Consider the following 72,089-nt stretch of genomic DNA (forward strand, 5'->3'; position numbering starts at 1 on the left):
AACTTTGGCCCCATGTGTAACAGAAACAGAAGGATCAACATTGACATGGCAATGAACGACTTCCATTGCCTTAGTGCAATTTTTTTTTTTTTTTTGAGATGGAGTTTCCCTCGTTTGGCCCAGGCTGGAGTGTAATCGCATGATCTTGGCTCACCACAACCTCCGCCTCCCGGGTTCAAGCGATTCTCCTGTCTCAGCCTCCTGAGTAGCTGGGATTACAGGCATGCACCACCATGCCTGGCTAATTTTCTATTTTTAACAGAGATGGGGTTTCGCCATGGTGATCAGGCTGGTCTCTAACTCTTGATTTCAGGTGATCCACCCGCCTTAGCTTCCCAAAGTGCTGGGATTACAGACGCAAGCCATCGCACCTGGCCCCTTAGTGCATTATCTCCCAGAAGCAAGAAACAACAAAAAATGCTTTTTTCATATATGTTAAATGTGGCAGGATGTATGTTAGAACATATTTTTATTTGTGTAATATTTGTGATATTGTTTATAGGGCAGATAAACTTATACATGTATGGAAGTTACTTTTTTTCGTTTTGTTTTTGTTTTTGTTTCTTGAGATGGAGTTGCACTGTGTCACCCAGGCTGGAGTGCAGTGGCGCAATCTCAGCTCACTGCAACCTCTGCCTCCCGGGTACAAGCGATTCTCTCACCTCAGCCCTCCAAGTAACTGGGGTTCCTTCACCCACCACCCTGCCTGGCTAATTTTTGTATTTTTAGTAGAGACGAGGTTTCACCATGTTGGCCAGGCTGGTCTCGAACTCCTGACCGCAGGTGATCTGCCCTCCTCCACCTCCCAAAATGCTGGGATTATAGGCGTGAACCACCGCGCCTGGGGGGAAGTTACTTTTTATCTTACTATATTCATAGTAATGCATATCAATACAAAGATTGATACATCTAGATATAAATATACATAAGAAGACAAACACATAGAGAATTCTATAAATATTTCTATCTAAATATTTATGTATACAAAACACGTTCCCCAAAAGACATTTTTAATCTTCTAACATGCACTAAAGATGCTGATGTAGAATCATTTTTTTTCTCTTGCTAAATAATGTAAATAACATGCTAAATAGAACATAACCATACAATGTTGTTTATGTAAATATCAACAAAGCTTTATCTTCAAGGGCAAAGCCGCAGAAATAAACTGAGAATAAAGCCATGTAACTCATCTGTCCAGGTTAGTATTCCAGCACCCTGCATGTCTCCTCAGAGTGTGTGTGTTCTGTTCACATCCACCATTTGGGGCCTGCCTTAATAAAGCCACAATCACTATTCAAATATTTGTATGATTGGTTTGCCCTGGGCTGAGCTACTTGGCTGGTTGGAATCACCTGGGCTATGCAAATTGGCTGATTGGAATCACCCAGGCTCTGCTAATTTGCTTATTTAAGTTACCTCAGCTTCAGGGGTAGAATGTGGAGATGTCATCTGACCTACTTTATTTCTGAGGCTTTTTTTTGAGGGACCTATGCACAAATTAACATTACGTAGACATACCCATGTGACTCAATTTGTGTGTATATGTTTATCTAGCCACGTATTTTATATCTCTATGTACAGAAAGAAGCCTATAAAATAAACTTGTTCAGAGGTGATTTCCATTTTCTTTTCCTACAGGTTAGGTAAATCCAATCAGCTACTTAGCTCAGTGAAGATTTATTCAAACCAAGCCACATGCCACATCACATTTTTTTCCATAAGGGTAAAAATGTTTTTAATAACCTGGCACCTGGGTGTTTTTAATTCTGGTCTCATTAAACAAGCGCAGTGAGTTTTTTCCATGTATCTAGGAACTGCCAGAAATGCTTGACACAAGTGGGCTGAGCCTTCCTCACAAAGATTTGATCTGGAATATAAGAGCCACCTGTGACACTTCAGTGAATGTTCACTATCACCCATTTGAAATGTAGCCAAGTACCATGTACCATTATATTTGCTTCCATCATCACCATCTGTCTACTAAAAAGATCTAGACTTCTTTTTTATTACCATAAATACCTGACTCCTGCCACAAAGACAAAAAGATAAGACTGTGATTTTACATCACACACTCTTGGAAAAAAATAGAGTTCTTGTCTTGATAGAAGTTCTAAAGAGCGGGTGAGAGATTAAATGACTACCAGGAGCTAGATAATTGCTGTTTTACTAACAAATGTTCATTTTCATTTCTATATTATCTCATTATGTTAATAATGAAGTAATAACGTTTATCCAGGGAATTTCAAAAAAACTTATTTTTTCATCAGCCATAATAGTAATCAAAGACAGAGAAATGGAGGTGTTTAACTTTCATAATTTATATTTTAAAATTAAAATGCTTCTAGAAATAAAAAAGGAAAGGAAGAAAGAAATATACAAACAAATGAAAGACAGCCTGGTCAACATGGTGAAAGCCTGCCTCTACTAAAAATACAAAAATTAGTCAAGTGTGGTGGTGCACACCTGTAATCTCAGCTACTTGGGAGGCTGAGGCACTAGAATCACTTGAACCCAGGAGGTGGATGTTGCAGTGCGCCAAGATTGCTGCACTGCACTCCAGCTTGAGTGACAGAATGAGACTCCTTCTCAAACAAAACAAAAAAATAAACAAAAGGGAAGGAAGTGGATTACTCACAATAGCTAAGGTATGGAATCAACCTAAATGTGCATCAGCAGGTAAATGGAGAAAGAAAGTGTGGTATATGTACACAATGCAATTTTATTCAGCCCTTAAAAATAAGGAAGTCTTGTTATTTGCAACAACATTCATGAACCTGAATGATATGCTAAGTAAAATAAGCCAGCACAGAAAAGAGATGGAGTTTCCCTCTTGTTGCCCAGGCAGGCAGTGGTGCAGAGGCACCATCTTGGCTCACTGCAACCTCCGTCTCCTGGGTTCAAGCGATTTTCCTGCCTCAGCCTCCCCAGTACCTGCGATTACAGGTGCCCACCACCATGTCTGGTTAATTTTTATATTTTTAGTAGAGACAGGGTTTTGCCATATTGGCCAGGCTGGTCTCAAACTCCTGACCTCAAGTGGTCCACCCACCTCGGCCCCCCAAAGTGGTGGGATTACAGGCATGAGCCACTGTGCCCAGCCCACATAATCCAACATCTATGTAAAGTGTGAAAAAAATTTAAACTCGCCAGGCACAGTGGCTCACGCATGTAATTTCAGCACTTTGGGAGGCCAAAGTGGGCAAATCACAAGGTCAGGCATTTGAGACCAGCCTGACCAACATGGTGAAACCCTGTCTCTACTAAAAATACAAAAATTAGCCAGGTGTGGTGGTATGCACCTGTAATCCCAGCTACTCAGGAGGCTGAGGCAAGAGAATTGCTTGAATCTGGGAGGTGGAGGTAGCAGTAAGCCGAGATCAGGCCACTGCACTCCAGCCTGGTCAACAGAGTGAGACTCCATCTCAAAAAAAAAAAAAAAAAAAAAATTTAACTCATAGAAGCAGAGAATACAATAATGAGAAAAAAAAAAAATCCCCCTACTGGGTTTTGGTCTGGTTAAGAGAGCTTCTTCATGATCTTTCAGGGATTATATATGCTTTCATTTTCTGCATCCCTCTGTTCTCCAGTCAAAGGGTGAAAAAAGATACAGAGAAGACAATTTGCTTTTTACCCACTTCATTTCCACTCACTATTAGTCAATGTGGGTATAGCTGAGAATAGCAGTTTTCTGGCAGGACAGCCACTTCTAAGCAATAAACAACACACTGAAAATAAAGTATAAATCTTTCATAAAAAGCTAATGAATTTTAAGAAAAACAAGCATATGCATCAGTAATTCTTGGGGTAAAATAAAGATTCATTTTGTTAATTTCTATTGAGTTCCCAAAATATTTGATCAAAAGCTAGCAAATATACAAGAGAAATGGAATATTATTCTAAATAAGAATATTGTGAATGGTTATTTTGTCAATACAAGTAAAAATATGATCTCGCACTAACAGTCTCACTTAGAGTTGTACAACATCAAATGCTGTTTTTCATTTAAAATTGTATTTCATATAGGTATTCAATTTATATCACCCTCCTTTGCTATTTCAATCCCTTCTCCACTTTATATCAGTGGAAAACAGGCCAGCAGGTCCCAGGAAAGCACATGTTGCTATTGCTGCTTTAACAATGATCATGAAGAGCACTTGTTTGGGTGCGACTCACGTGTCAAACACTGTTATTTGGCTTAAAGTGAGGCAGAAGTTTAAAAATAATAGGTACTGCATTTGTTCACCCCAAGAAAAGTAAAAGCTAAGGCCCACAATGTGGTAAGGCAAGAGTTAAAAAGAAAAGAACAAGTTTGCCTCTGCCTAGCAGCTCACTTCAAGGACAGTTAGAAGATAATACTGTCTGAATAGCCAAGGCCAAAGGAATGGGCTCCAGACATCCACCTCCCTTTCAGAGCAAGGTTGAAGGAAAAAACAAAGAGAAAGATAGGTTCTTTTACTATTACTCTTTTCCCAGGCTTCTTAAGCATGATTATGTTTTACAAATGTCTGTATTTAGCCAGTTCTTGTTTTTCTTCTAATGCAGCTACAAGGCCACCGGCTAGGTCACAAGTTATATTACGCTATAGATTACGTGACCTGTCACTGTATGATTAACTGCTATTCTTTTGCTTCTGGAATGCTGCTTCTAAAAACCCCACTCTGTCTTTGTTCAATGCTCAGCTTTTGGATGTGAATCCTCTGAGCCGGTGCATAACTAAAATAAACAAGCCCTTCGGTACTCCGTATTGGTTTCTTCATTCCTCAATTTACCACAACATTTTTGGTGACCACGAAGGGACCAGAGAGGGCAGGCTTACTGTCTCCTTTGCCTCTGGGGACTGGAGCGTGAGCCTCGGGAAACCTGTGGCCCCAGGTGCCACTGGGAGAACTTCAGCCCGGAGGGGAGATCAGCTGTCTTTTCACCCAGTGCCCCCTACCCAGCAGTGCAATAGAACCTAAAGAGGAGCTACAGGACAATTTCAGAAACAGCGTGCTTCAGGAAGCACGGTAAGGTTTTGGGGGCCCAAGGCAGGACCTGTCCCTTGGACAGAAGGGGAGCCTGATCACCTCCTGGGGTATGCCAAATAATCGGACCCAGAGGGGCTCAGGGCAATGGGAGTGGCTCATCGATTCGGATGAAACTCACAACCTGCTGACACAGGACATGAAAGTGGTTCACTAAGTTGCCTAGGAAACTGGAGGTGGTGACAGAGGCTCACCACCCCAACTGGGAACTAGAGGGGGCAAGAGTGGCTCGCCACACCAACTGTGAAACTAGAGGGGGCGGGAGTGGCTCACCACCCCAGTTATGAACATGGGAACTGAAAATGTGTGAAAGTATGTGAATGGAGGGGACTAATTAGGCTCATCAGCTGGGAAGTGGGGAGTCACAGATCTCTCAGCGTGGACTGTGTGCTCCAAGAAAGTGTGGGGTCGACTAAGACTAGTGGCAATCTACATACAGCTAATAGAAACTGCCCTACAGCTCAGAGTTGTAGCGGGAATAAGGACTTCTCCAAAGCCAAGCAGCATCTGAAAACTCCTGTAGTAAGAGACAGTGTAGTCGGCTAAAATGAGAGGAAGAGTGAGTGTGCAAGAGTGAATGTGCTGCGTCGTAAAGGGAGGAGTGCGAGGAAAGTCATCAAAACATCAAAACTTGGCGTGCATGTTACAGAACCTTAAGAAAGGTTTTGCAGGGGTTATAGAGTTAAGATTAAGATTATAGAGTTAAGATTATAGATTATAGAGTTAAGTTAACCCCCTCAGAGGTTGAGAACTTTCTGTGAATTAGAATGGCCCTCTTTTGGTGTTGGATGGCGGAGCAAACGAACTATAGACGGAAAAATTGGCCATGTATTTAGGGTGGTGACAGGGGGTGGAGGACTGCCAGTGTACCCAGATGAAATTCCTTTATATTGACTCGTGGTTAAATATAATATAGACAAAACCAGCATAGATCCAGCCCTGTTTAATGGCTTATTGCAAAAAAAGCCAAAAGTGAAAGTAAGAGCAGCTTCACTGGCAGATACAGAGTTAAACGGGGAGTCCCAGAGAAAGCAAGAGAAGCCAGTTTTGCAGGAGCTGCCAGAGGAAACAGAAGTTCTTCCTCCATATGTCCCAGCCTACCCCCCTTTACCGAGGCCAACAGCCCCCCCAGGAACAAGATTCAGGAGCTAACACGCCCCAGGTCTTTCCTCGAAGGGGAGGATCAGGCCCTTGAGAGGCTAGGGAAGGAAGTCAAGACAGTCAAGTGGGCCATTTCAGATCTGGCCATGCTCAAGCTGTGCAAATGCCTCTCAGGGAGAAGATAGGACCTATCTATTATGATGACCAGGGCCACATCCAGAGGGGGGCAATGGACTTATATCTATCAGCCCTTTTCAATTACTGATCTACTAAACTGAAAACACCATACACTGTCCAACATGGAGAAGCCTCAAGTTCTTATAGATCTGATGCAATTCCTCTTTCTGACACACAATACGACCTGGCCAGATTGCAGGCAGCTTTTCCTAATGTTGTTTAACATTAAAGAGTGCCAGAGGATGACACAGGTGGCTCTCCGCTGGCTAGAAGCCCATGCACCAACAGACATAGTGAATGCTCAGGCATACGCTCAGGGTCAGTTCCCAGACCAAGACCCCAACTGGGACCCGGAGGATGCAACTCAGCTTCAGCGTTTGCAGAGGCACCGAGAGGCACTTCTGCAGGGCCTAAGAGCTGGTGGAAGGAAAGCAATTAATATAAGGAAGATTTCAGAAATGCTTCAGGGAGCTGACAAGAGCCCAAGTTAGTTTTATAAGAGACTCTGTGAAGTATTCTGCCTTTATACCTCATTTAACACTGAGGTTGCTGAAAATCAGCCTGTGGTGAATACAGCATTTGTAAGCCAAGCCCAGGGTGACATCAAGGGGAAGCTGCAGGCATGAATACCACCCAGTCTATAAAAGTGGCCAAGGTGTATGTTAACTGTGACCAGGGAACAATATGCAAAAGCAACAAGTGTGGCAGCTAGGCATTCCAAGGGTTAACTCCCTCTCCCCAGCCCGGCTCTATTTGGAACGAGACGAGGGTGGAGACTGGCACTGGGAGAAGAGCGAAGGAGAAGGTAAGGAGAAAGAGTGTGAGAAGGGAAAGAAGAAAGTAAAACGGAAATCAGAAAGAAACAGGAGAGACAGACAGCAAGCGTGTCAGTAGGGTCCGTACTCTTGCCCAGACCCACCGCTGGCTGCAGAAGCAGGAGAACTCAGGAAGGAAAAAGGAAAGTAAATTGAAAGTTTAAGAAAAAGGCCAGTCTGTTGGCAACAGCTCTTATGGAAAGAGAGATTAGCAATGTGAGAGGACTTGGACGTGGACGCAGACATGGAAGAAGTCAAGTTAGGCAGAAATTCAAGAGCCGGACAAGGCTGGAAAGAGATTAATGTATGAGAAGCAAAAAGAAAGGACCCTGGAAAGATGAATGTTCAGAAGGCAATGACGGAAATGGCTAAGGCAGCGAGACAAAGAGGCCATCGGTCAAGGGCTGCCGCACCTTTGAGGAACCAAATACTGATCTGATTGGGCTGCCAGGAGCTGAAGGATGTAAAGACTAAGACAGATCGGGCACCTTCTCACTAGGCTTCCAGGAGCCCATGGTCACATTAGAAGTTAAAGGCATTATCCTCAGGTTTGGACTGTCTCTAACTTTAAAGTCAGACAATGGACTGGCATTTCTAGCTGAAATAGTGCAAGATTTAACAAGACTGTTAAAAATAAAATGGAAGTTACATACAGCCTATTAGCTGCAAATTTCAGGAAAAGGTGGAATGCATGAACCAGACACTCAAATAGCTACTGAAGAAATATTGCCAGGAAATTCATTTGAGATAGAATCAGGTGTTTGCATATGATCCTCCTCCAAGTCAGGTGCACCCCCACCAAACAAATTGGGTATTTGCCCAGTAAGATTTTGTTCAGTCAGGCACCCCCAAATCAAAAGTCAAATTAAAGGTGCCCTCCAGTAAGTAGGGGAATTAACCTTAAGAAAGAGATGCAGGCTTTAGGAATAGCCATACAAAGTGTTTAGAATTAGGTACATGAAAATGCCTATAAGCCTGACACCCCTTTAAATCTGGTGACTGTTTAGGTTAAAAAGTAGAATCTAATTTCTCTAGGACTCAAATAGGATGAGCCCTCTACTGTAATCTTGTCCACTCCCACTGCTGTTAAAGTTTCAGGTGCTGTGTCTTGGATCCACCACAGTCGGCTAAAACCGGCAGCTCAGGACAAGTGAACCAGCCAGCAGGACCCAGATCATCCAACCTGGCTGATCCTGAGGCGAGACCAAGCTGCTGCTGAGGACAACAGCCCTGCTCTGGTCACTCCAGAGGCTGACCAGTCTATGCATGGCTGAAGCTTGAGGAAACAACAAGCCCTGCTCTAGTCACACACCAGAAGCTGACTAGTCTATGCACGGCCAAAGCTTGAGGACTCATCAAGCAAGTAAATGCAGTTAGAAATCTTAGGACTAGTAGTTTTACTGTATACTAACTGTTTGACTGTTGTTCTGTCCCTGTGCTCAACCTTTTTCCCAGGTGAGGACCTCTTTTGCCCTTGCTGGATATGAATATGCTGTACATTGTTTTGTTGTTGTTACTCCTCTTAACCATTCTAGAATAAACACCTATAGAAGGGTGTCTCCACTGTACACATACTACTTGATTAGGGAACAGTATAACTAGAACCCTATTGTACTATACTTATGAGTGTACAGGGACTCGATTAGGAACTTGTACTTATAATCAGACCACCTATTCAATTTGTGACCCAAGAAATGGTCAGCCTTATATATGCTGTGACCCTGAGTCTTTACCTGGGACTCGGTTGGAGATTCATACTGAGTCAAAGGAAAGAAGTTTTATAGGTCAAACCCAAGCCTCTCTTCCTGGAGCTATATGCATATACTTTGATATTTGTCAGTTAACATCTATGAACCCAAACTATCTCACAATCTCTGGTCCTACAGAGTACTATACAAACTGCCAGTACAAAATTGTGTGTGCACCCTCTGTTTGTCCTTCCAAGGCCCTAGCAATAGCTTGCTGGAACTGTACAATGCAGTTCACTGACTGATCATCACCGAGGTCAAAGCCAATCTTGCTCATCAAAGTACCAGCAAAACTGGATTGTAAGACAAGCACTTGCAATCCTGTAAGTCTTACTATCTTAAAGCCAGATCTACCTATATGGACTACAGGTTACTCCATTGCATTACAAAGCTATGGTCAAAAAACTAAAATAACTTTGTATATTCTAAAGAGGACTCAAACCAAGCAGTCAGCCCAGCAGCAATTCTGAGTCTTTAAGTCATTCTTTGAGCATATAAACCAGAAGTTACCAGAGCCTCCTCCTTTAGGCAAAAACCTATTTGCTCAGCTGGCTGAAAACACTGCCAGCAGCCTAGGCGTTTCCTCATGTTATGTTTGTGAAGGGACTAACATGGGAGACCAATGGCCTTGGGAAGTAAAAGAGTTAATGCCTCAAGATAACTTTACTCTGACTGACTCTTTTCCCAAACAGATGCCCACAGGTTCAAGCGTCTGGCTCTTAAAAACTTCTATTATTGGGAGATACTGTGTTGCTTGCTGGGGAAAGGATTTTACAGACCCAGTAGAAGAACAAACCTGCTTAGGACAGCAATATTATAATGAACCATTAAGGAAAACTTTGTGGTGGGACAGAGATGACTACAAAGCACATCATCCAAATTCGTTCTCCCATTTCTCTTCTCTAAATTACACTTGGTATCAACTTGCAGCTCCAAATACTTGGCAAGCACCCCCGGTCTTTACTGGATCTGTGGGCCTCAAGCATATTGACAGTTGCCAGCTAAATGGACAGGGGGCTGTGTGCTTGGAACAATTAGACCATCTTTCTTCCTGCTCCCACTGCAACAGGGGAAAACTTTAGGGTATCCTGTCTATGATGAAGTTAGAAGAAGAAACAAAAGAGATGCAGCCATAAAAAATATATAAAAAATAGGAGATTGGGAAGACATAGGGAAGTCCCCTGAAAGAATAATTCAACACTATGGGCCAGCTACCTGGGCACAAGATGGGTCACGGGGATACTGCACTCCTATTTACATGCTTAACCACATCATAAGGTTGCAGGCAGTACTTGAAATCATCATGAATGAAAGAGCAAATGCATTAGATTTACTGGCCCAGCAAACCACAAAAATGAGAAATGCTAACTATCAGAACAGATTAGCTTTAGATTACCTCCTAGCCCAGGAAGGAGGAGTATGAGGAAAGTTCAATCTAACTAATTGTTGCCTGGAAATTGATGACAATGGAAAAGCAATTATGGAAATAACTGCAAGAATGAGAAAATTAGCCCATATTCCAGTTCAAACTTGGAAAGGGTGGTCCCCAGATTCTCTCTTTGGAGGCTGGTTTTCATTTTTCACAGGGTTCAAGATTTTAATAAGGGTGGTTCTGGCCATACTAGGAACTGCCTAATACTCCCTTGTGTCTTACATCTGCTTGTTAGAAGCATTCAATCAACTATAGAGGAAATAGTAGCTAGGCAAACTACCACACAGCTCATGACTCTGTGTAAATATCAAGCTTTGTCTAAAGAAGAAAACTTGTCTCTTCAGGCAGAACTAAGTAATAGTGATGACTTCTATTAAACTTCTTTCATAAAAGGCATCAGAAAGGGGAAACTGAGGCAAGCATTTAAAAATAATAAGTATTACAATTATTCACTCCAAGAAAAGTAAAAGCTAAGGCCCAGAATGTGGCAAGACAAGGATTAAAAAGAAAAGAACACGTTTTCCTCTGCCTAGCAGCTCACTTCAAGAACAGTTAGAAGATAACGCTGTCTGTACAGCCAAGGCCAAAGGAATGGACTCCAGGCACCCCCCTCCCTTCCAGAGCAAGGTTGAAGGAAGGAAAAAAAAAAAAAGAGAAAGACAAGTTATTTTACTGTTACTCTTTTCCCAGGCTTCTTAAGCAGGATTATGTTTTACAAATGTCTGTATTTCGCCAGTTCTTGTTTTCCTTCTAATGCAGCTACAAGGCCACTGGCTAGGTCACAAGTAATGTTATACTATAGATTACATGACCTGTCATTGTATGATTAACTGCTTTTGTTTTGCTTCTGAAAGGCCGCTTATAAAAACCCCACTCTGTGTTCAATGCTCAGCTTTTGGATGTGAATCCTCTGAGCCGGTGCACAACTAAAATAAAAAATCCTCCTGTACTCCGTATTGGTCTCTTAATTCCTCAGTTTACTGCAATAAAAGTACTGTTTTTCTACTTTTTTCTAAATTTACCTGTAATATAAAATTGTTAGCCAAGAAGACTTTATCTTATTCAAATATGTTTTATGGGATTTCATTAAGTGTCTGAATTATCTGGAGTACTTACATTTTCCATTAAGCTAAATTGAGTACTACAGATAATCTTTAACTAAAAGCTTTTCTGAGGCAGAATAAGATTTGTAACATTTTATTATCATATGAAAGAAGTGTATTAACCATGTTTTCAGTAATCACTCTGAACACAGCATTCTCAGTTCCCAGTATGCACCCTGAGTCACTCAGGGGAAACTGGTTTCTCTGTAAAGAGGCAGAAGAAAATGCTGAGTGGAGGCACCACACTGCACAGCAATGCTTTCCACATGCACCTATTAGGGTCTTCATTTAATTGGGCTGATATTTGCATAGCTACTTACTGAATTTAGTCATACTATTTTTGAGCAGCTAATGGTGTCTGTTACCTATTAATTTTATACATTTGCTTTTTTTGAAAAACAAATCTTTTGTTAATTTACTCTAAGTTGAGACTACATTTAAAATGTTCAATTTTTCAGCGTTAAAGCAAATCAGAGAAGAGCAATGTGTATATAGTGTGCATTTTCCTATCAAAATTCTTTATTGCATTGGAAACCCCAGGAAGCCAACTATAAAATACTCCCTTTGAATACTTTAGCCAGGATTTTAGACTTCAAAAGGTCAAAAACAATGAGCAAAGTCAAAATCTTGTTTTTATTTCTTGTTAGTCATCTGGCCATTTCCAAAAGCATGATAATTAAGCCAAGTCATTGAAAATATGCAGTTTTGATTAATTTTATCCCATTTGGAATGTTTTCTTTAATTGTTTTATCATGTTAATCTAAAAGAAACTGTCTACATAATTATGCTTTCAAGAATTATTCATATTGTTTACAGTTTAATCATTTACTACAGTATAGTAAAATCATTTACAATAGAATTATGAATTCATTGTTTTTAAGGTTTTTCAAATATGAAAACAGTTAGGTATGATTTGATGTAAGTTCAACTCTAGGACATTACCCACTGGTCTTCATGGTATTTCTGTAATGAATAGTATAAAACTAGGTCGCCAGAATGGTGCAGACATGCTGATTGAATTAGAATGAGTTCAGCCTTGTTGGTAGACTATTGGTATCCCAGAGGCTGATCATTCACTACAGCTTACTAAATGTAGTTCCATAATGCCAGTGAGCACTTTTACCCAGGTTACCTTTTTCCTTTCATTAATGTGGACCTGTTGTGGTCTCCTGTTTTTCTTAAGCTATCCCAGGTGAGAGGTGATTATTTCTTGCATGAATGAGATTCCCTTTTTTTCCCCTCTGCCATAGGATCCTCTTATTCTCCCTACTGGAAGCAACATGCAGAAGGCAGGAATGATGACAATAAACAAATACGTTTCCTGCCATGTGGCCACCATAAGCAGCTTACAACATGGCTCACCTAGAAGTCACTTACTTTCAGGCCAGCAGGGGTGTTTTCTATGATGTGTCTCTTTCTCTTAAAAGCACTTCTGATTAAGTTTAGCACAATCAGGATAATCTCCATTTTGGTAAACACGAAGTCAACAGATGAGTAACGTAATTTCATGAGTGATGTCCCACCACAGTCACACACTTTTTTACACTCGAGAGTATTACACAGCAGGTGCGCAACAGACTGGGAATCCAGGGTATTATCTTAAAATGTTGCCTACCCACCTGAATAAACTTTTAAAATAGTCTTTCTACTGCTTTTGTTATCTACATAAACAAAAATGTCATCTGCAAATAATAACTACTTTCCAGTTTTATTCATTACAAATATTAACTAACATCTTTTTTTCTGGCTTAAATTATTATTCCTTTATGTGTCATTTTATACATTCACACACACATAGAACAATAAAAATGTATCCAATTATTCAATTTTGGTTAAATTTTTATTAAAATAAGCGTTAAAAATAATTTTTTGAGTGTGTTTGAAGAGGGCTTTTATTGTTGTACTCAAGAGTGTTATTTCTGGAGACAAAGTTGCCTGTGCTTTAATACACGGATTCTGGGGAGAATCCGAGCCATAAGCCATAAAATTTTATATTAATAAATTCCATACAAAGCAGAAAGTATACATTTGCTTTCAGCATATTCAAGGTGTTTAGTTTTCCATTAATCACCTAAAAACTTATTTTGTTCCAATAATTGCGTTTTCTTCTGAAAATATGTACAAATGCATATTTACCAAACACTCATTTCATAATTTTCTTACACCTAAGGTTTATCTTCAGAGGAATATGTGTATATTTCACTCTATGAAAATTAAAAGTCTTTACGTTTGCAGGCAGAGTGACCACATGTTCAAAGAAACTATATAACAAATATTTATTAATAATTTTTCAGGACTCAGAAATGTAATTTTTTTTCCTTTGAGGAGTCTCATCACTCTGTCACCCAGGCTGGAGTGCAGCAGCACAATCTTGGCTCACTGCAATCTCCACCTCCCAAGTTCAAGTGATTCTCCTACCTCAGCCTCCAGGTGTGCGCCACCATGACTGGCTAATTTTTCTATTTTTAGTAGAGACAGGGTTTCACCACATTGGCGAGGCTGGTCTTGAACTCCTGAGCTCAAGCAACACACCTGCCTCAGCCTCCGAAATTGCTGGGATAATAGGCATGAGGCACTGCACATGGCCGTATTTTTTCTTTTTTTTTTTGTGACGGAGTCTTGCTCTGTTGCCCAGGCTGGAGTGCAGTGGCACGATCTCGGCTCACTGCAACCTCTGCCTCCTGGGTTACACCATTCTCCCGCCTCAGCCTCTGGAGTAGCTGGGACTACAGGCGCCCACCACCACGCCCAGCTAATTTATTTTTAGTAGAGACAGGGTTTCAACGTGTTAGCCAGGATGGTCTTGATCTCCTGACCTCATGATCCACCTGCCTGGGCCTCCCAAAGTGCTGGGATTACAGGTGTAAGCCACTGTCCTGGCTTTTTTCTTTCTTTTTGAGATGGAGTGTCCGTCTGTCACCCAGGCTGGAGTGCAGTGGTGCTATCTCAGCTCACTGAAACCTCCACCTCCCAGGTTCAAGCCATTCTCCTGCCTCAGCTTCCCGAGTAGCTAGGAATACGGGTGCACCACCATGCCCAACTAATTTTTGTTGTTTTAGTAGAGAGTTTCACAATGTTGGTCAGGCTGGTCTTGAACTCCTGACCTCATGATCTGCCCGACGTCGCCTACCAAAGTGCTGGGATTACAGGCATGAGCCACTGCGTCCAGCCCATATTCTATTTATATTTCTGTATAATTTTTATTATGACCATAAAAATCACCCTGTAGTCAATTACAATTTAATTGGACATTTAAAAGTAACTAAAAGTGTATAATTACACTGTTTGGATTAGAAAGGATAAATGCTAGAGGTGACAGATACCTTATTTACCCTAATGTAATTACTACATATTGTATGCCTGAATCAAAATATTCTCTATAAGACATATATACACATACTATATACTCACAGATAGTAATAATAAATTAAGAAAAAAGATTAAAAATTTAACTAACGGGAACAATATTCTTCATTTGCAGTTTACTGGCAAAGTGATTACTAGTGATGACATTCCACTACATACCAAATAGTATACTTCTTCCATCTTTTGCTTACACCATTTGAGTAAGGCCGGATAGGTTAAAGTTAGTGGCATAATAATGCTTCATTAAATGCACAATAGTTTTAAGATGGTAAAAAATAAAATAAAATTAGGCTGGACATATTGGCTCACACCTATAATCCCAACACTTTGAGAGCCTGAGGTGGGTGGATCGCTTGAGCTCAGGAGTTTGAGACTAGCCTGACCAATATGGGGAAACCCCATGTCTATTAAAAATATAAAAATTAGCCAGGCGTGGTGTCACGCACCTGTAGTCCCCACTACTCGGGAGGCTGAGGCAGGAGAATTTCTTGAACTTGGGAGGTGGAGGTTGCAGTCATTGTGCTGAGACTGCACTGCTGCCCTCCAGCCTGGGTGACAGAGCAAGACTCCATCTCAAAAGAAAAGTTAAGTAAGTAAATAAAATATAAGTTAAGTTCACACATCATCTAACAATTTTTAAATATATTGCATTTTATTACGTAACAGTAAAATTAGTAAAATAATTGATATACTTTAATTTATAATTTCTTTCTCTCAGTATAATGTAGAAAAGTATTACTCTGAACACCTACCTTAAACATTACTTAATATAGGTTAACTACAATGAGCCTCTCCACTTATATTTTCGTCATGCATCTTACATTTTAATGTCCTTACTGTTTTATAGAAAAGGTCATAAAGAATGCCCAACTCATAAAGAATCTCTAATATCTCTGATGCAGCAACAATTGATCACATACTTTCACGTGAATATAATAAAGTAACAGCATAATTTGAAAGCTGTATTACATCATTCACTTTTCAAAAAAATTGTTTTCAAGGAAACAAATATACTTTCAATGTAAATACAAAGCTTCAAAAAATCTCCTTTTAAAGTTATATACTAATTTATACAAACTTATATACAAATTTAACAACTTTAGTTGTGAATTCATTTATATACTCAACACTCTTATTTAATGTAATGTCTGAAGTGTCAGTGCCTTAGTTATTCTGTAAATTCTGATATTTACATACAATTAATTTTGAATTAAATATTTTTTCATGTTTACTGCATCTGCAAAAATATATTTTAGTATAAACTCTGCTGTTTTCTAAGCTGTAGTTTTTTTTTTTTAAAGTGTTTCCAAATTCATTACATTTGCAGGACCCTTCTCCAATATAAGTTCTCTGATGTTGAGCAAAGCTTGAGCAACTGCTTCAGGATTTTCCTCTAGTACAAAATGTGTGTAATAAACCTCCTGTATATTTGTAATGGTTGTCTTCAGAATAAATACTCTTCTTCACTTTAAAGGCTTATATTTTCTGAAAGATTTTTTGACAGTAATTGCACTTTTAATGCTTTCATTAACTATGAACCTTCTTATGTTGAGTAAGATGTGAGTAGGCATTAATGGGTTTTCCATATTCTTTATATTTGTACAATTTTTCTCAAGGATAATAGCTTTCCTGCAAAATAAGATGTACACATTGATTAAAGGTTTTGCCACATTCTTCATGCTTGTAGGAATTTTGCCAGTATGAATTATCTTACTATCAAATGTGGCAACCATATAAAGGCTGTTTCACATTTTATATATTTCTAGGGTTTCACACTAGTATAAATTTTTTATGTATAGAAAGGATGGAAGTGTTGAAAAAAGCACTGTCACATCTTTCAGGTTTGTAGAGTTCCTCTTCAGAATGAATTATCACCATGTCTCTTAATAGTAAGAACTTGTGGCCAGGCATGGTGGCTCATGCCTGTAATTGCAACACTTTAGGAGGCTGAGGTGGGTGGATCATGTGAGGTCAGGGGTTGGATACCAGCCTGACAAACATGGTGTAACCTTGTCTCTACTAAAAATACAAAAGTTAGCTGGGCATGGGGGTGGGCACCTGTAATCCCCCTTACTTGGGAGGTTGAGGCAGGAGAATGGATTGAACCCAGAAGGCGGAGGTTGCAGTGAGCCGAGACTGTGCTATTGCACACCAGACTGGGTGACAAGAGTTGAAACTCCATCTCAAAAAAAAAAAAAAAAAGACAGAACTTGTTATATGCTTTGCCACATTCTTCACACTTGTAGGGTTTCTTTCCAGTATGAATTATGTGTAATAAAGGTTGAGAAGTTCCTTAAAAAATCTGTCACATTCTTTATATTTGTAGAGTTTATATTTCATATCAATTCTTAGTTAGAAATTGAGGGCTGGTTAAAAGATTTTCCCCATTCATCACATTCACATGGTTTCTCTCCAGTATGAATTATCTTATGTGCAGTAAGGTGTGAGGATAGGTGAAAAGCTTTACCACATTATTCACATCTGTAGGGTTTCTCTCCAGTATGAAATCTCTTATGTGTAGTAAGTTTAGAGGAGTGCTTAAAGGCTTTGCCACATTCTTCACATCTGTAGGGTTTTTTTCCAGTATGAATTTTCTTATGTGTAGTAAGGTTAGAGAAATGCTTAAAAGCTTTGTCACATTCTTCACATTTGTAGAATTTCTCTCCAGTATGAATTATCTTATGTGTAGTAAGGTGTGAGGACCGCTTGAAGGCTTTGCCACATTCTTCACATTTGTAGAATTTCTCTCCAGTATGATTCTCTCATGTGTAGTAAGGATTGAGGACTGGTTGAAGGCTTTGCCACATTCTTCACATTTGTAGGGTCTCTCTCCAGTATGAATTTTCTTATGTGTAGTAAGGTTAGAGGAGCACTTAAAAGCTTTGCCACATTCTTCACATTTGTAGAATTTCTCTCCAGTATGAATTCTCCTATGTGTAGTAAGGATTGAGGACTGGTTGAAGGCTTTGCCACATTCTTCACATTTGTAGGGTCTCTCTCCAGTATGAATTTTCTTATGTGTAGTAAGGTTAGAGGAGTACTTAAAAGCTTTGCCACATTCTTCACATTTGTAGGGTTTCTCTCCAGTATGAATTATCTTATGCGTAGTAAGGTCTGAAGACCGCTTGAAGGCTTTGCCACATTCTTCACATTTGTAGGGTTTCTCTCCAGTATGAATTCTCTTATGTGTAGTAAGGGTAGAGGAGTACTTAAAGGCTTTGCCACATTCTTCACATTTGTAGGGTTTGTCTTCAGTATGAATTCTTTTATGTGTAGTAAGGGTATAGGAGTACTTAAAGGCTTTGTCACATTCTTCACATTTGTAGGGTTTTTCTCCAGTATGAATTATCTTATGTGTAGTAAGGGTTGAGGACCGGTTGAAGGCTTTGCCACATTCTTCACATTTGTAGGGTTTCTTTTCCGTATGAATTATCTCATGTTTACTAAGGGTTGAGGATGACATAAAGGCTTTGCCACATTTATCACACTTGTAGGGTTTCTCTCCAGTATGATTTCTCTTATGTGTAGTAAGAGTGGAGGAGTGCTTAAAGGCTTTGCCACATTCTTCACATTTGTAGGGTTTCTCTCCAGTATGAATTTTCTTATGTCTAGTAAGGCTACAAGAGTGGTTAAAGGCTTTGCCACATTCTTCACATTTGTAGGGTTTCCCTCCAGTATGAATTTTCTTATGTGTAGTAAGAGTTGAGAACTGCTTAAAAGCTTTGCCACATTCTATATATTTGAAAGGTTTTTTCCCAGTATGTCCTCTCTTTTGTCCGTTTGAATTTGGAAATTGATGAAGGACTTTCACATATTTATCACATTGACATATTTTTCTTGGGGTAGTTGTCAAACATTGGTTAAGTTCATTATAACCTTCTTTGTGCACCTTACACTCATCCACACTTATACATCCTTTTTTTAACTGTAAATTGTCATGTTCACATTTTTCATATCTTCTCAGTACCACTTTTTGGAAAGAATCTTTCATGCTCTGCTCTGGCCAAAGGTCTTGGGCAAAATGAGAACACATTACTGAAAGAAACAATAAAAACACATTACTTCAATTGGTAGACTCAGATAAATATAAATATATATATGCAGTTTGTATAGTTTTATACAAACTACATAAGCAAGATGACACAGGAAAATACCACAAGCTGTAATTTCTTCCTGGACATATGAATTTAACAAAAACATACTGATCAAAATACATTTGTAAAAAACTTATAATAAGTTGTGAAGGGCCCCAGGTGAGCACAATGCAAACGGCCAAATAGAAGAAATAGAAAAGTCTGTTACTTATACACAACACAGCTGGTTTTGCTCTCCAGTATAACATTGTGCCTTTAAAAGTAAATTGTTGACTGGCTGGGGTGACACACGCCTGTAGTCCCAGCATGTTGGGAGGCTGACGTGGGTGGATCAGAAGGTCAGGAGTTCAAGACCATCTTGGCAAAGATGATGAAATTCAATCTGTACTAAAATTACAAAAAATTAGCTGGGTGTGGCGATGGGGCACCTGTAATCCCAGCTACTCAGAAGGCTGAGGCAGAGAACTGCTTGAACCTGGGAGGTGGAGGTTACAGTGAGCTGAGATTCCCAGAATCTCTAGTTAAGACAATTGATTTCAGACTATGCCAGGACACAGCTACATTATAAAGATTGTAACAGGTAGCATTTTGTTAATGTAAAAATCTCAAAGATTACAATAAATACAAAATAGTAGAGCAACGTGATCCCATCAAAAAGTTATAAAATTTTTAAAGCAACCATAAAATGTATATGAGGTAATTTAAAAAATTCCCAATAAGTTGTACAGGTCAAGCTTAGTGGCTCATTCCTGGAATCCCAACACACTAGGGGGCCAAGGTGGGAAAACCACATTAGGTGAGAATTTGAGACCAGCCTGGCCAACATGGTGAAACCCTGTATCTACTAAAAATACAAAAACTAGCTGGGCATGGTGGCATGTGCCTGTAATCCCAGCTACTTGGGAGGCTGACACACAACACAAGAATTGCTTGAACCTGGGAGGGGACAGTTGCAGTGAGTGAATATTGTACCACTGCACTTCAGACTGGATGACAGAGCAAGACTGTCTCAAAAATAAAATAGGCTGGGCGCAATGGCTCATGCCTGTAATCGCAGCAACTTAGGAGGCCACCTTGGCCTCCTAATTTGAGGTCAGGAGTCCAAAATTAGCCTGGCCAACATGGTAAAAACCCATCTCTGCTAAAAATACAAAAAATTAGCTGGAATGCTGGCAGCCACCTGTAACCCCAGCTACTTGGGAGACAGAGGCCGGAGAATTGCTTGAACTCGGGAGGCAGAGGTAGCTATGAGCTGAGATGGCGCCACTGCACTCCAGAGCCTGGGTGACAGAAAAAGACTCCATCTCAGAAAAACTAACTAAATAAATAAATTTGAATAACATTAGGTAAGTGAAACAAACAAGTACTGAAGATAAAAATGAGGATAATAATAAGAAATATTGAAATAGCAAAAAAACAAAAATTGTGGATATAAAAAATGCAAAAAACAATTGAAAAATTTCTTAAAAGGAAAAATGATGTAAACATGAAAAAGCTGAAGAAACAAACTAGGATACACACAAAGATATTTGTAACAAACACACATACAAGCAAACCTTCAAAAATCATAGATAAGAAGAGAATTTTAGGAGCTGTAATGTAGGCAGATGTAATGATGAAGAATTTTTGTATTCAACTGAAGTTTATTTTTTACCACATTCAAATATATTGTTGGATCTTTTAGAGGTTTTATGTAATCTCCCAAAGTACCACTAAGAAAATATTTGTATGGATACACAAAAGAAAATTTAAAAAATCCTGGAAAAATACCAATACAAAAAGCAAAAAACCACGAAAACCACAGAAAGAAAAGGAAAGACAAAGATATAAGAATCAAATAAAACAAATAATAAAATAACATTAGTAAGTTTTTCTCTTTCAGAAAACCATTTAAATATATATATAATTATCTTTCCAATCAAGAGATATACTTTCAATAAACAGGTTTATTAAAAAATTTTAAAAATCAAGAGTCAACTTGCCTTTCTACAGGAGTCAGTTGAGATCTACTGACAAAAAAAGACTGAAAGTGGCAAGACAGAAGTAGAATTTCATGTAAATATATTTTTAAATTTTATTATTATTACACTTTAAGTTTTAGGGTACATGTGCACAACGTGCAGGTTTGTTACATATGTATACTTGTGCCATGTTGGTGTGTTGCACCCATTAACTCGTCATTTAGCATTAGGTGTATCTCCCAATGCTATCCCTCCCCCTGCCCCTGACGCCACAACAGTCCCCGGTGTGTGATGTTTCCCTTCCTGTGTCCATGTATTCTCATTGTTCAATTCCCACCTATTAGTGAGAACATGCGGTGTTTGGTTTTTTGTCCTTGCGATAGTTTGCTGAGAATGATGGTTTCCAGTTTCATCCATGTCCCTACAAAGGACATGAACTCATCATTTTTTATGGCTGCATAGTATTCCATGGTGTGTATGTGCCACATTTTCCTAATCCAGTCTATCGTTGTTGGACATTTAGGTTGGTTCCAAGTCTTTGCTATTGTGAATAGTGCTGCAATAAACATACATGTCCATGTGTCTTTATAGCAGCATGATTTATAATCCTTTGGGTATATACCCAGTAATGGGATGGCTGGATCAAATGGTATTTCTAGTTCTAGATCCCTGAGGAATCACCACACTGACTTCCACAATGGTTGAACTAGTTTACAGTCCCACCAACAGTGTAAAAGTGTTCCTATTTCTCCACATCCTCTCCAGCACCTGTTGTTTCCTGACTTTTTAATGATTGCCATTCTAACTGGTGTGAGATGGTATCTCATTGTGGTTTTGATTTGCATTTCTCTGATGGCCAGTAATTATCAGCATTTTTTCATCTGTTTTTTTGGCTGCATAAATGTCTTCTTTTGAGAAGTGTCTGTTCATATCCTTCGCCCATCAAAAAGATGGGGCTGTTTGTTTTTTTCTTGTAAACTTGTCTGAGTTCATTGTAGATTCTGGATATTTGCCCTTTGTCAGATGAGCAGGTTGCAAAAATTTTCTCCCATTCTGTAGGTTGCCTGTTCACTCTGATGGTGGTTTCTTTTGCTGTGCAGAACCTCTTTAGTTTAATTAGATCCCATTTGTCAATTTTGGCTTTCGTTGCCATTGCTTTTGGTGTTTTAGACATGAAGCCCTTGCCCATGCCTATGTCCTGAATGGTACTGCCTAGGTTTTCTTCTAGGGTTTTTATGGTTTTAGGTCTAACATTTAAGTCTTTAATCCATCTTGAATTAATTTTTGTATAAGGTGTAAGGAACGGATCCAGTTTCACCTTTCTACATATGGCTAGCCAGTTTTCCCAGCACCATTTATTAAATAGGGAATCCTTTCCCCATTGCTTGTTTTTGTCAGGTTTGTCAAAGGTCAGATAGTTGTAGGTAAGCGGCATTATTTCTGAGGGCTCTGTTCTGTTCCATTGGTCTATATCTCTGGTTTGGTACCAGTACCATGCTGTTTTGGTTACTGTAGCCTTGTAGTATAGTTTGAAGTCAGGTAGTGTGATGCCTCCAGCTTTATTCTTTTGGCTTAGGATTGACTTGGGGATGCGGGCTCTTTTTGGTTTCATATGAACTTTAAAGTAGTTTTTTCCAATTCTGTGAAGAAAGTCATCGGTAGCTTGATGGGGATGGCATTGAATCTATAAATTACCCTGGGCTGTATGGCTATTTTCACGATATTGATTCTTCCTATTCATGAGCATGGAATGTTCTTCCATTTGTTTGTATCCTCTTTTATTTCACTGAGCAGTGGTTTGTAGTCCTCCTTGAAGAGGTCCTTCACATCCCTTGTAAGGTGGATTCCTAGGTATTTTATTCTCTTTGATGCAATTGTGAATGGGAGTTTACTCATGATTTGGCTCTCTGTCTGTTATTGGTATATAAGAATGCTTGTGATTTTTGTACATTGATTTTGTATCCTGAGACTTTGCTGAAGTTGCTTATCAGCTTAAGGAGATTTTGGGCTGAGACAATGGGGTTTTCTAGATATACAATCATGTCATCTGCAAACAGGGACAATTTGACTTCCTCTTTTCCTAATTGAATACACTTTATTTCCTTCTCCTGCCTGATTGCCCTGGCCAGAACTTCCAACACTATGTTGAATAGGAGTGGTGAGAGAGGGCATCCCTGTCTTGTGCCAGTTTTCAAAGGACATGCTTCCAGTTTTTGCCCGTTCAGTATGATATTGGCTGTGGGTTTGTCATAGATAGCTCTTATTATTTTGAGATAAGACCCATCAATACCTAATTTATTGAGAGTTTTTAGTATGAAGTGTTGTTGAATTTTGTGAAAGGCCTTTTCTGTATCTATTGAGATAATCATGTGGTTTTTGTCTTTGGTTCTGTTTATATGCTGGAGTATGTTTATTGATTTGCGTATGTCGAACCAGCCTTGCATCCCAGGGATGAAGCCCATTTGATCATGGTGGATAAGCTTTTTTATGTGCTGCTGGATTCGGTTTGCCAGTATTTTATTGAGGATTTTTGCATCGATGTTCATCAAGGATATTGGTCGAAAATTCTCTTTTTTGGTTGGGTCTCTGCCAGGCTTTGGTATCAGGATGATGCTGGCCTCACAAAATGAGTTAGGGAGGATTCCCTCTTTTTCTATTGGTTGGAATAGTTTCAGAAGGAATGGTACCAGCTCCTCTTTGTACCTCTGGTAGAATTCGGCTGTGAATCCATCTGGTCCTGAACTTTTTTTGATTGGTAAGCTATTGATTATTGCCTCAATTTCAGCTCCTATTATTGGTCTATTCAGAGATTCAGCTTCTTCCTGGTTTAGTCTTGGGAGGATGTATGTGTCGAGGAATTTATCCATTTCTTCTAGATTTTCTAGTTTATTTGCATAGAGGTGTTTATAGTATTCTCTGATGGTAGTTTGTATTTCTGTGGGATCGGTGGTGATATCCCCTTTATCATTTTTTATTGTGTCTATTTGATTCTTCTCTCTTTTCTTCTTTATTAGTCTTGCTAGTGGTCTATCAATTTTGTTGATCTTTTCGAAAAACCAGCTTCTGGATTCATTGATTTTTTTGAAGGGTTTTTTGTGTCTCTATTTCCTTCAGTTCTGCTCTGATCTTAGTTATTTCTTGTCTTCTGCTAGCTTTTGAATGTTTGCTCTTGCCTCTCTAGTTAATTGTGGTGTTAGGGTGTCAATTTTAGATCTTTCCTGCTTTCTCTTGTGGGCATTTAGTGCTATAAATTTCCCTCTACACACTGCTTTGAATGTGTCCCAGAGATTCTGGTATGTTGTGTCTTTGTTCTCGTTGGTTTCAAAGAACATCTTTATTTCTGCCTTCATTTCATTATTTACCCAGTAGTCATTCAGGAGCAGGTTGTTCAGTTTCCATGTAGTTGAGTGGTTTTGAGTGAGTTTCTTAATCCTGAGTTCTAGTTTGACTGCACTGTGGTCTGAGAGACAGTTTGTTATAATTTCTGTTCTTTTACATTTGCTGAGGAGTGCTTTACTTCCAACTATGTGGTCAATTTTGAAGTAGGTGTGGTGTGGTGCTGAAAATAATGTATATTCTGTTGATTTGGGGTGGAGAGTTCTATAAATGTCTATTAGGTCCTCTTGGTGCAGAGCTGAGTTCAATTCCTGGGTATCCTTGTTAACTTTCTGTCTCGTTGATCTGTCTAACTTTCTGTCTAACGTTGACAGTGCAGTGTTAAAGTCTCCCATTATTATTGTGTGGGAGTCTAAGTCTCTTTGTAGGTCACTAAGAACTTGCTTTATGAATCTGGGTGCTCCTGTATTGGGTGCATATATATTTAGGATAGTTAGCTCTTCTTGTTGAATTGATCCCTTTACCATTATGTAATGGCCTTCTTTGTCTCTTTTGATCTTTGTTGGTTTAAAGTCTGTTTTATCAGAGACTAGGATTGCAACCCCTGCCTTTTTTTTTGTTTTCCATTTGCTTGGTAGATCTTCATCCATCCCTTTATTTTGAGCCTATGTGTGTCCCTGCACGTGAGATGGGTTTCCTGAATACAGCACACTGATGGGTCTTGACTCTTTATCCAATTTGCCAGTCTGTGTCTTTTAATTGGAGCATTTAGCCCATTTACATTTAAAGTTAATATTGTTATGTGTGAATTTGATCCTGTCATTATGATGTTAGCTGGTTATTTTGCTCGTTAGTTCATGCAGTTTCTTCCTAGTCTCAATGGTCTTTACATTTTGGCATGATTTTGCAGCGGCTGGTACCGGTTGCTCCTTTCCATGTTTAGTGCTTCCTTCAGGAGCTCCTTTAGGGCAGACTTGGTGGTGACAAAATCTCTCAGCATTTGCTTGTCTGTAAAGTATTTTATTTCTCCTTCACTTATGCAGCTTAGTTTGGCTGGATATGAAATTCCGGGTTGAAAATTCTTTTCTTTAAAAATGTTGAATATTGATCCTCACTCTCTTCTGGCTTGTAGAGTTTCTGCCAAGAGATCAGCTGTTAGTCTGCTGGGCTTCCCTTTGTGGATAACCCGAGCTTTCTCTCTGGCTGCTCTTAACATTTTTTCCTTCATTTCAACTTTGGTGAATCTGACAATTATGTGTCTTGGAATTCCTCTTCTCGAGGAGTATCTTTGTGGCGTTCTCTGTATTTCCTGATTTGAATGTTGGTCTGCCTTGCTAGATTGGGGAAGTTCTCCTGGATAATATCCTGCAGAATGCTTTCCAACTTGGTTCCATTCTCCCCGTCACTTTTAGATACACCAATCAGATGTAGATTTGGTCTTTTCACATAGTCCCATATTTCTTGGAGGCTTTGTTCGTTTCTTTTTATTCTTTTTTCTCTAAACTTCTCTTCTCGCTTCATTTCATTCATTTCATTTTCCATCGCTGATACCCTTTCTTCCAGTTGATCGCATCGGCTACAGAGGCTTCTGCATTCGTCACATAGCTCTCGTGCCTTGGTTTTCAGCTCCATCAGGTCCTTTAAGAACTTCTCTGCATTGGTTATTCTAGTTATCTATTCGTCTAATTTTTTTTCAAAGCCTTTAACTTCTTTGCCATTAGTTCGAATTTCCTCCTGTAGCTTGGAATAGTTTGATCATCTGAAGCCTTCTCTCAACTCGTCAAAGTCATTCTCTGTCCAGCTTTGTTCTGTTCCTGGTGAGGAGCTGCGTTCCTTTGGAGGAAGAGAGGCGCTCGGATTTTTAGAGTTTCCAGTTTTTCTGCTCTGTTTTTTTCCCATCTTTGTGGTTTTATCTACCTTTGGTCTTTGATGATGGTGATGTACAGATGGGTTTTTGGTGTGGATGTCCTTTCTCTTTGTTAGTTTTCCTTCTAACAGACAGGACCCTCAGCTGCAGGTCTGTTGAAGTTTGCTGGAGGTCCACTCCAGACACTGTTTGCCTGGGTATCAGCAGCGGTGGCTGCAGAACAGCGGATTTTGCTGAACCGCAGATACTGCTGCCTGATCGTTCCTCTGGAAGTTTTGTCTCAGAGGAGTACCCGGCCGTGTCAGGTGTCAGTCCACCCCTACTGGGGGGTGCCTCCCAGTTAGGCTACTTGGGGGTCAGGGACCCACTTGAGAAGGCAGTCTGCCCATTCTCAGATCTCAAGCTGCATGCTGGGAGAACCACTACTCTCTTCAAAGCTGTCAGAGAGGGACATTTAAGTCTGCAGAGGTTACTGCTGTCTTTTTGTTTGTCTGTGCCCTGCCCCCAGAGGTGGAGCCTAAGAGGCAGGCAGGCCTCCTTGAGCTGTGGTGGGCTCCACCCAGTTTGAGCTTCCCGGCTGCTTTGTTTACCTAATCAAACAACTAACTCGGCAATGGTGGGCGCCCCTCGCCCAGCCTCGCTGCTGCCTTGCAGTTTGATCTCGGGCTGCTGTGCTAGCAATGAGTGAGACTCCATTGGCGTAGGACCCTCTGAGCTGGGTGAGGGATATAATATCCTGGTGTGCCGTTTTTTAAGCCCGTTGGAAAAGCGCAGTATTAGGGTGGGAGTGACCAAATTTTCCAGTTGCCATCTGTCACCCTTTTCTTTGACTAGGAAAGGGAATTCCCTGACCCCTTGCACTTCCTGGGTGAGGCGATGCCTCGCCCTGCTTTGGCTCGTGCACAGTGCGCTGCACCCACCATCCTGCGCCTACTGTCTGGCACTCCCCAGTGAGATGAACCCAGTACCCCAGTTGGAAATGCACAAATCACCCATCTTCTATATCGCTCACGTTGGGAGCTGTTGACCAGAGCTGTTCCTATTCGGCCATCTTGGCTCCTCCCCCCTCATGTAAATATTATCAAAACAAGAGGAGAAGGGGTCAAAATAATGTTACACAAGCTACAAGTTAAGTTAAAAACTGTCATACTTTATAAAGTGTATTTAAGTCAAAACTTCAAAAAGACAAAGAAGGACATTAGATTCATTCACTGGGAACCTATTACAAATTTGTATATACATGTGTGTATTTATGTGTGTGTGTCTCATATTGGGGTTTCAGCTATATAAAGCAAATACTAACAAAACTGAATAAACACAAAGAGAGCAATACAATTATAGTAGGATATTTCAATACTCCACTTTCTGTAATAAAACAAGAGAGAATATTAGTAAGGAAACAGAAGACTAGAAGGCAGTAAAAAAACAATTATTTCTAATGAAGGTATAGAGAACACTCCTCGACAACATCAGGATACACAGCCTTCTCATTACCTCATACAACTTTCTTCTTTATAGACCACCTGTTAGGCCAAAAACAAAGCCTTAACACATTTTTTAAAACTGAAATTTTATAGATCACTTTCTATGACAAAAATGGAATTAGAGTATAAAACAATAATATAAATAATTGATAAATTTAAAAATATTTAGAAATGATACAACACAGTATTAAGCATGCACTTGTTGAAATAACTGGCTGGGTGCGGTGGCTCAGGCCTGTAATCCCAGCACTTTGGGAGGCTGAGGTGGGTGAATTTAACTCCATCTCAAAAACAAACAATCGAAAAAGGAGTAATATTGTGAAGATGTCTATACTGTTCAATTTAATCTACAGAATTAATGCACCATTTTTCAAATTTCTCATTGCACTTTTGAATAAAAACAGCAAATCCAAAAGTATATGGAATCTAAAGAGTTAATAAAGTACTCAATAATCTTCAAGGAATAATGTTGGAGGCATTACAATTTCTGATTTCTAAACACATCAAAAAGCTACAGAATTAAAACAATTTGGTATGAGTATAAAAGTGAAAAAGTAGAACAATAAAACAGAATGCAGCACATATGTTAGCTTTCACATAATTATTGCAGCATTGTTACTGAAAGCCAACAGGTTAAAACAATACAAATTTCTGTCATCAAATCATTCAGTAGGTAGAAAAATACTGGAATCTCATTCAGTTTTCAAATAGCAGAAAATAGTCTAACTATTAAGATAAATATTGATGACATTATGCAAAATAAAATAAGCCAGCCAGAAAAAGACAGAGATTATATGAGATATGTAAAGCAGTTATACTCCTAGAAACAGAAAACAGAGTGGTGTTTGAAAAGTGCCACGAAATTGGATGAATTGGTAGTTGTTTAATGTGTAGTGAGATTTAGCTTTGCAAGATAAAAACATTCTAGTGATGTTGCATAACAATGTCTATATAATTAATATGACCAAACTGAATATTTAGAAATATATACTTGTCACTCTAACTCTCAGGCAAAACTGCAGTGGCATTATCTCAGCTCACTGCAACCTCCGCCTCCTGGGTTTAAGTGATTCCTCTGCCTCAGCCTTCTCAGTAGCTGGAATTACAGGTGATCACCACCACGCCTGGCTAATTTTTTGTATTTTAGTAGAGACAGGGTTTCACCATGTTGGCCAGGATGGTCTCAATCTTCTGACACCGTGATCCACCCACCTCGGCCTTTGAAAGTGACGGGATTACAGGCATAAGCCACCGCGCCCAGCCTAGAAAATTTTATTGTTAATTTTGTTATGTGTTTTTGACACATAACGCATAAGTAAAAATAAACAATAATACCTAAAAGAGATACAGAGTAATTATTGTTTTTAAATTATCTTCAAATCCAAAAATGTTTCTCTGGCACAAAATTAATATAGATTCAAAAATAAATAGACGCTGAAATTGGGAGAGATTTTATGACTACTCACCTAGACAGGATTAAAAAAACTGTTACAGGCCAGGCGAAGTGGCTCATGCCTGTAATCCCAGCACTTTGGGAGGCCGAGGCAGGCAGACCACCTGAGGTCAGGAGTTTGAGACCAACCTGACCAAAATGGTGAAACCCTGTCTCTACTAAAAGTACAAAATTAGCCGGGTGTGGTGGCACATTCCTGTAATCCCAGCTACTCAGGAGGCTGAGGTAGGAGAATGGCATGAACCTAGAAGTTGGAGGTTTCAGTGAGCTGAGATCCCACCATTGTACTGCAGCCTGCATAACAAGAGTGAAATTCCCTCTCAAAAAAACCAAAACCAAAACCAAAACCAAAAACCTGTTACACCATACCTACAAAACAAATATACAAGTGACACAAAGCTACAGGGATAATATTTATACAGGCAAAGAAACACAGAAACAATTATATTGGCAATAGATACATGGCTTTTTCATATTTAATTTTGCTCTTCACTGTCTTAAATTGTACAGTTAAATATTGTTACATACAATTATAAACTAAAAAATATATTGTTATATACAATTATAATATAAACTAAAAAATCAACACATAATTAAATGATGTGATGTGACATTCCCAAAAATATATAACACAAAATATTAAATTACAAAAAAATTAAAACATGGGATGTAAAACAAGTAGATCAATGTATTCATGAAAGGACTCTTAAAATATAAGGTAAAGTAATACAGAGGTTACTTGAAGATTTAAAAAAAAAAAGCTGAGAACTTCCCAAATTTTGATGTAACAACAACAAAAACTTCTAACCAGTAATACTCGATTCAAAATTATTTTACTTCAAAAAGAATATAAAAATAAAGACTTTCCAAAATAAAAGTTGAGACTGTTCATCACCATTGGCACAGTCCTACAAGATATAATATACAGGGTTGTGCTCCCTGGCTCACGCCTGTAATCCCAACACTTTGGGAGGCCAAGGTGGGTGGATTGTCTGAGGTCAGGAGTCCAAGACCAGCCTGAATAACATGGTGAAACACCGTTTGTACTAAAAGTGCAAAAATTATTTGGGCATGGTGGCACATTCCTGTTGTCCCAGCTACTGAGGAGGACAAGGCAGGAGAATTTCTTGAATCAAGGAGGTGGCGACTGTAATGAGCCAAAATCATGCCACGGTACTCCAGCCTGTGACAGAGAAAGACTCCATCTCAAAAAAAAAAAAAAAAAAAAGGCCCAGTGCAATGGTGCCCACCACACTCCATCCTGGGCCATAGAGTGAGACTCAATCTCAAAAAACAAAACAAAACAAAACAAAAAACAAAATCGAAATGATTATTCATAAAACCTTTAAAGTTCTTTTATAGAATATAAAAAACAATATGTAAATGTGCATAAATCGGCTGGGCGCAGTGGCTCATGCCTGTAAGCCCAGTGCTTTGGAAGGCCAAGGGGGGAATCACAAGGCCAGGACTTCGAGACCAGCCTGGCCAACATGGTGAAACCCTGTCTCTACTAAAAATACAAAAATTAGCCGGGCATAGTGGTGCACACCTGTAATCCCAGCTACACGGGAGGCTGAGGCAGGAGAATCACTTGTACCTGGGAGATGGAGGCTGCAGTGAGCCAAGATTGTGCCATTGCATTCCTGCCTGGACAACAGAGTGACACTCTGTCTCAAAAAAAAAAAAAAAATTCTGCCTAAATTTGTTAATATACCATATAAAATAATTTTAATATCAATAAAAAACTGGAAAATGTAGAGACATAGTTTTTGTATTAAATTGAAGTTGTTATAAAATTAAAACATATTGTTTTAACTTTAAGATGTATGTAATCTCCAGCTTTCAAGATGATTACAAAGATAATATTTATAGAAAGTGTGCAAAAGAAAATAAAAAATAATGCATGCCAGTACAAAATTAAATAAAAATTAAGAAAGTAAAACAGGAAATGAGAAAAATAAAACTACTAGAAACACACAAAACAATAATAACGTAACTGGAAATAACAACTTCATTTCTTTAAGCAATCATTTTAAATATAAATTAATTAAACTACTTAATAAAATAAAATGTAATCTTAGGACTTTGGAAGGCCAACGTAGGCTGATCACTTGATCCCAGGAGTTCAAGACCAGCCTGGGCAACATGGCAAAACTCTGTCTCTACAAAAAATACAAAAAAGCTATTTGGGTGTGATGGCACATACTAGTAACCCAGCTACTTGAGAGGCTAAAATGAGAGGATAATCTGAGTTTGGGAGGTCTGGATAGCAGTGAGACATGCAAATCAGCCTGGTTGACAGAGTGAGGCCCTATTTCAAAAATAAATGAGGCCAGGCGTGGTGGCTCATGCCTGTAATCCCAGCACTTTGGGAGGCCGAAATGGGCAGATCATCTGAAGTCAGGAGTTCAAGACCAGCCTGGCCAACACGGTGAAACCCTGTCTCTACTAAAAATATAAAAAAATTAGCTGGGCATGGTGGCGGGCACCTGTAATCCCAGCTACTCTGGAGGCTGAGGCAGGAGAATTGCTTAAACCCAGGAGGTGGAGGCTGCAGTGAACTGAGATTGCACCACTGCACTGCAGCCTGGGCAACAAGAGCAAAACTGCATGTCTAAATAAATAAATAAATAAATAAATAAATAAAATTATATAGAGAAAAAGAAATAGAAAGCCTGAGTGGTTTTTTTAAAAAGCAATCAGTATGCTGCCTATAAGAGACTCATTTTAGCATTCAGTCAAATAGGCTGAAGTAACAGAATGGAAAAACGTATATTCCATGAAAATAGTAACCACAATTGAGTGGGGTAGTCATAATTAGACATAACATGCTTTAAGTCATGTACTACTATGAGACAAAGACTGATATTATATTATGACAAAGTTAGTTGATGTAGCAGAAATCTATAACTATAATATTTATCTTTCTATATGTATATGTGTATATAACATCAGGGCTCCAAAATACATAAAGCAAATATTGACAAAAGTGAAGGAAGACATACATAGCAACATAATCATTGTAGACATCAAGACCCCATTTGCAGTAAATGGAAAATTCAGAAAAAAAATAAGAAACAGGAAACTTAGAAAACATTATAGACTATGTTATTTATTTTGCAAATAGAGGAATAATTGAGAGTACGTTATTTATAACAAAAAGGGGTATATTTGGCTCACAGTTTGGCAGACTGTATAAGAAGTGTGTGTCAACAACTGCTTCTGGTGAAGATCTCAGGAAACTTACAATCATGGTGAAAAATAAAGAGTAACTGGATGTATTATATGGTAAGAGACAGAGCAAGTGTGAGGTGAAGGAGCCAGGTTCTTTTAAGGAACCTACTCTCATTTGAATCAATAGAGCATAAACTTTTTGGTTACCAAGAAAATGTACCAGCCATTCATGAGAAATTTGCCCCTGTGACCCAAACATGTCCCACCAGGTCCTACATCCAACATTAAGGATTTATACTGCAGCATGAGGTTTGGAGAACATGGATATCCAAACCATATTATAGACCAACTAGGCTTCACAGATGCATACAAAACTTTCCAGTCAAAACCAAGATAATACAAAATATTCTTATTTGCATCTGGTGTATTCTGTTAGGACACATACCAAGTTTTATTAAATTCAAAAATACTGATTGGGTGAAATGGCTGTTGCCTACAATCCTAACACTTTGGGAGATCAAGGTAAGAGGATCCATTGGTGCCAAAAGTTTAAGACCAGCCTGGGCAACGTAGTCAGATCCGAACACTACAAACAAACCAACCATTAAACAGACATCTAGTGCGTATCTGTAGTCCTAGCTACTCAGAAAACTGAGGTAAAAGGATCACTTGAGCCCAGGAGGCTGAGGCTACAGAGAGCCAAAATTATGCCACTGCACTTCACACGAGGTGACAGTAAAATCTTGCCTCAAAACAACAAAAACAATCATTTAAAAAAGACTAAAATTACACACTGTGTGTTTTCTAATAAAAACTGAATGAAACTAGGAATTAAAAGCAAAAGTCAAACTGGCAAATTCAAAACTGTGTATATGAAACACACTCTTCAACATATTCTTGCTCAGGGGTCAAAAAATTTCATTTTTCACAAAATGTCAATAAAATCTAGAGTTAAAAGCTACAGAACATAAACAATGTGATACTGACACAAAGATAAACTGATGAAAGAACAGAATGGAGAGCTCAGAAATGAACCCTTCTGTATATGATGAAATGATCTTCCACAAAGTTGCCATGAGTAAAAAATGGAGAAAAATAATCTCTTCAAAAAATGATGTTGAAAAGTGAATATCAACACCGATAAAATAAAGTTGGATTATTTCCTTGAATGTTACAAAAATATATTTTTAATAAAATATTATTTAAAATATTTTAATTTTTTAATATTAAATTCAATTATTTAAATAATTAAATTATTAATTTTAATTATTAAAATTATTAATTTAATTATTAAAAATAGTTTAATAAAATAACTAACAAATCTTTTAGGAAAAAATACGGGAAAAAGACATGACACTGGTTTGGCACAATTTTCTTAGATACAAAATTAAATGCCTGAGCAACAAATGAAACAGAAAAGTTTACACTAGACTTCAAAATTTCTGCATATTAGAAACAATTCAAGAGTAACAACATCCCTTAGAAAATGGGTAAAACATTTGCATATTACATGTGACAGAAATTAATATTCAAAATATATAAACAACCCTTAAAACTAAACAATGATGAATAACTTAATTTAGAAATGGACAAATGAAATTTTTATTAGAAAAGTACACAAATGAGAAAAAGCATTTGAAAGGACACAGAAAATTACTAGTTTATAGAGAAATGAAAAAAAAAAACACAATGACAAACAAAATCACCTCACACACATTAGAATGGCCACTATAAATTTTTTTAAAAACACCAAATCTGTTGATGATGCAATAAAAATGAAACCTAAGTTGAATGTTGGTGGATAACAAAGGTGCAGTCATTATTTTAAAAAGTTATAAATGTTTCTCATTTATAAATCTATATCCAAAATACGTAAAAAAAGCCAGGCACAGTGGCTCAAGCCCGTAATCCTAGCAATTTGGGAGGCCAAGGTAGGGGCAGATCACCTGAGGCCAGGAGTTTGAGACCAGGCTGTCCCTGTCTCTACTAAAAATACAAAAAACTAGCTGGGCATGGTCGTGGGCGCCTAAAATCCCAGTTACTTGGGAGGCTGAAGCAGGAGAATCGCTTGAACCCAGAAGGCAGAGATTGCAGTTAGACGAGACCACACCACTGCACTCTAGCGTGGGTGACAGAGTGAGACTCCATCTCAAAAAAAAAAAAAAAAAGCAACACAGGACCTGGAAGACATATTTGAAAATCTATCTTTATTATACCAGTATTCAAAAAAGCCAAAAGGCTGAAGCAACCCAGATGTCTCTTGATTTAAAAATACGTCAAAAAATATAACATATACATAAAATGGAATATTATTCCACCTTAAATAAAACAATCTTGTCACATTTTAAGATAAACATTGAGAATATTATGTCACTTGAATAATCCAGTAACAAAATTATGGATACTGTACGATTCCACTTATATGAGATACCTTAAGTAGTCAAAATCATAAAAATAGAAAGTGGAAATTTTGTCTGTCAAGGGCTGGAGAGAGGGTAAAATTAGCAGTTGTTATTTCATGGGTATTGAGTTTTAGTTTTGCAAGATGTAAAATTTCTAGGAGTCTTTTGCATAACAATGTGAATATACTTAACATGCCTGAAATGAACAGCTTGTTTATTTTGAGACAGGGTCTCACTCTGTCACCCAAGCTGGTGTGTAGTGGCACAATTTTGACTCCAGCTCAATCTCCCATGTAGCTGGGACCACAGCTGCACACCACGATGCCTGACTCTTATTAATTTTTTTTTTTATAGAAAGGGGTCTCCATATGTTCCCCAGGCTGGTCTCAAACTTCTGGGCTCCAGGAATCCTCCTGTCTTGGCCTCCCAAAATCCTGGGATTACAGAAGAGAGCCACAACCATGCCTGGCCCTGAAATATACACTTCAATAAATTTAAGATGGTAAATGTTATGTTACGTGTTTTTAAAACAATGTTTAAAAAAAAAAACTGAAAAAAATCCAGAATTATTAATCTTTTTGAAAATTACCTTCAAATCACAAAACTGTTTCTCTCACAAAAGGAAATATATATTCATCATTAAACCCATGTTGAAAATAAGACTATCTTCATGACTACTCACTTAGACAAGATAAAACTACCATCAAAAATCAGCTAAGAATATAAGATAAGCCATAACTAAAACTGGGGTCATATTTATAGATAAACACACACATACATATGTAATCTGATTGTGATAGACACGTGCAATTTATCTCTTAAGCCTCAAATGGACTTAAAGTGTACAAACAGAATTGCAAATTCTCTAAAATTATAATACATAAGTAAAACCAATAGGCACAATAAACTGATGTTAAGAAACCTACACTGAGACCAGGCGCAGTGGCTCATGACTATAATTGCAGCACTTTGGAAGGCCAAGGTGGGCAGATCACAAGGTCAGAAGTTTGAGATTAGCCTGAACAATATGGTGAAACACCATCTCGAATAATAATGCAAGAATTGGCCGGGGGTGGTGGCGTGCCTGTAGTCCCAGCTATTCCGGAGGCTGAGGCAGAAGAATGGCTTGAACTTGGAAGGCGGAGGTTGCAGTGAGCTGAGATCGCGCCAGTGCACTTTAGCCTGAGCAACATGGCGAAACTTCCTCTCAAAACAACAACAACAGCAGCAACAACAAACAAAAAAACTACACTGAAGAAACATGCTAATACAGAACTTCAAACAATAAGACAAATGTTTACTCATAAAATCTGGTGTAACACATGGAAGTATCATTACGAAAATTTGTCAGGCCAGGCGCGGTGGCTCATGCCTGTAGTCTCGCACTTTGGGAGGCTGAGGCGGGCGGATCACCTGAGGTCAGGTCAACCAGTCTGTCAACATGATGAAACCCCATCTCTACTAAAAATACAAAAATTACCAGGCATAGTGGCACATGCCTGTAATCCCAGCTACTTGGGAGGATGAGGCATGAGAACTGCTTGAACCCGGAAGGTGAAGGTTGCAGTGAGCCAAGATCGCACCACTGCACTCCAGTCTGGATGAGAGAGGGTAACTCCTTCTCAAAAAAAAAAAAAAAAAATTTGTTGAAGTAACTGCAATCTTTAACTAGTATTATGTACTCATCATATACAGGTATTTTGAATCATTGGCATGCACTGTGTAGCAGTAAAATTTTGAGAATATGCAGTATAATTATAAATAGATTCTAATGAGAAACTTAATAAATTAGCATTTAAAAGAAACTGGAGTTTCTTTTTATGTTTTAAATATATGCTATTCTTACACAAAACGAAACTGCTGTATTCTAACTTTAGAAGCAAAGAATAGCCTTACATTGTTAAACACAGAAAAAAATATATATATATTTTGGAGAATAGGGTTAGACCCTCTGATATGTAAAACAAATATTAGGAAATAAACTCATTATTTATATACAGGGTGAAGAAAGTAGATGAAAATTCCATAATTTTATAACTACTTATAACTAGTAACTATGTTTATATTTAGTAACTATTTTCATAAATATGGAGTGCTTACTAATTATCTAATTTACTTTCAGCATACCATGCAAATTCTAGCATATTATCCTAAATAACTGAATCTAAAATTACAAATTTGAAATAGAATATAGAAAGAAAAAAGGTATAAGGAGAGTGACATCAGTAAGATGAAAATAATAAAAGTGCTCTATTTTCATATCCCCTTATAGCAAAAAAAGTCAGCCATCCCTGACCAAAAATGACTTTATGAGACAACCAGGCATTATGGTTCACATCTGTAATGACAGCTACATGGTACATTACTGTTGGAGAGAAATGCTTCAGGCCAGGATTTTGAGACCAGCCTTGGTTATGTAGCAAGACGTCATCTCCAAAATAAGTGCCTCTAAGAGAGATGTGAGATCCAGGGATGCAGTTGTGAAACCCTATTAAAGCTGAAGTTCGAGACGTGTTCTATTCAGAAGGCAGGCCCTCATTCAGGTGGGAAATTACAGGACCCCTGTTCTTGGCTACAGACCAGGATAGGGTTCACCCAACTTGGTCCCACTGAGAATTCTGAACTTACTCTGTAGCCACCACAAACTCCTCCCAAGCCAGAGTCTGGCAGAGGTCCTGCTATTCCAGAGACCTGGAGGAAGGCATCTATTTACAGCCATGTAGGCAGGCCTGCATACCTTGGCCTTTACCATGGTCCCTGAAACAGTTCACTGACTCAGTTTCCGTTACACGAGCCACAGTTCATGGTCAGTCCTGCCTATATAGAAACCCACACAGTTACCTGAGGAAATGCTCTCTGGTACTCACTGAAAGCCACACTCATCCACATCCTGATTTAAGGCCCAGCATCTGCAGACCTGACTGCAAAAACATGCCCTAGTGTCTGCCCTACAGAGCAAAGTCCCGAAGGATATGCAGTCTGTCCAAAAATAAAATGGAAATTACAACTACCCAAGCCCCTGTAACAAGCCAACTGAAGATGAAACCTAATGGAGACCCAGCAGCCTTGTGACCAAGCTACAACCCCTCTTCACTACAAATTCAGAGGGCATCTCATCACCCTAAGGGCCCAATAAAAGAAAATCTTTACAATCTAAAATCAGTTTATGAAAACTTGAAGAGGTGTCTGCTCCATCAAATTCAAACACCAATACAAAACTATATTGTGCCCATTTTCAATGCTTCTATTTTAATGTAGCACTGGAAGTATGGGCAGAAGAATTAGTCAAAGAAATAAATAAATCCATTGAAATTAAAAAATAAGTAATCTTATATTTAAAAAACCATAAACAGTACATTAAAACCTCTCTAAACTAATAAATACACTCAGTAAATTAGCAAAATATAAAATTAACATACAAGTATATCTATGGTTTCATACACTTAAACTATCTGACAAAATAGAGGAAGAAAATTTTATTGACTATACCTTAAATAATAAATTTCTGAGGAAAATATTAACCAAGGAGGTAAATCTTTACAATAAAAAAAGGAAAAGTTAGAAAAGATACAAATAAATTTTAAAATATTTTGTCTATGAATTGAAAACATGAATATTATTGAAGTGCCATATTATCCAAAGTAATCTATAGATTCAATAAACTTCCTATTAAAATTGCAGTGGTACTATTTTCACAATAATGGAAAATACAATTCAAAAATTTACATGAAACTAAAATAAACTTTGAATAGCCAAAGCAATCATGAGGAAAATAACAAAGAGGAAGGATGTCATAATTTCAAACTATATATTTCAAGCCTAGATAGTAATAAAAACAGAATGGACTGTGCAGAAAAATGAACAAAAAAAAATTCAACAGAAACTATTACTCTCAGACATTTCAGATCTGATGCAAAGAGAACTTTGAGAGTAATTTTAGTTTCTCAAAATCATGCAGACATTTGTGCGTCCCAAAAATTATGGAAAAGCAGCCACACTGTGCAGTCTCTTATATGTCATGAAGAGGACTTTGGCTCTCACTGTGAACTTGAAGGAAGCTCACTGAAAGAAAAGGAAAATCCTTAGAGAATTTAAAAGCATAAGACAGAAGATGCCCCTTTGTAAGCAAAATTAAAAAAGAAAAAACCAAACAAACAAACAAACAAAAAATAGCTGCCCAAGAACTATTTCCTTTGGAACACAGCTCCCCAAATCACACTTTAAGGACTGGCTTTCTCTTTGACCTTGGGACCCCTTATCTGTGTCATCTGTTGTATTCATTTTCACTCACACCTACCTGAGGGTTTGGCTATCATCTCATTTCTCTTCATGGTCAAAGGTTTTCTTCCTTGCTCCAGACAGGTGATCAGGTCTGGCTTAGAAACAGTAATACCTGTTTTATTAAAAATAAATAACATAAATCTTGCTTATGTTCTCCAATTACAAGCTAGTAATGTGCTCAGCACAGAGGATGTGATAAAATATTCTAGTAAATTAATACAAAAATACTAAGTTGTAACAGAAATTTTTAAATAATTAGAAAATACTTTCAATTTGTAGGTTTCTTAATTTTACTACCTGGTGCTACTGAATCAAAAATTGGTGGTGGCAATTAGATTTTCAGGTGGAGCAACAATATTTTATGCCACTAAATTTCTGGAATTACCACTAATTTAGAGTGAAAAATACAGCTCAACTCAGGAAAGTGGAAAGTTTGGATTAAGATAAAACATGTTGAAGAAATTCTTTTCTAAACGAACAAATTCTGAAGATTTTCTGGAAAATGGGGATCTGAAACTCTTTTATGCAAAGAATAAATTACTAAAAAACATTCTACAAAAAATAAATAAATAAAATCTATAGGGTATATTATGTACTCAAGTTATCCTCACCAAGGAAGACCAGGTTACTGTAGTTCTCTAACATCACATTCCTATATAAATTCCGCTGTGCAGTGTCCAGGCAATGCCACTCCTCCAGAGAGAATTCTATGGCCACATCTCTAAATTGCAATGGTCCCTGAAAAACACACACACACACATTTTTACCAAGTGGCCATGGGCGGAATTTTTAATTTGACTTAAGGTGAAATAAGAGAGTAAAGAGAACTGGTTCTGACTTATAGGACTGACTAAAATTATCCAATAAAATGATTTCAAAACAGAAATATTCTCTAATGTATTCTCTAACTCTGAGAAGAAAGAGCAGCATAAGATCCACAACATCAATTCATGTATGTTTCTAGATAATAAAGTATAAAATTAAGGGCAAGAACAGGAACATGTAAATTTTTCAGTGCTATAGTTACATTATACAGAATGAGTTGTGAATATTTTTCAGATGGAAAAGACATGTTTAGTTAGAAGGCATCTCTAAAGTTTTAATATGTACAATAAGCTGAAGACATCGTTATGCAGGTTTTTTTTCCCCCAGAAGATCTGGAATAAAGTCTGATTTATTTATTTATTTATTTATTTAGAGATGGAGTTTCGCTCTTGTTGCCCAAGCTGGAGTGAAATGGTGCCATCTCAGCTCACCGCCACCTCCGCCTCCCGGGTTCAAGCAATTCTCCTGCCTCTGCCTCCTGAGTAGCTGGGATTACAGACATGCATCACCGCACCCGGTAATTTTTTTCGTAGTTTTAGTAGAGATGGTGTTTATGTTGGTCAGGCTGGTCTTGAACTCCCTACCTCAGGTGATCTGCCCACTTTGGCCTCCTAAAGTGTTGGGATTACAGGTGGAGAAACCACACCTGGCCAATGTGGTGAATTTCTAATAAGCTCAACAGTAATGCCAATGTCTTTGGCCCAAGAAGGATATTTTGTCAAACATTTAGTAAGTGGAACAGCCTGTGTTTTTCCCACTTTTTCTAGCCTGTAAACAAACAGCCCTCATTTACCAAAGAAACATGTGTAGAAAAAAAAATAAGGACAGTTGCCAGATTAAATGTGATGGTTTATGCACATCAGCTGCATAAAGATACGTAATAATAAAGAGGAAAAATAATTAACTCTATAGTGAAAAAAATATGTCCCAGAGATCTTTAACCAATTAATTAATGGTTAATGCATTAACTGTTAACTGCACTAGGACAATGGTTTTTTTTTTTTTTTTTTTTGAGACGGAGTCTTGCTCTGTCGCCCAGGCTGGAGTGCAGTGGCGCAGTCTCGGCTCACTGCAAGCTCCACCTCCCAGGTTCACGCCATTCTCCTGCCTCAGCCTCCCGAGTAGCTGGGACTACAGGCACCCGCCACCATGCCTGGCTAATTTTTTGTATTTTTAGTAGAGACAGGGTTTCACCGTGTTAGCCGGGATGGTCTCGATCTCCTGACCTCGTGATCCACCCACCTCGGCCTCCCAAAGTGCTGGGATTACAGGTGTGAGCCACTGCGCCCGGCCTAGGACAAATTTTTATGATGTGCTAATGCACACAGAAGAACACAGCATCACTGTTGTAATATTCCTCCCAAAAAAAGTAAATTATAGTCCGAATGTAACCATAAACATCAGTTTTAGGCCAGGCATGGTGGCTCATGCCTGTGATAGCAATTTGGGAGGCTGCGGCGGGAGGATCACAAGGTCAGGAGTTCGAGACCAGCATGACTAACATGGTATAACCCCATCTCTATTAAAAATACAAAAATTAGCCGGGTGTTGTGGCAAGCACCTGTAATCCTGGCTACTCAGCATGCTAAGGCAGAATTGCTTGAACCTGGGAGGTGAAGGTTGTGGTGAGCCGAGATCATGCCACTGTGCTCCAGCCTCAGTGACAAAGCCAGACTCCGTGTCAAAAAAAAAAAAAAAAGAATCATCAGTTGTATACAAACTTTAAAATACAGAAAACTCTATGTTCAGTAACTTTTAGTAGTAATTTTAAGTAGGCTTCATTTAGCATCCTAAAGAGCAGGTATCTCCTAATAATTTTTTTCAGAACTTTCTGGGTAATAAATGCCATCCCATTTAAATAAGCATTTTCTTCTTCTTCTTCTTCTTCTTTTTTTTTTTTCTGAGATGGAGTCTGGCTCTGTTGCCCAGGCTGGAGTGCAGTGGCGCAATCTCGGCTCACTGCAAGCTCTGCCTCCCAGGTTCACGCCATTCTCCTGCATCAGCCTACCAAGTAGCTGGGACTACAGGCGCCTGCCACCAAGCCCAGCAAATTTTTTGTATTTTAGTAGAGACAGAGTTTCACCATGTTGACCAGGATGGTCTTGATCTCCTGCATGATCCACCTGCCTCAGCCTCCCAAAGTGCTGGGATTATAGGTGTGAGCCACGGCACCTGGCCTAAATCAGCATTTTCTTAATCCTCTTCTGCATAGAGCTAATGGAACACACAGCTGGAGCCTCAACATTACATGTTCTCCATCTTTACTAAGGACCACAGTTTTCCCCAATAGAAATCTTGAGTATCCACATCTTTCCATGTTCAACAGCCACAAAGGGAACATTTTTAATATTGCAGATCATAAATTCTTGCTGAGAATTCTGCATGGCATATAAGAAGCTATGATGCGGAGAATAAGGAGAAGGCTCTGAAATATAGGAAAGAAATATTTTTCAGACTCTTGACTATCGTAAGAATTTAAAGAAGTAATTAAGCCAAACTCATTAGGGAGGAAAAACACAAGTAGACAAGTAAAGGTTTGTGAGTACTAAACGCATGGCAGTCCAGGAGGCAGAGTCGACATAGCTCTTCATCTGACACATGTTTACCTGAAGAAAAGCCACTTTTTTTTCTTTCTCCTCCTTCTCTGGATTCCTTCTCAGATGAGATTCTCTAGACAAGTTACACCTGTTATCTTGAGACTATGTCTTTAAAGGTGTCAGTACCACATGTTTACCTGCTAGCATAACATCAACTGGCAGAAAAATAAAGACAGAAAAAGTCCACCCATTTCTGTCCTTTACAACAGAAGACATTCAGGAACAATGAGCTGCTCCATGAAGATAAAAATATAAATTTCTCTTTGCTGTCCTCAGATGCTCTCCCCTGCCACGGACACCAGCCATTTCTGCTACAGTAATGGAAATAAGCGCCACACTGACTTGTCCCTACCAAACGCAAACAGAACAGGCCCTGTGACCACCCTTTAGGGCAAAGGTGGAACTTAACTCTCATGAATGTATTTTGAACCCCTCATACTTGGTTCTGGTCTCACCTTAGAGTCACATAAGGGACTCCATGGATGCTTCCACCCAGAACAATAAACAGAAGCTGTGCGGAGGACACAAGGAATTTCTGCAAATTGGCCATGTGATTCTAATGAGAAGCCTGGGTTGATAACCACGGAGCTAAGCATTTTCTCTCAAGCTTTAATGAGCTTATAAATCACTTGGTAATTTTGGCCCCAATTTATGTAATGTGACTCTGGAGGTTTGAAAAGGGTCCATGAATGGGTGTTTTAAACAAGTTCCCTTTCAATGCTGATGTTGCTCCCCCCGCCCCTTGGCGCATTAGCATTAGTTAGAGAAAGCAGGTACAGCACAAGGTCTCTTATTACTTAGCACTCTTGTCACAACCAAATACTTCTCGTACAAATAAGGACAACCCATCTCCATCCAAAAGTTTTATATCCTTTGCTGGTTCTTTAAAGTTTACAGAAAAAACAGAAGGCAGCAATGTCTGAAGAAGTCTGGATTTAAAAAACAACATGTACACACGTACTAATGCAATGTTTATTAAGCAGGTACTATGTGCTCAAGAGTATGATACAGAGCACTGTGCTGGGCGTAACATATTACGTGATTTAATTCTCATAACACCCTGGGAGCCGGTACTAAGTGTATGATAATTTTCAGGATTTAGGTAAAGGGCCCAGGATTTTTATTGCTTCTTCTGTTTCTCTGCCATCAAATTTGTTAAAAAAAAAAACCATAAAAAATTAAAACTAAATATAGACAGATGAAAGAAATATGGAAGGCAAGAGTTTAATGTAGTTCAGAGAAAATTTTATTCTGTTTATATTTACATTTTTGTGACTTGTGGAGCAATTACTGGATATGCAAGAATGGAAAACAAGTCCCTAAATAGAATGTCTCTGCAAACACTGGTTTTAATATAAAATTTAAAAACTAAGACCCTATAACACATAATTTATTTTTCCCATTTATCTGCTTTTGGATTTCAGGAAATTCTAAGCACCAGCTCTAGAAAGACAACAGGATTCACCAGCCAAAACTCTGACCTCTTCTACCTGTGAGACAAGACTCCAGGGTAGGGTCAGACGTAAATAAGGCCTCCAAAAAGGGTGAATCTCAACAGAACTGGGTCAGGAAGTGGACCCTATGTAGAATTCTGTTCTCTATGTCACTGGGGTATTTCCAGTTTTGTTTTTTCTAAACTTACCTAAAATAAACTTAAATCCCAGAGTCTGTGTAATTTTAATCTTTTCCAGCCACTGCCCTGTCAACTTTATATTATATGCTAATATGCAATTTAAACAAATCCCTTAAGGTTTTCAAGGGTAAGTTTATTAGGAAACAAATATGTTCACTTAACAGGATGAAAGAAATAGAAATACGGCTGGGCCTGGTGGCTCATGCCTGTAATCTCAACACTTTGGGAAGCTGAGGTAGGTGGATCACGAGGTCAGGAGTTCAAGACCAGACTAACCAAGATTTTGAAACCCCGTCTCTACTAAAATTACAAAAATTAGCTGGGTGTGGTGGCAGGCACCTGTAATCCCAGCTACTTGGGAGGCTGAGGCAGGAGAATCACTTGAACCCAAATGTCAGAGTTTGTGGTGAGTCGAGATTGTGCCACTGAACTCCAGCCTGGGTGACAGAGGGAGACTCCATATCAAAAAAAAAAAAAAAAAGAAATTATAACAACAATTCTTCTGTTCATAAATATCCTTTCAAGTACAGACATCAGAAGTCACAACAATATAAAGTGGCAAATAATGTCCAATATTTTGGACATATCTATTTGTTATACCAACCATATGATGCATAATTCAAGTATTTATCTAGTTGCTAGTCTAGACTAAGTTTCTGGATTGTAGGAACCATGGCTGCTTCATGTTTTATTTTAACGGTCATATGAAATGGAAGCTACTAGTTTATCTGTTTGGGTCTCCAGATCTCCTCCTTGTTTATCATCCCAGTACCAGGAAACTGGAGAAACTCTCATCTGGGTACCAACCTAAGACACCTCTTGTATGAGGGGATGAACAAACAGGATGATTCATTTCTCTTACACTGAGAAAGAAGCAGAATTAACCACTCTTGTCAGCCTGACACAATTCTGCTCTGGACATCCTCAAATGTCTCAAAGACCACTAGATGATTGTGAGAGAATTCCCAGTGACCTGGGGCTGGTGGCCCAATGATAAGCCAGGCTAGAGACTCAGGCTGATTCTAAATAGGAAATAGAACTGCCTTGGTGGAGCTACAGAACCTGGATCACCTGTCCTGATTTGCTAGCTCTTGTGTAAGAGAAAGAACACAAATACTCTACTCCAGTATCACATTTTACAGGTAAATATAGTTGTGGTCATAACTGGATATTTTGTGGCCTTGTTCTCTCACTCTTAAGATGCTTTTTTTTTACACTTACACATATTCTGTCATCAGATTCTATTTCCTTCTGGAGGTTCTCACATCACTGTAGCAGGTCAATGAACAAGATGTGAAAAATCTCACAGAACCACACTCCCAAATGGGAGCTGTAAGCTGTCTAGGTTGACATCTCACAATGCAGAAAATGCCTTTTCTTAGTTTTCTGTACATTCTCTATCCAAAGTCCGGTCCTTTTTTGTAAATCCCAGGCAGAGGCCAGATGTTATCTGCAGATTCTAGGTAGGATCCACCTGGCTCTGCATCCTTTGGTGTTACAGCAAGTGGAGTACAAACGAAGGAGAGATCCCCCCCATAGAGGCTGCTCTAGCACATTCTAAATGATAAGTCTACATGAAAAAAAAAAAAAAGCTGACACAACATGAATATAAGTAGACAGTTTATTTGGGTAAAGTTTACAGATTATATATAACCTGCGAGCAAAGATTAAAGTTGCCTGGAATCTACACTTTGAGTAGCAGCATTTACAAGAAGATTTGTAAAGACAATAAGAGAAACACAGAGTGGGCAAAATTGTTTGTCAGAAATTTCTATTTATTTACAAAAATAACATTGATTATTGATTAGATACATATCATTATAGTTTAGGGTATGGGATATAGTGTCCAATGTAGCATTATTAGTTTAATTTATAGCTACATGTGGCAATAGTGAACAGTCTCAAAAGATGAATACAGAATTCAAAGGGAGGAGAAAGACATAATTGCACTTTTATTTTAACGTCTCTGAGTTTGATAACTAAAAGGACTTGCATTTTTCAGATAAAAGTTTTTTAATTCCCAAATCTCAAGACCTGGATTCAAAATATGGAGCTGCAGATTTAGGGCTTGAGTGGCTGGAGTAGCACGCATGTTACCTGCACATTTGTGAGCTTTTTAGCAAGAGAAGGAAGAAAGAAATGGAGATTTTCTTGTCTACATGTCTACTCACTACACACGTTACTCTACTTGGGTTTGTTGGCCCCATGGTCTCTGAATCAGTTTCAGGTTTGAAGATAAAAGAGTCACTGAAAGAGGTAAAATGATTGATTGCTGCCCTGTGAAATTTATAGAAATCTGATCTAGACTCTCTAGAAGTGACTGTAGAGGACTATAGATAAGAAATAGGCAGAAACACAATTCGGCCTGCACATTTAGGGTATGGCATGCACTTTTCTGCACAAGTGTGAATTTACTGGAAGCCTGAGAGGGAATGTCCCCTCGAGTAAATTCTGGTTGGCCCTTATGTGTTTATATCATGTCTGGTAATTCTAGACTGTTTGGAAACAATAATTAAAAGAAAAATTTTCTCCAGCCCCAGAGAAACTCCACAATAACAGAACAGAAAGAAAATGGTTTTATTACACAATTAAACTTGAATGTGACATGCATCAGTCAATCTGCTTAAGAGACTGCAAAGATAGAAAGATGGTCACCATAATTAGTTCACAAGTAGAAGAATTTCCAGCACCATGTCATACATAGTTCATCCTAAATTCACCTGGAGATTGAAGAGGACATCTGTGTATGCTAATTACTTATATTCAATGACAAATAAACTTTTCACCTCTTTATAACAGGTGGTAGTTTAGCAGGATAATCGCTTGAACCTGGGAAGCAGAGGTTGCAGTGAGCCCAGATAGCACCACTGCACTCCAGCCTGGGGGACAGAGTGAGACTCTGTCCCCTGCCCTCCCAGCAAAAAAAAAAAGAAAAAGAAAAAAAGAAAAAGAAAGGAAAAGAACAGGGACATATTTTCAGAAGAATTTTATAAAGTTTCATTTCCATCTCTGCTGTTCTCTCCTCTCCTAGCCATTGAATGGGGGTCTATATTGAAATACATCTTACAACTTCCAACAACACATTTTGATGAAAAAATAGAATCTGACTGTGTTCATATACTGGAATATATTAGAACTTGCAACATAGCTAATTGAAGAGCTACTATAGTTTTTGGGTGGCCACATCACCTGTCTTTATTTGTCCTGTAACAGCAGCATACAAATTTAGTGAAATAAAAGATACTAAAATTGTGTTTCCTCATAATTATCCTGAATGAATAAAGTAATAAACATGTCTGACTAATATCTACTAACTGTAACAATTTGGTTGTAAATATTCTTTGGATATTAGATATAAATATCTAAGTATGAACAATTTTAATGAACTAGTCATAATGTATGTAGCATTAAAAAAATTAAAACCATACATCAGTTAGGCTGGGCGCAGTGGCTCAAGCCTGTAATCCCAGCACTTTGGGAGGCCGAGGCAGGTGAATCACGAGGTCAGGAGTTCAAAACCAGCCTGGCCAATATAGTGAAACCCTGTCTCTACAAAAACCATATAAAAAAATTAGCCGGACCTGGTGGCTCACAACTGTACTACCAGCTACTTGGGAGGCTGAGGCAGGAGAATTGCTTGAACCTCGGAGGCGGAGGTTGCAGTGAGCCAAGATCGCACCACTGCACTCCAGCCTGGGCAACAGAGGCCAGGCGCGGTGGCTTACACTGTAATCCCAGCACTTTGGGAGGCTGAGGTGGGCGGATCATGAGGTCAGGAGATTGAGACCATCCTGGCTAACACGGTGAAACCCCGTATCTACTAAAAATACAAAAAAATTAGCTGGGCGTGGTGGCAGGCGCCTGTAGTCCCAGCTACTCGGGAGGCTGAGGCAGGAGAATGGCATGAACCCGGGAGGCGGAGCTTGCAGTGAGCCAAGATGGTGACACTCCAGCCCGGACGACAGAGTGAGACTCCGGAAAAAAAAAAATCCATACTTCAGTTAAAACATTTTATATTTCAAAAGCATAAATAACAGTATTAAAATAACCATTTAAGTGATTAATTCAAAGTAAATATTGTGGCTTTGTATTCATACTATTTTAGAAAATACTGTTTATGGCTCACGCCTGTAATCCCAGCACTTTGGGAGGCTGTGGTGGGTGGATCACCTGAGGTCAGCAGTTCAAGTTCAAGCTGGCAAACATGGTAATACCCCATCTCTACTATAAATACAAAAATTCAGCCAGGCATGGTGATGCATGCCTGTAAACCCAGCTACTCAGGGTACTGAGGTAGGAGAATCACTTCAACCTGGGAGGCAGCAGTTGTAGGGAGCAGAGATCACACAACTGCACTCCAGCCTCGGCAACAGAGTGAGACTGTCTCAAAAAAAAAAAAAATGAAAATATGGTTTAATTTATATGAATGCAGATTATCTACAAAGATAACTGCTAATTGCTCTGAAATAATAAACAGAAAGCAAGGTACAACTACAGACTCAACTGTTCAGTTTATACCCTGAACTGTTCTTGCTTTCGCAGTATAAGTACTTCAGCCTGCAAATATTGGATAGTTACCTTGGATTATCAGGTTTCTGTCAAAGAAACTGAGTATCATTTAGTCTTTATTATTCTGTATTGCTACCTTTACTCCTATCTTTGTGCTAAGCTTCTGTGTGCTCTTAAAATGAGCTTGTATCTAAACAAATCTGTGTCTACCTTAAAGGAATAAAAATCAAAAAAATAAACTTTTCGGAACCAAAAACAAAGCAATACATCTTAAGTACTTATAATAATCTGGAGTCAGAAAAAATGACAAAACTTTTATTTAGCTGTTGACATGATTTACATATATTTCAAACAAGCAGAGAAAAATATCTACATATATTCTAAATCCCTTAAGAAAAGAGGGAATAGCGGCCAGGCACGGTGGCTCATGCCTGCAATCCCAACACTTTGGGAAGCCAAGGCAGGTGGATCACAAGGTCAGGAGATCAAGACCATCCTGGCAAACATCGTGAAACCCCGTCTCTACTAAAAATACAAAAAAAAGAACAAAAAAATTAGCTGGGCATGGTGGCGGGTGCCTGTAGTCCCAGCTACTTGGGAGGCTGAGGCAGGAGATTGGCGTGAACCCAGGAGGCAGAGGTTGCAGTGAGCCGAGATCGCGCCACTGCACTCCAGCCTGGGTGGCAGAGCGAGACTTTGCCTCAAAAAAAAAAAAGAAAAGAGGGAATAGCAAAATTTTTTTTTGGAACTTTTTGAAGAGTTTGAACTCTTGGACATCTGAAATTAGCACACTGTATGCACTTGAAATAATGTTTACAGGGGAAAAACCAGAAGAGAGAAAGATATATGAAATCCGTAAGTGCACAAGACCAACACAACAGAATAGAGAGCCCAGAAATAATGTCACCCTCCTACACTCATCAGATTTTTGACAAAGCTGACAAGAGGAATATGGGAAGAATTCTCTCTTTAATAAATGGTGCAGGAATAACTACCTAGCACTATGTAGAAGACTGAAACTGGACCCCTTCATTACACCATATACAAAAATCAACTCAAGATAAATTAAAGACTTAAATGAAAAACTTAAAATTATAAGAAACTCTGCAAGATAACATAGAGAATAACATTCTAGATATAGACACTGGCAAAGACTTCATGATGAAGCTACCAAAAGCAATTGCAACAAAAGCAAAAACTGACAAATTGGACCTATTTAAACTAAAGAGCTTCTTCACAGCAAAGGAAACTATAAATAGCTCAAACAAACAACCTACAGAATAAAAGAAAATATTTGCAAACGTTGTCTATGACAAAGGTCTAACATACAGAATTTATTAAGAATTTAAACAAGTTTACAAGAAAAAGGCAAACATCTCATTAAAAAGTAGGCAAATAACACGAACAGATGCTTGTCAAAAGAAGACATACATGTGGCTAACAAGCATTATTAAAAAAAAAAAAAAGGTCATCGCTAGTCATTAGAGAAATTAAAAGAAAAACCACAATGAGATACCACCTCACACCCATCAGAATGGCTGTTTTTCATAAGTCAAAAAATAACAGATGCTGGCAAGGTTGCAGAGAAAAGGGAATGCTTATACTCTTCTGGTGGGAGTGTAAATTAGTTCAACAACAGTAAAAAGCAGTGTGGTGATTCCTCACAGAACTAAAAACAGAATTATCAATTTGACCCAGGAATCTCATAATTGGGTATATAGCCAAAGAAATATAAATTATTATATTATAAAGACATATTCACATGCATGTTCATTGCAGCACTATTCACAATAGCAAAGACGTAGACAGGCCCTGAATGCCTATCACTGGTAGACAAGATAAAGAAAATATGGTATGGTCAGATGCGGTGGCTCATGTCTGTAATCCCAGCATTTTGGGAGGCCGAGGCAGGTGGATTGCCTGAGCTTAGAAGTTTGAGACCAGCCTGGTCAACATGGCAAAATCCTGTCTCCACAGAAAATACAAAATGAAAAATTGGCCAGGCATGGTAATGCATACGTGTGTAGTCCCAGCTACTTGGGAGGATGAGGTAGGAGAGAACTGCTTGAGCCTGAAAGATGGAAGCTAAAGTACGCCAAAATCATGCTATGGCACTCTAGCCTGGGCAATAAGCCTATCTCCAAAAATAAAATAAAATAAAAGATTTAGTAAATACAAAATATGGTACATAAACATCATGGAATACTCTGTGGCCATTAAAAAAAAATGACCATGTCCTTTGCAATAACACTGATGAAGCTGGAGACAATTATTCTTAGAAAACTAATGCGGAGTCCAGGCATGGTGGCTCACGCCTGTAATCCCAGTACTTTGGGAGGCCGAGGTGGGATAATCACCTGAGTTCAGGAGTTTAAGACCAGCCTGACCAACATGGAGAAACCCCTCTCTACTAAAAATACAAAATTAGCTAGGTGTGGTGGCATGCGACTCTAATCCCAGCTACATAGGAGGCTGAGGCAGGAGAATTGCTTGAATCCAGGAGGCGAAGGTTGCGGTGAGCCGAGGTGGCACAATTGCACTCCAGCCTGGGCAACAAGAACAAAAATCCATCTCAAAAAAACAAAACAAAAAACAAACAAAAAAAAGAAAATTAATGCAGAAACAGAAAACCAAATGCATGTTATTATTTATAAGTAAGAGCTAAGTAATAAGAACACATGAACACAAACAGAACAGACACTGAGGCCTAGTTGAGGGGGGAGGGTGGGAGCAGTAAGAGGATCAGAAAACATACCTGTTCGGTGGTATGCTTAGTACCTCAGTGACAAAATAATCTGCACTTCAAACCCCCATGACGTAATTTTAGTTGTATAACAAACCCACATGTGTACACCCAACCAAAAATCAAAGCTAAAAAAAGAAAAAAAAAAAATCCCTGCGTGGGAGAGAGTGCAATGTAGGTGAATGGACTGATTTTCATTACAGATAGTGGCCCAGGTGGGGCTGTTTTCTGATTTATCTTTGTTTGCATGCAGACAGATGAGATTATAACCGGGAGGTCCAGAACCTTAGGTTGGTGGAAAAAACAGGTTGGTGCGGCAGATTCTGTATCTAGGGGTGGGGATATGCCAGGAGACCTGTAGAGACTTTTGGGTTCTTGGCAAGAAACGCTAGGATCAAAAATGCCATGGTGAAGTTCCTGAGGGTGGTGCCCAGTACTGGGAGGAGTGAGGACATGTCAATGTCTACTGTGTGTGTTTAGGAGTGGGTGGGAATCCTGTGGTGGCAGCTACAAGAAAACAGGGTCTGTCATCAGAACTCTTTCCTCTAAGTTTTCAGTCTTCTGTCACCCTGGAAGAAGACCTTAAATCACAGGACAACAGGCAGTGTGACAGCCTGTGTACAGGAGAGCAGAGCCTCCCATTTTCAAATACCCAGAGCTTTGTTCCAGGTCTGGCCCCAGTGATATCTTTTTTCTGGCACCAAATCTATAGAGTTTGCTGAATATCAAACAATTCTCCAACACCAACTCATTGCCTAATAATTGAATTCTGACACCACCTAGAGACAGCACAGACCCTGATCCAGGGCTGGGTCCCACAACATTGTCCTCACTGCAGAGGCCAATCAAAAACCCCATAGGCCCATCTATGCTTCTGAGCTACTGTTTGAAAACTGAGGACTCCCAAAACCTCCCTGAAGTTCAATAATTTGGTACAGCTACTTACAGAACTCAGCAAAACATTGTAGTTATGTTTACCGGTTTCATATAAAAGATGCAGCCCAGGAAAAGCCAAATGGAAGAAATGCATAGAACAAAGAGATGGGGAAAGATGAAACACATAGAAAATCCTGGAAAATATTTGTGATTAATAAAATTCTCCACCTTTTGTGTGCTCCAGGAACAGTATACGGAAAGAAACGCCTTTCTCATTATGACTTAGATGGTGCTCTCTTTTCTTACCTATCACACAGCCAGACACACACTCTGTACATTTTCTCCTTTTTCTCATTAAGAAATTCAGCTGAATTTGTCTTCAGTGGTCAAAATAATTTTTTTTTTTTGAGATGGAGTCTCGCTCGGCCACCCAGGCTGGAGTGCCTTGGCACCGTCTCAGCTCACTGCAACCTCTGTCTCCATGGTTCAAGCAATTCTCCTGCCTCAGCCTCCCAAGTAGCTGGCATTACAGGTGGCCACCACAACTACCAGCTAATTTTTGTATTTTTAGTAGACACAGGGTTATCACCATGTTGACCAGGCTGGTCTCAAGCTCCTGACTTGCGGTGATCCGTCCGCCTAGGCCTCCCAAACTGCTGGGATTACATGCCTGAGCCATGGCGCTCAGCCTAAAATATTTCTTAATCAAACTTTACTTAAGTTTATCTCCATCCCTCAGGCTAGTGAGGGATGGAGATAAGCCATCTCCAATGTAGGAGAAAAGCCCTTTTCTGCCTACATTTTTGCAACCCATGAAGATTTTTTAGTTAGCTGGTACTTCTTCCTGTTGCAATACTTCTTAGGAATTCATTTTTTTTTTACATAAATCTAATATTCTTATTTTAGAAAGCGTAAAAAGTGCCTCAAAACCATAACAACTTCATTACCAGTAAGACCCTCCCAGTTTCCTTTCATCTTAATCTTGACTGCATCTGCCTGTGGGGCCCCAGCTTTCCAAGGCTTTGTAGCTTCTTTCAGAATGAAGGCTCCTTCCGTGGCTGGGGTGAGCAGTCTTGAGATATCCGCAAGGGAGACTCCCCAGAAAAAAATAACAGGGCCTTTAATAACCTCCTGTTGGCCGGGTGCGGTGGCTCACACCGATAATGCCAGCACTTTGGGAGGCCGAAGCGGGTCTGAGGCAGAGAGTTCAAGACCAGCCTGACAAACATGGAGAAAACCCGTCTCTACTAAACACCAAAATTAGCCGGGCGTGATGGTGCATGCCTGTAATCCCAGCTACTGGTGGGGCTGAGGTAGGAGAATCGCTTGAACCCAGTAAGCCGAGATCACGCCATTACATTCCAGCCTGGGCACCACAAGCGACACTGTGTCTAAAAAAAAAAAAAAAAAAAAAAAAATACCCTGTTGCAGGCTTAATATTAGCCTTAGCTTGGAGTCACTAGGTTCAAGCTTTAATGTCCACATCAGTTATTCACTTGGTTTTTGAAACTAAGTGTTAGAAACTCCAGTGAAATTACTCACAATGTTTACATAAAGGAATTTTTAAGATGCTTACTTTTTTTTTCTTTTTTTTGAGCCGGAGTCTCGCTTTGTCACGCAGGCTGGAGCGCGATGATTGGATCTCAGCTCACTGCAACTTCCGCCTCCCGGGTTCAAGCAATTCTCGTGCCTCAGCCTCCCAAGTGGCTGGTACTACAGGCACGTGCCAACACGCCGATAGTTTTCGTATTTTTAGTAGAGACGGGTTTCACCACGTTGGCCAGGCTGGTCTAGAACTCCTGACCACGTGATCCACCTGCCTCGGCCTCCGAAGTGCTGGGATTACAGGCTTGAGCCACCGCGCCCAGCAAGAAAGGGGTTTTGAACCCTAATGCAGTTCCTGTTTTTGTTTCCATCCCCTATTGGCTGGGATCAGACCGCACAATCTAAGCTGATCCTGGTAAGCTTAGACCCAAACTTTTTCCAAATAAAGTAAATGCGCGATTTGCGAGAAAAGGAAAAGGGGGTAGAAGAAGAGGTAGGGTTGATTTACAACTTTTACAACTTATGACCAGAAAGTTGAGTCATTTAAAAGGAACTTAGTTGTCCTAACACCTCTTTACCTCAAGTGATCCGCCCGCCTCGGCCTCCCAAAACGTTGGGATTACAGGCGTGAGCCACAGCGTCCGGCCCCATACATTTTTAATAGGAGAAAAGAGAAACTGTAAACCCAAAGGAACAAAGCTCTTCCCATTCATGAACCCGCACCCCGAGTCAGGATTCTCCCCTGCCCACCCTCCCCTGGTCCCTGCACAATCTGGGAGAGACGCCACGCTGCGGGTGCAGAGCTGCCCAGAGAGGGCTCCAGGCCAGGGTAGTCACCGCGCAGTGAAGAGACAAGACGCCCGGGTGCCGGCTGTCAGCGCAGCTGCCATTTTATGGCTGAACAGGACTGAGGCCGAGCTGAGCAAGGAGAACTGGGGGAGCAGACTGTGGAGCTGACTGCGGGGAGGCCTGAGTCCCGCCACAGCCACTTTTCACCGGTTCCAACCAGTCCCTCTCCTCTCTCGGGATGTCGGACCCTCACTCTCACCATTTTTGGCTTCCAGGAGGTCCCGGTGTCTTAGCTGTGGATCTCCCAATACCTGCAGGACACGGGGCCACACAGCCTGGGCCTTTAGGAGAAGAACCAGACCTGGAGCTCTGACTGCAGCGAGAGACAAAGGCCGCACCAAACCCGGAAACCGTCCTCTTCGCTCCAGCTGCGTTCCTGATTGGATGGTTTCCAGCCCACCATCCCTGATTGGATAATGCTTAAGGCCCCGCCCCCTGAGGCCCTGAGTGACAGTAGATGTGATCAGACGCTGAGCTGAGTGAAGAAAGAGTGACAGCCTAAGCTGCAGCCTTTTCAGGCAGGGCTTCCTTCCTGAGCTGAGCCAGGCCCACCCCAGAGCATGGGAGAATTCTATCTTTTCTTTACTCTCTCTCTTTTTGAATGTATTCAAAAGGTGAACAGAAGTATTTTGCTCTCATATTAATAATACATAAAATTTTTGTTCAAGAGAAAATCAACTTTTACTTTGGCAATAATGTATTATCAATACTAAAGGTAATTTTGATAAAACCTTATAAAAAATCAAATTTGTCATTTTTGACCTCTCGAGATTTACATACATATTTTGTAATCTAATGTAATTTTTTAACTTTTTATATTTTATTTTTATCTACATTCTTTTTATTTTTTCAATTTGAAACAACCTTTAAGTAATTTCAAACTGTTACAAGAGACAAAGAAATCATTTAGGGCCAGTCCGCTGGTGCACGCTTGTAATCCAAGCACTTTGGGAGGCCAAAGTGGGTGGATCACTTCAGGTCAGGAGTTCAAGACCAGCCTGGCCAACATGTTGAATCTCATCTCTAGTAAAAACACAAAAAATTAGCCAGGTGTGGTGGTACACACCTGTAGTCCCAGGTGCTACGGCGGCTGAAGCAGGGGAATCGCTTGAACCCAGGAGGCGGAGGTTGTGTAACGGCCTAAGGGCTTCATCTTGCCTAGACAGAGATGATTCATCAAGACAGGGGAATTTGTGGAGGAAAAGTTAAATATTAAATTTGAACTCAGTTGAACATGGACACAAACAATGGTCACCAAGTCCTGGAACAGGTTATGTGAGCCCCTTGAGGCATTCACCTGCCGACCTTCCCCTGGTCCCTGCACAATCTGGGAGAGACGCCATGCTGCAGGTGCAGAGCTGCCCAAAGTGGGCTCCAGGCCAGGGCACAGTCACAGCGCAGTGAAGAGGCAGGACTTCTGGGGGCCTGGCTGTCAGCGCAGCTGCCATCTTCTGGCTGAATGGGACTGAGGCCAAGCTGGGCAAAGAGAACTGGGCACAGATTGTTTTGGAGAAATCTCTATTTTAATCTATTCCTATACGTTAGTTATTGAAAAACAATAGCCAATCGCAAAAAAAACAAGTTGACTTTTTTGTGTTCCTTGAGCCCAGTTGCAAAGAGCCCAGTTGCAACTGGGCCTCATGCCAAACAACTTGTTACAAAAAGAGCTAGGATCCCAGACTGCACCAAAGCTCCAAAGACCTCTCCTTGTCTGTACAGGGATGGGTGGCCGACTCTGGAGCCCAGGCTGTTGCTTCCTGGTCTGCTGATGAATCCTCCATAGTCTGGTGAGTGTAAAGATATATATTTTTTCTCTTCTCCCCTTCCCATTGCAATGCTCTTATTATATCAATTTGCTTATTATATATGCATTGCCATTTACCTGGGATAAAGCTTGTTTACCCTTAAAGGTATTGTGTGCGTGTCTTTTCTTCTCCCCTCATGTGTTTCCTGCACAGAACATATTTCTCAAAGGCTTCATTTGTTCCTTTTTATTCATTTTTGTTTAATCTTGTCTGCATGCCTTATTTTGGCAAGGTGGTCTTCAAACTCTGATGTTCTTTCTTCTGCTTGGTCAATGCAGCTACAAATACTTTTGTATGCTTCAGGAGGTTCTCATGCTGTGTGTTTTAGCTCCATCAGATCATTTATGTTCCTGTCTAAACCAGTTATTCTAGTTAGCAGTTCCTCTAACCTTTTATCAAGGTTCTTAGCTTCTTTCAATTGGTTTAGAACATGTTCCTTTAGCTCAGCAGAGTTTATTACCCATCTTCTGAAGCCTACTTTTGTCAATTCATCCATCTCATCCTCTGTCCAGTTCTGCACCCTTGCTGAAGAGACATTTTGATAACTTGGAGGAAAAGCCGCACTCTGGCCTTTCAGAGTTCTTTTGTTGATTCTTTCTCATCTTCATGAACTTGTCTAGTTTTGATCTTTGAGGCTGTTGACAACTGAATGGTTGTTTCTGTTTTGTTTTGTTTTGTTTTGAGACAGAGTCTCACTCTGTCACCCAGGCTGGAGGGCAGTGGCACAATCTCGGCTCAATGCAACCTTCGCATCCCAGGTTCAAGTGATTCTCGTGTCTCAGATTCCCGAGTAGCTGGGATTACAGGCATGCAACACAACGCCTGGCTAATTTTTGTATTTTTTAGTAGAGATGGGGTTTTGCCATGTTGGCCAGGCTAGTTTTGAACTCCTGACCTCAAGTGATCTGCCTGTCTCAGCCTCCCAAAGTACTGAGATTACTGGTGTGAGCCACCATGCCCGGCCTTGGATGGGGTTTTTGTCGGTACTTTTTTGTTGTTGATGTTGTTGTTTTCTGTTTGTTTGTTTTTCTTTCAGTGGTCAGGTCCCTCTTCTGTAGGGCTGCTGCAGTTTGCTGGGGGTTCACTTCAGGCTCTATTCATCTGGTTCACTCCTGTTCCTGGAGATGTCAATCAAGGAGGTTGGAGAATAGCAAAGAAGAGTGTCCGCTCCTTCCTCTGGGATCTCTGACCTCAAGAGGCACCAACCTGATGCCAGTAGGATCGCTCCTGTATAGGGTGTCTGACAACCCCTGTTGAAGGGTCTCACCCAGTTGGGTGGCATGGAGAGGAGAACCCATTTAATGAAGCACTTTGTTCCTTGGTGGAGGGGAGTGTTTTGCTGGGGGGAAACCCACTCATGTGGGCTGCCCACATTTTTCAGAACTAGCAGGAGGAAAGGCTAAGTCTGCTGGTCCACAGAGACTGCAACTGTAGCAGGACGAGCCACAGACAAAACTCCTCAGACACTGAGTTAAAGAAGGAAGTGGTTTATTCGACCGGGAGCATCTGGCAAGACTCCTGTCTCAAGAGCCGAGCTCCCCGAGTGAGCAATTCCTGTCCCTTTTAAGGGCTCACAACTCTAAGGGGGTCCACGTGAGAGGGTTGTGATGGATTGAGCAAGCAGGGGGTACGTGACAGGTGCTGCATGCACCGGTGGTCAGAGTGAAACAGAACAGACCGGGAAGTTTCACAATGTCTTTTCTATACAATATCTGGAATCTATAGATAACATAACCGGTTAGGTCAGGGGTTGATCTTTAACTACCAGGCTTAGGTCAGGCAGGCTCAGGCCTGGTTTCAGGTCTGGTTCCCTGGTTTTGTGTCTGGTTTTGTTTCGCTTTTCTTTTCTTTTCTTTTCTGAGTACAAAACAATATAAAACAATATGAGAGGGTCTGTCTCTCTTCTCTCACAGCCACCCCTTCCCCTAGGGGCTCAGGTCCAGGGACATCAGAATTCTGTCCCTGAGTTCCTGACTGGAGCTGTTGGAGTTCCTGCAGGGAGGCCCAGCCCAGTGTGGAGGGATGAGTCAGGGTCAGGCCTGAAGAGACACTTTGGCCGCTGTCTGCCACAGCCAGTGTGTTGGGCTGTGGGGGACACCTCTTGAGACCAAGCTGTCCAACCTCCCTGGCTCTAGCAGGGGAAAAATGCAGCCAGGAGCTCTAGAAATGGCTGCTGCCCTTCCCGTGCCGAGGGAGCTTAGCCTATTAGGCAACTGGGAGTCTCAGTGCTGGCTGCTGTCCCTCCTCCAAGGAGCTCAAAATGCTGAGACTGCAGGCAGCCACAGCCATGGTGCTGGTCGCCCCTCCCTCGGGACCTCAGCAGGCTTAAGCAGACTCTAGCTGAGAGGCTGTTAATCCGTTCAACTCCGGGGTTGGAATCTGAGGCTCCAGTGCCGTGGGTTCACGAGCGGAATCTTCTGATCTGTGGATTGCACAGTTTCATGGAAAAAGCACGGTTTCCTAGGCTGGGTAGCCTGCTCAGTCACCGCCTCCCTTGGCTGGGAGATGGCTGTGGCAGGACTCAGGCCTGCCGCACTCAGCTCCAAAATCTGCTCCCGGAGTTTTTCTCGCCCAGCTCGGCCTCTGTTCCCTTCAGCCATAACATGTTTCTCTTCCCTGCGCAGTGACTGCGCCCTGGCCTGGAGCCCTCTCTGGGCAGCTCTGCACCCGCAGCGCGGCGTCTCTCCCAGATTGTGCAGGGACCAGGGCAGGGTAGGCAGGGGAGATTCCTGACTGGGCTGCGGGTTCACGAATGGAAAGAGCTTTGGCCCGTGGGGTTCACAGTTTTTCTTTTCTCCTATTAAAAATGTATGGGGCCAGGTGCTGTCGCTCACGCCTGTAATCCCAGCACTTCGGGAGGCCGAGGCGGGCGGATCACTTGTCAGGAGTTGAAGACCAGCCTAGCCAAAATGGGGAAACCCCATCATTATTAAAAATACAAAAATTAGCTGGATGTGATGGTGAATGCCTGTAGTCCCAGCTACTCGGGGGTCAGAGGAGAGAGAATCGCTTGAACCCGGGAGGCAGAGGTGGCAGTGAGGTGAGATCGCGCCACTGCACTCCAGTCTGGGCGACAGAGCAAGACTCTGTCAAAAAAAAAAAAAAAAAAAAAGGAAGTCACCGCAAAAATAACAAGTAATTTAAAGAGTGATTCAAGAATTGTAGAGCACCCAGCTACAGTTTGTAGTTTGTGGTCCATGGGAGAGGCTTGAAGAAAAGACATTTATAAGGTGCATGATGAAGAACACTAAATTCAATAATTGGTTAGATATAGTTAGGTAGTTTCTTAATTTGTACAATCAAGGTGGAAATTTCCTGATTATGTAATCAGAGCTTAATTGGCATTTTATAGTTGTTTAAGCTTGAATTGTGTTTCCCCTAATGTAGCGATTTACCAAAAAATGCACTCGAGTTTATATTTTTTTCTTAGAAGTAGCAATCCAGGGAATAGAGCCTCTTCAGTCTCTCAGACTCCTAAAGTCTAATTGCCTGCCACTTAATTATTTTCACACCCCACAGGGGACTGATTTTCTCTGGCATTTTTCACATGTGTCCCAAGTGGGGCCTCAAGTGTACCCCATGTTCCTCAATTAATCATTTTTAACACTATTAAATAAATTTGTTTTCTGTTTGTAAATATCTCCCCTGAGAAGAAAGAAAAGAATAATCCCCTGACACTGTATTGTAAAAATATTTGTGCCTCTTTTTCTTCTATTTTTCCAGAGAACTTACCGGAATGTTTTTAGGTCAAGATTACCCTTCGGAAACTTTATAGGGTGATGTGTCCTCAGCTATCCTTCAGTTTTTTTTCTGGGCCTGGGTTTTAGTACTTTCTGGGGATAAACCAAGATACCCACCATGGCTATGTCTGCTGGAGTGTCTAGTGACTATTAGCTCTTGGGTCATTTTCTCCCATAGGACCACGTGAAGTATGGAGTGTAGCCTCTCAAGGGAGCAGGTGGCAGCCCTGGGGCTGAAAGGCATCTCCTGGTGCACTTTTTTTTTTTTTTTTTTTTTTTTGAAAAACTAACTCCTTGAGACATGAAGATTGTCTTCAACCAACCTAGCTTCCATTTCTTGGAGACACATTGCTGGGCAGCCAATCAGATGCTGATATTGAGGGGAAAACAGATAATTTCTGCCCCCTGGATTCTCTTGAGTGGGGCAGAAAAATAGTGACAAAAAATAGTGAAAAATTTGGAAAAAAAAAAAAAAAAACTCCAACAGACAAAAAAAACTGACCCCAGTGTGATGGCATAAAAACTTATGAAGTAAAATGTACCTGGGGCACTCACTGGGGCATAGCGCACTATCTCCTGGGAGGGTGGTTATTGAGCATGTAAGTGAACAGGATGGGATAGGTAATTGGATGTGTACCTTGAAAAGATTTGTTCACTTATTTTGACCTCAGGTATTTATTTATTTATTTATTTATTTATTTATTTATTTATTTATGAGACAGTCTCCCTCTGTTGCACAGGCTGTAATTCAATGGCTCGATCTCAGATCACTGCAACCTCCACCTCCTGGGTTCAAGTGATTCTCATGCCTCGGCCTCCCAAGTAGCTAGGTCTATAGGTGTGCAACACTGCGCCTTGCTAGTTTTTGTATTTTTAGTAGAGATGGACCAGGCTGATCCCAAACTTATGGTCTTAAGTGATCCACCTGCCTCGGCCACCCAAAGTGCTGGGATTACAGGCATTAGCCACTGTACCCAGCTGCATCGGTTTTTTTTACTGTAATTTGCATTTTATTCATAGGGCTTAAAAGGTAAGAAAATATTTACAAAGGACAGAAAAGAGATGAGTTTCAAAAAATTGGTATTTAATAATATATTCCATTTATTAATAATTCTCATTTACCTTTTTCTTTCCCAGAGTAAGCTTAGGAATTTTTTCAGATGTGTTTTTTATGGCTGAGTTATTTCAAACAAAATTCCAAGCCTTAGCTTTAAGAATGCTAGCTACCAGCTAAGCGCGGTGTCTCATGCCTGTAATCCCAGCACTTTGGGAGGATGAGGCAAGCATATCACGAGGCCGGCAGTTCAAGACCAGCCTGTCCAAGATGGTGAAACACCATCTCTACTAAAAATATGAAAATTAGCCAGGCATGGTGGTGGGCGCCTCTAATCCCAGCTACCCTGGAGCTTGAGGCAGATAATTGCTTGAACCTGGGAGGCAGGGGTTGCAGTGAGCCGAGATCACGCCACTGCACTCCAGCCTGGGTGACAGAGTGAGACTCCATCCCCATCTCAAAAAAAAAAAAAAAATTAGAGCAAATCTTTCTTTCATTTTGACTGTGGACAATGAATATATTTCCACAGGAAAATGTGGTAGATAATTTATGGATTACATAGATTCGTCAAAACACCAGTTCCTCTTTTTGCAGGGTAAATTTGTGACAGTGAATATCTTAGTTCTATATCATGTTGCCTTGATTTCTTAGTTTAATGCTAAATTATATATGATAAAACTTATGTACCTTCTACAAGTGTCCCCATATGACTAATTTTTTACAACACTATTTTTAATAGAAATAATAAAATAATACATGTATTTTCTGAAAGAAGTAGACATATTTGCTTTTCTTATGGAGATACAAAATGCAGGCACCTTAGCCATTTTCAGTGGTTCACACCTGCAATCCCAGCACTTTGGGAGGCCGAGGCAGGTTGATCACTTGAGGTCAGGGTTTCGAGACCAGCCTGCCCAACATGGCGAAACCCCGTCTCTACTAGAAATACAAAAATTAGCCGGGTGCTGTGGCACATGCCTGTAGTCCCAGCTACTTGGGAGGCTAAGGCAGGAGAATGGCTAGAACCTGGGAGGCAGAGGTTGCAGTGAGCTGAGATTGTGCCATTGCACTCCAGCCTGGGTGACAGAGCGAGACTCCATCTCAAAAAAAAAAAAAAAAAAGTAAGCACCTTAAAATTTCCTTCCCTTATGTAAACACTTAGAGTAATTTCACTGGATTTTTCAAGCAGTTAGTTTCAAAATCAAGTGAATAACTCTGACATGGAAATTAAAGCTTTAACCTAGTGGCTTGAATCTAAGGCTAATATTAAGCCTGCAACAGAAGGTTATTAGAGGCAGAGTTAGATTTTTTTTTTTTTTTTTTTTTGAGACAGAGTCTCACACTGTCGCCTCGGCTGGAGTGCAGTGCCAGGATCTCGGCTTACTGCAACCTCTGCCTCCTGGGTTCAAGAGATTATCCTGCCCCAGCCTTTTGAGTAGCTGGGATTACATGTGCCCGCCACCATACCTGGCTAATTTTTTAGTATTTTTAGTAGAGACAGGGTTTCACTATGTTGGCCAAGCTGGTCTCGAATGCCTGACCACGTGATCCACCCGCCTCAGCCTCCCAAACTGTTGGGATTACAGGCGTGAGCCACTGCGTCTGGCCAAAGGCCCAGTTACTTTTTTCTGGAAAGACTTCCCTGCAGATGTGTCAGCCTGCTCACCCCAGCCATTGAAGGAGCCGTTGTTCTGAGAGAAGCTACAGCGCCCTGGAAAGCTGGGGTCGCACAGGCAGATGCAGTTGAGGCTAAGATGAAGGGAAACTGGGAGGGTCTTACTGATCATGAAGTTGTTATTGTTTTGAGGCACTTTCCAGATTTTGTAAAATAAAAATGTTAGATTTATGTAAAAAAAAGAATTCCAAAAAATTATTGCAACAGGAGAAAGCAATAACCAACTATAAGATCTTTATGGCTTGCAAAAATGTAGGCATAAAAGGACTTTCTTCCCTAGGGAGGAGCAAACAAGTTTAGAAAGGAGGTGGGAGGGAAATGGCAAATGGAGGATGAAAAAGTCAGATTTTGGATCAGAGAATGTCTTACCCTGAAATCAGCATGTTCTTAGGAGGGATGTAAAATAAGGTTGTATGTTGACTCAGGCTGAGGGTAGCTCAAAGTTCAGGAGCCTGAGGGAGTGAGATAACCCTAAGTAAAGTTTGATTAAAAAATATTTTATTTTAAGCTGGGCACGGTGGTTGACACCTGTAATCCCAGCACTTTGGGAGGCCGAGGCAGGCGGATCACCTGAGGTCAGGAGTTTGAGACCAGCCTGGCCAACATGGTGAAACCCTGTGTCTACTAAAAATACAAAAATGAGTCAGGCATCCTGGTGGGCACCTGTAATCCCAGCTACTCGGGAGACTTGAGGCAGGAGAATTGCTTCAACCTGGGAGAAGGATGTTGCAGTGAGCCAAGACTGTGCCACTACACTCCAGTCTGAGCGACAGAACGAGACTCCATCTCAAAAAATATATATATATATTGACCAGTGAAGACAAATTCAATTGATATTCTTAATGAGAAAAAGGAGAAACTGTGCAGAGTGTGTGTCTGGCTGTGTGATATGTAAGAAAAAGTCATAACAGGAAGAGTGTTTATTTCCATAAACTGTTCTTGGAGTACACAACAGATGGAGAATTTTATTAATCACAAATATTTTCCAAGATTATCTATGTGTTTCATCTTTCCCCATCTCTTTGTTCTACACATTTCTTCCATTTGGCTTTTCCTGGGCTGCCTCTTATATATGAAACTGGTAAACATTATTACAGTGTTTTTCTGAGTTCTGTGAGTAGCTTTACCAAATTATTGAACTTCAGGGAGGTTATGAAAGTACCCACTTTTTAAACAGTAGCTCAGAAGCATAAATGGGCCCATGGGGTTTGTGACTGGCATCTGCAGTAAGAACAATGTTGTGGGACTGAATCGCTGTCTGTGCTGACTTTGGGTAGTGTCAGAATTCAAACGTTTGACAATGAGTTGGTGTTGGAGAATTGTTTGATGTTCAGAAAACTCTACAGATTTGGTGCCAGAAAAAAGATATCATGGAGGCCTGGCCTGTAATAAAACTCTGGGTATTTGGGAATGGGAGGCTTTGCTCTCCTGTACACAGGCTGTCACACTGCCCATTGTCTTGTGATTCCTCCCAAGGTGACAGAAGACTGAAAACTTAGAGGAAAGAGCTCTGATGACAGACCCCCTTTTCTTGCAGCTACCACCACAGGATTCCCACCTACTCCCAAACACACACACTAGACGTGACATGTCCACACTCCTCCCAGGACTAGGCACCATCCTCAGAAACTTCACCATGGCATTTTTGATCAAAGTGTTTCTTGCCAAAAAGCCACAAGTGTCTGCAAGTCTCCTTGCATATCCCCATCCCTGAACAATGAATCTGCAGCAGCAACCTGTTTTTTCCACCAGCCTAGGGTTCTGGACCTCCTGTTCATAATCTCATCTGCCTGCATGCACACAGAAATGAATCAGAATACAGCCCCACCTGGGCCACTATCTGTAGCAAAAAATTATTCCTTTCACCTACATTACACTCTGTCCCACCCAGGGACATTTTTTTTCTTTTAGCTTTTATTTTTTGTTTGAGGTACACACGTGGGTTTGTTAAACAGCTAAAATTATGTCACAGGGGTTTGGTGTGCAGATTATTTTGTCACTGAGGTACTAAGCATAGCACCAAACACGTATATTTTCTGATCCTCTGAGTCCTCCCACCCTCCGCCCTTAACTAGGCTCCAGTGTCTTGTTTTTCTCCTCTTTGTATTCATGTGTTCTTATTACTTAGCTCTTACTTACAAATAGTAACATGAATTTGGTTTTCTGTTTCTGCAGTAGTTTTCTTTTTTTGTTGTTTTTTGTTTTGTTTTGTCTTGAGTAGGAGTTTTGCTCTTTTTGCCCAGGCTGGCGTGCAATGGTATGATCTCGGTTCACCGCAACCTTCGTTTTCTGGATTCAGGCTAGTCCATTGCCTCAGCCTCCCAAGTAGCTGGGATTACAGGCGGGCAACACCATGTGTGGCTAATTTTGTATTTTTAGTAGAGATGGGGTTTCTCCATGTTGATCAGGCTGGTCTCAAACTCCCAACCTCAGGTGATCCACCCGCCTTGGCCTCCCAAATTGCTGGGATTACAGGTGTGAGCCACAGTGCCCGGCCTCTGCATTAGTTTTCTAAGCATAATGGTCTCCAGCTTCATCAATGTTATTGCAAAGGACATGATCATTTTTTAAATGGCCACAGAGTATTCCATGATGCTTATGTACCATATTTTGTTTTTACTAAATCTTTTATTTTATTTTATTTTTGGAGACAGGCTTATTGCCCAGGCTAGAGTGCTATGGCATGATATTTGCTTACTTCAGTCTCAACCTCCCAGGCTCAAGCAATTCTGTAGCCCTCATCCTTCTAAGTAACTGGGACTACACGTGTGCGTTACCACACCTGGCCGATTTTTCATTTTGTTTTCCGTGGAGACAGGATTTTGCCATGTTGACCAGGCTGGTCTCAAACTTCTAAACTCAGGCAATCCAGCTGCCTCAGCCTCCCAAAGTGCTGGGATTACAAGCATGAGCCACCGCATCTGACCATACCATATTTTCTTTATCTTGTCTACCATTGATAGGCATTTAGGGCCTGTCCTTGTCTTTGCTATTGTGAATAGTTCTGCAGTGAACATGCATGTGGATGTGTCTTGATAATATAATAATTTATATTTCTTTGGATATATACCCAATTATGAGGTTCCTGGGTCAATTGATAATTCTGTTTTTAGTTATGTGAGGAATCACCACACTGCTTTTTATAGTTGTTGAACTAATTTACACTCCCACCAGCAGAGTATAAGCATTCCCTTTTCTCTGCAAATTTGCCAGCATCTGTTACTTTTTGACTTTTAAAAAATAGCCATCCTGATGGGTTTGTAGTGTTCTGACCAGTGTGATGTGGCATCTCATTGTGGTTTCTCTTTTAATTTCTCTAATGATTAGCGATGAGCATTTTTTTTCATTTGCTTGTTAGCCACATGTATGTCTTCTTTTGAACAGCATCTGTTCATATTTTTTCCCTCTTTTTAATGAGATTGTTTGGTTTTTTCTTGTAAACTTGTTTAAGTTCTTAAGAAATTTTGATTATTAGACCTTTGTCAGGCAAAGTTTGCAAATATTTTCTTTTATTCTCTAGGTTGTCTGTTTACTCTGTTGATAGTTTCTTTTGCTGTGAAGAAGCTCTTTAGTTTAAATAGGTCCCATTTGTCAATTTTTGCTTTTGTGGCAATTACTTTCGGTAGCTTCATCATGAAGTCTTTGCCAGTTTCTATATCTAGAATGGTATTTCCCAGGTTATCTTGCAGGGTTTATTATAATTTTAAGTTTTTCTTTTCAGTCTTTATCTTGAGTTGATTTTTTTATATGGTGTAATGAAGGGGTCCAGTTTCTGTCTTCTACATAGTGCTAGGTAGTTATTCCAGCATCATTTATTAAAGAGAGAATTTTTCCCACATTCTTCTTGTCAGTTTCGTCAAAAATCTGATGGGTGTAGGAGGGTGATATTATTTCTGGGCTCTCTATTCTGTTGCGTTGGTCTTGGGCACTCATGGATTTTTTATAACATCTTTCTCTCTTCTGCTTTTTCTCCCATAAACATTCTTTCAAGCGCATCTAGTGTGCAAAATTCAGATGTTCAAGAGTTCAAAAACTCTTTAAAAAGTTCCAAAAAATATTTTGCTATTCCCTCTTTTCTTAAGGGAATTAGATTATTTGTAGATGTTTTTCTCTGCTTTTTTGAAATACAGGTAAATCATATTAACAGCTGAATAAAGCTTTTGTCAGATAATCTGACTCCAGATTATCTTTCTCTAGTACTTCAGATTTATTGCTTTGTTTTTGCTTCTCGAAAATTTATTTTTTTTCATTTTTAGTCCTCTAAAGTAGACACAGATTTGTTTGGATAAGAGCTAATTTTAAGAGCACACAGAAACTTAACACAAAAATAGGAATAAATTTAGCAATACAGAATGATAAAGACTAAAAGACACTAAGTATCTTTGACAGAAACCTGATGATCCAAAGCAATTATGCAGTATTTGCAGGCTGAAGGACTTATACTGCGAAAGCAAGAACAGTTCAGTGTATAAACTAAACAGTGGAGTCTGTAGTTGTACCTTGCTTTCTATTGATTACTTCAGAACAATTAGCATAGTTATGTGTAGTGTTTGTAGACAACCTGCATTCATATACATTAAACAGTACTTTCTTTCTTTTGAGACAGAGTCTCACTGTGCCACCCAGGCTGGGGTGCAGTGGTGTGATCTCATTTCAGTGCAACCACTGCTTCCCAGGTTCAAGCAATTCTCCTGCCTTAGCCTCCCAAGTAGCTGGGATTACAGGTGCAAGCCACCATGCCAGGCTAAGTTTTTGCATTTTTAGTAGAGATGGGGTCTCACCATGTTAGCCAGCTTGATCTTGAACTCCTGACCGCAGGTGACCCACCCGCCTCACTCTTCCAAAATGTTGGAATTACAGGTGTGAGACATAAACAGCATTGTCTACAATCGTATGAAGATAAAGCTGAAATACTTACTTTGAATGAATCATTTAAATGGTTATTTTAGTATTTTTTTATACTTTTGAAATATAAAGTGTTTTAACTGAAATATATTTGTAATTTTTAAAAATGCTACATACATTATGACTAGTTCATTAAAATTATTCATACTTAGATATCAAATATCCAAAGAAAATTACTATGAAATTGTTACAGTAAGTAGATATTCGTCTGAAATGTTTATAACTTTATTCAATAGGGATAATTATAAGTAAACACAATTTAAGTATCTTTTATTTCACTAAATTTGTATGCTACTGTTACAGGGCAAATAAAGACAGGTGATATGGCCCCTGAGAAATTGCTAGAGTCTGTGGCACAGGAGGGCACCTGAGAACAGGAAAGGAGAAACTTATATTTTTATCTTCATGGAGCAGCTCATTTTTCCTGAATCTCTTCTGTTTTAAAGGACAGAAATGAGTGGACATTTTCTGTCTTTGTTTTTCTTCCAGTTGATGTTATGATAGCAGGTAAACATGTGGTACTGACATCTTTAAAGGCATATTCTCAAGATGCAGGTGTAATTTGTCCAGAGAATCTCAACTGAGAATAAATTCCAGAGAAGGAGGAGAAAGAAAAAAAGTGGCTTTCCTTCAGGTAAACATGTGTCAGATGAAGAGCTGTGTCAACTTTTCCTCTTGGACTGCCATGCGTTTAATACTCACAAACCTTTACTTCTCTACTTGTGTTTTTCCTCCCTAATGAGTTTGGTTTAACTACTTCTTTAAATTCTTATGATAGTCAAGGGTTTCTGAAAAATATTTCTTTCCTATATTCCAGAGCCTTCTCTACATTCTCTTCATCATAGCTTCTTATATGCCATGCAGAATTCTCAGCAAGAATTTATGATCCACAATGTAGGATACGTAAATTTATCTTCAAAGGTTTTAGCTTGTTAACTTTAAAATCCAAAAGGTGAAGATCATTAAGTACAATGAGTTCTGAGGTCCTCTTCAAAGAATCAATATGTCAGTATGTTCTGCTTTCCTGTTGTTTATTCTCCATTTTAAAGTTTAACTTCCTCAATCTTTATGTTCCTTGCTCCTAGTTTAGTAAACAACCCCCTTCTAACTCACATATTTAGAGTTTTTAGTCATCCCTCATCACCTGCTGTATCCTGAGTCACCCCAGTCACCTGCCTTGTAACTCTCCTTTCTGCCAAAACTACTCACCATGCCACTCTGGCTTGTACCCTTGGTCCCTTTAAAATAGCCTATCAAAATTAGCTTAAACTGTGTGGTCCAACCCTACCCAATAGGGGAAACACACAGAAGTAGGGACTAGCCGCCTTAGGGATAAGACCCCCTTCTCCTCCCTTGTCCAAAAGTACTCTCACCATTGTTCCATCCACGAGATGCTGCCTTCTATAGAAGTAAATTTGCCTTGCTGAGACGTTCTCTGTTTGAGTGCTTGTTTTCTGTTTGACTCTGAGCAATTGTTTCCAACATGCAATATCAAAAATGTTCCCTTTGTGGCTGTTGAACATGGAAAGAAGTAGATACTCAAGATTCCTATTAGGAAAAACTGTGGTCCTTAGTAAAGATGGAGAACATGTAATGTTGAGGCTCCATCTGTGTGTTCCATTAGCTCTGTGCAGAACAGGATTAAGAAAATGCTTATTTAAATGAGATGGAATTTATTACCCAGAAAGATCTGAAAAAACTTATTAAGAGATACCTGCTCTCTAGGGTGCTAAATGAAGCCTACTTAAAATTGCTACTAAAAATTACAGAACATAGGAGTAATCTGTACTTTGAAGTTGACATAACACATGTTTCTTCATGGTTAAATTCAGATTTTATTTACTTTTTTGGGAGGAATATTTCAACAGTGATGCTGTGTTCTTGTGCGTGTGGTCTTCCTTGGTGAGTATAACTTGAATACATAATTCATAATATACCCTAAAGGTTTTATTTCTCTTTTTTTCTAGAATATTTTTTACTAATTTATTCTTTGCATAGAAGAGTTTTGGATGCCTTTCTCCAGAAAATGTTCAGAATTTGTTCATTTAGAAAACAATTTCTTCAAGAATTTTTATCTTAATCCAAACTTTTGACATTCCTAAGATGAGTTGTATTCTTAACCCTGAATTAGTGGTAATTCCAGCAGTTTAGTGGCATAAAATACTGATACCCCCACCTGAAAATCTCATTGCCATCACCAATTTTTGATTCAGTAGTACCAGGTAGTAAAATTTAAAAACCTACAAGGAGGGTCAGGTGCGGTGGCTCATTCCTGTAATCCCAGCACTTTGGGAGGTTTAGGCATGTGGATTGCCTAAGGTCAGGAGTTCGAGACTAGCTTGACCAACATGGAGAAACTCTGTCTCTACTAAAAATACAAAATTAGCCGGGCATGATGGTGCATGTCCATAATTCCAGCTACTCTGGAGGGTGAGGCAGTAGAATCTCTTGAACCCAGGAGGCAGAGGTTGCAGTGAGCTGAGATCACGCCATTAAACTCCTGCCTGGGCAACAAGAGTGAAATTCCATCTCAAAAAAAAAACAAAAAACAAAAAGAAACCTACAAGTTGAAAGTATTTTCTATATATTTAGAAGTTTCTGTTATAACTTAGTATTTTGGTAATAATTTACTAGTGTTGCAGGAAGTCAGGGACCCCGAATGGAGGGACTGGCTGAAGCCATGGCAGAAGAACATAAATTGTGAAGATTTCATGGACATTTTTTAGTTCCCCAAATTAATACTTTTATAATTTCTTATGCCTGTCTTTACTGCAATCTCTGAACATAAATTGTGAAGATTTCACGGACACTTATCACTTCCCCAGTCAATACCCTTGTGATTTCCTATGCCTGTCTTTAATCTCTTAATCCCATCATCTTCATAAACTGAGGAGGATGTATGTCACCTCAGGACCCTGTGTTGATTGCGTTAACTGCACAAATTGTTTGTGGAGCATGTGTGTTTGAACAATATGAAATCTGGGCACTTTGGAAAAAAGAACAGGATAACAGCAATGTTCAGGGAACAAGAGAGATAACCTTAAACTCTGACCGCCAGTGAGCCGGGTGGAACAGAGCCATATTTCTCTTCTTTCAAAAGCAAATGGGGGAAATATCACTGAATTATTTTTCTCAGCAAGGAACATCCCTGAGAAAGAGAATGCATCCCTGAGGGTAGGCCTCTAAAATGGCCATTTCAGGGGGCGGCCATCTTTTATGGTCAAGCTGTAGGGATGAAATAAGCTCCAGTCTCCCATAGCGCTCCCAGGCTTATTAGGATGAGGAAATTCCCACCAAATAAATTTTTGGTCAGACCAGTTGTCTGCTCTCAAACCCTGTCTCCTGATAAGCTGTTATCAATGACAATGCATGCCCAAAACTTCATTAGCAATTTTAATTTCACCCTGGTCCTGTGGTCCTGTGATCTCACCGTGCCTCCATTTGCCTTGTGATATCTTATTACCTTGTGAAGCATGTGATCTCTGTGACCCACACCCTATTTGTACACTCCCTCCCCTTTTGAAAATCACTAATAAAAACTTGCTGGTTTTATGGCTCAGGGGCCTCCCGGAACCTGCTGACATGTGATGTCTCCCCCAGACACCAAGCTTTAAAATTTCTCTCTTTGTACTCTGTCCCTTTATTTCTCAGACTGGCCAACACTTAGGGAAAATAGAAAAGAACCTACATGAAATATTGGGAGTGAATTTCACCCAACATCTGGCTGAATTTCCCCTGATAACTGGAATATATATGCATATATATATATATATATATATATATTTTTTTTTTTTTTTTTTTTTTTTTTTTTTTTTTGAGATGGAGTCTCGCTCTGTTGCTCAGGCTGGAGTGCCGTGGTGCAATCTTGGCTCACTGCAAGCTCTGCCTCCCGGGTTCACGCCATTCTCCTGCCTCAGCCTCCCAAGTAGCTGGGACTACAGGCACCCGCCACCATGCCTGGCTAATTTTTTGTATTTTTAGTAGAGACGGGGTTTCACTGTGTTAGCCAGGATGGTCTCAATCTCCTGACCTTGTGATTCACCCACTTCGGCCTCCCAAAGTGCTGGGATTACAGTCGTGAGCCCCTGCGCCTAGCCTAATTTACTAGAATATTTTATCACATCCTCTCTGCTGAACACATTACTAGCTTGTAATTGGAGAATATGAGCAAGATTCATGTTATTTATTTTTAATAAAACATGTATTGGTGTCTCTGAACCAGACCTGATCACCTGTCTGGAGCAGGAAAAAAAACCTTTGACTATGAAGAGACATGAGATAATTGCCAAACCCCCAGGTAGGTGTGAGTGAAAATGAATACAACAGATGACACAGATTAGAGATCCCAAGGTCAAAGAGAAAGCCAGTCCTTAGAATGTGATTTGGGAAGCTGTGTTCCAAAGGAAATAGTTCCTGGGCATCTGTTCTATTGTTTGTTTGTTTGTTTTTTAAATTTTATTCTCACAAAGGGGTATCTTCTGTCTTGTGCTTTTAAATTCTCTACAAATTCCA

General features: G+C 39.9%; 1 protein-coding gene, 1 long non-coding RNA gene and 1 pseudogene across 4 annotated transcripts in view, besides 2 other annotated features; 2 read left to right on the forward strand and 1 right to left on the reverse strand.

Annotated features, from left to right (window-relative positions):
- The first annotated feature begins 4,409 nt into the window (after positions 1 to 4,409).
- On the forward strand, positions 4,410 to 11,249 carry LOC105372318 (uncharacterized). Its single transcript, XR_936412.4, has 2 exons — positions 4,410 to 5,009; positions 8,213 to 11,249. It is a non-coding gene; the product is annotated as an uncharacterized LOC105372318 (long non-coding RNA).
- Positions 6,997 to 7,255: a silencer, noted in NCBI's record as "fragment chr19:20796649-20796907 (GRCh37/hg19 assembly coordinates)". NCBI's record gives its function as "represses an EF-1alpha promoter that drives an FKBP-Casp9 reporter gene in an ReSE screen in HepG2 liver carcinoma cells {active_cell/tissue: HepG2}" and the evidence as "EXISTENCE:reporter gene assay evidence [ECO:0000049][PMID:32094911]".
- A 1,843-nt stretch (positions 11,250 to 13,092) lies between the features above and the next one.
- ZNF626 (zinc finger protein 626) lies at positions 13,093 to 54,725 on the reverse strand. Of its 2 annotated transcripts, none has more exons than NM_001076675.3 (4): positions 54,598 to 54,725; positions 39,433 to 39,559; positions 38,838 to 38,933; positions 13,093 to 18,804 (listed from the first exon to the last, which is right to left on the reverse strand). In NM_001076675.3, exons 1-4 carry the CDS (start codon positions 54,598 to 54,600, stop codon positions 17,444 to 17,446), a joined length of 1,587 nt encoding a protein of 528 aa, NP_001070143.1. In that variant the 5' UTR covers positions 54,601 to 54,725; the 3' UTR covers positions 13,093 to 17,443. The 2 variants fall into 2 exon arrangements, with proteins under 2 accessions (NP_001070143.1, NP_660340.1); NM_145297.4 differs by lacking the exon at positions 13,093 to 18,804 and adding an exon at positions 37,853 to 38,602.
- Positions 54,850 to 54,919: a silencer, noted in NCBI's record as "silent region_10458". NCBI's record gives its function as "represses an Ori minimal core promoter by ATAC-STARR-seq in GM12878 lymphoblastoid cells {active_cell/tissue: GM12878}" and the evidence as "EXISTENCE:reporter gene assay evidence [ECO:0000049][PMID:35858748]".
- LOC105372319 (zinc finger protein 430-like) overlaps positions 71,651 to 72,089 on the forward strand; it is a 13,769-nt pseudogene continuing 13,330 nt past the window's right edge. Inside the window, exon 1 of the transcript NR_171647.1 lies at positions 71,651 to 72,089. This exon is cut by the window's right edge and continues 969 nt beyond it. The product of NR_171647.1 is annotated as a zinc finger protein 430-like (transcript).

Source organism: Homo sapiens, chromosome 19 (genome assembly GCF_000001405.40).
Source record: "Homo sapiens chromosome 19, GRCh38.p14 Primary Assembly".
Taxonomy (NCBI): Eukaryota; Metazoa; Chordata; class Mammalia; order Primates; family Hominidae; genus Homo; species Homo sapiens.

Coding starts and splice junctions, on each gene's coding strand:
- ZNF626 (NM_001076675.3), bottom strand. Junction 38,934..39,432: donor CAGTAACCTGGTCTTCCTTG/GTGAGGATAACT, acceptor TTAATAAAACAG/GTATTACTGTTTCTAAGCCA. Junction 18,805..38,837: donor GATGATAGCCAAACCCTCAG/GTAGGTGTGAGT, acceptor TGTTTCTTTCAG/TAATGTGTTCTCATTTTGCC.